At 45.1% G+C, this 72,089-nt stretch overlaps 1 protein-coding gene, 2 long non-coding RNA genes and 1 pseudogene across 3 annotated transcripts; 3 read left to right on the top strand and 1 right to left on the bottom strand.

The window, feature by feature from the left end:
* Window positions 1-13,782: 13,782 nt before the first annotated feature.
* LOC125536956 (calmodulin-binding transcription activator) lies at window positions 13,783-29,297 on the bottom strand. Its single transcript, XM_048700250.2, has 13 exons — window positions 29,081-29,297; window positions 28,317-28,442; window positions 26,643-26,758; window positions 26,449-26,537; window positions 20,398-20,443; window positions 19,028-19,205; window positions 18,754-18,828; window positions 18,600-18,676; window positions 17,458-17,745; window positions 16,281-16,972; window positions 15,320-15,875; window positions 14,554-14,865; window positions 13,783-14,113 (listed from the first exon to the last, which is right to left on the bottom strand). The coding sequence occupies exons 1-13, from the start codon at window positions 29,151-29,153 to the stop codon at window positions 14,066-14,068; spliced, it is 2,676 nt and encodes an 891-aa protein (XP_048556207.2). The 5' UTR covers window positions 29,154-29,297; the 3' UTR covers window positions 13,783-14,065.
* Window positions 20,450-22,863, top strand: LOC147984858 (uncharacterized; annotated as a pseudogene).
* A 4,442-nt stretch (window positions 29,298-33,739) lies between the features above and the next one.
* LOC147984859 (uncharacterized) lies at window positions 33,740-37,047 on the top strand. Its single transcript, XR_015615072.1, has 3 exons — window positions 33,740-34,288; window positions 35,406-35,483; window positions 36,789-37,047. It is a non-coding gene; the product is annotated as an uncharacterized LOC147984859 (long non-coding RNA).
* Window positions 37,048-54,745: 17,698 nt separating this feature from the next.
* Window positions 54,746-57,838, top strand: LOC147984860 (uncharacterized). The gene is made up of 3 exons (XR_015615073.1): window positions 54,746-55,126; window positions 56,201-56,281; window positions 57,577-57,838. It is a non-coding gene; the product is annotated as an uncharacterized LOC147984860 (long non-coding RNA).
* The last annotated feature ends 14,251 nt before the right edge of the window (window positions 57,839-72,089 follow it).

The raw sequence follows: 72,089 nt of genomic DNA on the forward strand, positions 1-72,089 counted from the left end.
GGTCTTGAGTTTTTCACGAAATGCTTCCTTGTCAAATACAGCTTCCTGAAGGTCCATCTTAAAATTCTTGATGTAATACTCCAGATCCTGGTGATACACCAGCTAAGGTTAAAACTTCATCTTTGTTGATAGGTGCTCCATTAGCCCTTTTGTCATCCAATCCTTCCGAAGAAACTTGTGCTTAACTCAGCACGGTGACAATAGCATAAGCGGGCGATAACATCATGGATAGCCGTGTTTATTCCCATATCATTGCCATGAGTTATCATTCCATAGATGATATCTCCCGCCTTAGGGTTTTCTTGACAAAAACTTTGAGTTTTAATGCTCCATGTTTCGGTATTTCTCTGACACACCTTGATCTCGGGTATTGACAGCTTCCATAGTCTAACAAGTTCCATAAGGGTAGCCTTCCTAGGTCATACCAATCTGGAAATTCTTTCGAGCCTTCAATTCTACTAGTCTTCAAAGTCTTCAACCGTTGTAGTTTCCATCATTTAGATGCACGGTAAAATCCTCTTCCTTCTGATGTGGTCTTGGTTGTCCGATATCTTGTCCTTCTTGGAGTGGTCTCATCAACCGTATCTTCATGTGGTCAAAAGGGGAAAGGGGTATAGTCTAACTAAAAGGGAAATTTGATAAAGCTCAGAAGAGAAGAGAGGTAAAAGATCCTTTTGAAAATAAAGTTTTAGAGAAAATCTTTCCTATGGGCTTGCCAGTTTCTAGGGTCACGTCCTACAGTCAACATATGCTCTGATACCATCTTGTAGCGACCCGACCTCAGGCGGTCAAGTCTCTGTGCTTAAGTGTCATCCCTGGATCGGTATGCTGACAAACACAATACTCGAGGATTTATAACAGAGGTAAATCACATGTATAAAGTAACGTAAATACTATTACCTCAATCCATATAACGGAAGTAACAAAGGTTGTGGATTCCCATCAACACCAACGACAAAGTTGAGTGTAGAAATCGTAACCCTAATGTATCACTTACTCATCGTAAGAATCCTGCAACATGAGACGTTGCAGCCACAAAGGGTCAGTACATTGAATGTACTAGCAAATTCACACTAAAGAGCAATGATGAATAATGGCTATCACTACATGCATATTTGGCTGGTGGAGGCTCTAAGTTAAATTTTGCATAAAGCTATTTTTTTCCTACAACAAAGGAATATTTTTATTTAACTACAAAGTTTGTTGAAAACTTTGAGAAGGTTCCTCCAACTCAATCCCAATTAGAATAATCATTAACCCAACCAGTTAATTAAATAAAGTGATGAGATCAACATGATAATTCAAGAACCAGATACTCAATATGTCCATAACAGGGGACACGGTTAATCATGATTAGTTTGTACACTCTGTAGTGGTTTGCGCACTTTTCCCCACAAGACTCGGTCTCCTCCATTGGATTTCTCGCACTACATGGTGTTTGAGAAATGGATGACCGAGACACAGTCTTTCAGAAGCATTAACTCTAACCCTGGGTAGACCGTAACAACCTACATCCCCTACATCTGTTAGCCTACCACTGGAAGAGGTCATGCAACTTACTCAACTATGCTAGAGCCCATAATAGCTTGTGGCTGCACATGCAAGTTTCTAGCATGAATAATCTTATGATCCCTTTGAGCCTGAGTGGCAAACCATAGGATGATCACACGGGTACCCCGGGATCTCCTAGGACAACACTGGTATATCCCCAGGTGTCTGGGCAAGTCAACTAGTATATCCCCAGGGTGCCCCAACCAATCCACCCAGATGTGTATTAAAGTAGCCACCTTAAGTTAAACCTTAGTTAACAATAATCTCTCACATCTTTCATGAATTCTCTCAAACCAATCCACGTCTACGAGCATAGCATAGCATTATGAGCATAACGTAAAAGTAACTCCCAAGGTTTGAATGCAGGACAGTAGGTTTCTACCTCATCAACTACTTTCCAATACCCACATGTTATCAAATCCTACTCACGCAATATTTGTGGGTTGAAACTAATGCATAAAAACTGGGTAATGAAAGGTATGATCAAAGTGTGAACTTGCCTTGTACAGTTGACGAAGATGATTCGCGCTCGTAACTCCTGATAGTTCTACTCGTCACACTCCGTTCAATCTATCGTGAGCAGGAAATAGTAACCACACATAAGCAATCACTCAAAAAGATCGGGAAGAACAAAGAAGATAGTTCGGAAAACATCAAAACCAAGCAAATAACTCTTGCAACATAAAACAATCTCTAACAGTGCCAAAATTGTGTGAATTTGGCCTTATCAGAAAGTTTAGGTCAAGAGCTTCAATTTGCAAAAAGAATCAATTAAATTGGAGTTATAAAACTCAAGTTATCATCAAAAGAAGTTTGAATATGAATCTGAAGAAATTTCAAAATTTGAAATTTTCAAAAAGTTGATGTGACAGGTTTACTGGATAGGTGAAAACAAGACAAAATTATAGCCGCTGGTTTCATCTAATTTAGATGAACGAGTAAAAAGTTATGCTATTTGAAAAATCAGGGTCAGGTTGTTTTACGGAAGAAAAATAGCTACGGCTAAAAAAATCTAGGTCTAATGTATAAATACATAGACTAATTGATAATCTAATTATTCTATCGTACTAGTCTAGAAATAATAAACTACGGAATTATAAAAAAATAAAAAAACAAAGAAAGATACCTTTATAAGGCAGAGAAAAGACGACTTCGGAGAGAGGAGATAATTTCCAAAAGTCCCGCCAAAAAGGAGAAAAATATTTTTCTTTAATGAATCTAGTCAAACCAAAATATTGATTTAGCCCGAATCGGATGATTTTTGGAGGCTTTATGGGTCTATATTTATAGGTGGAAAAGAGGTTTAGGGGGCAAAGTCTAGGCAATGTGGGACTAAACATATACGTACGTAGATGAAATTTGAAAAAATCATGGGCTAAATGTTAGGCCCAGCCGCGCGCTATAGTTTTTTTTAAACAAAATTCGGTCAAATAAAAAAAGGCTGGCTGGGCCTGGCCCATGTAGAAGAGAAGAGAAAAAATAAAATGATGGGGCACCCGATGCTACTATGTTGCGCATGTAGGCGACAGTTAGTTCCAGGCACATGCATAGTTTTTTTAGAAATAGAAAATGAAAAAAAGGAATAACGAAAACAAAAGTTGTAACACCCTCGATGCGACTATAGCTCCCACGTGTCGAGGCACGACTTAGAGACATAATCGCATTGAAGGCATATGTCGCAAGTTAGGCAATCTTCACAACATCCCATGTAATATGAATAATAAAGGAGAGATAACATAGTTGGCTTACACTCGCCACGTCACATCAAAGTACATAAATAACATCCATCATTCAAACACTCATGGCCCAACTATGGCGCCAAAATAGAAAAGAACCCAACATGCGACAAGGCCCCGAATCAAACCCCAACTAGGCACCACTACTGATCATCAGGAAAAGACACGTAGTAACGCTGAGAGTCTTCGTCGATCTCCCACTTGAGCTCATACTCGTCACCTGGAGCGGAATCACCTGGACCTGCATCTGGAGTTATAGTATCTGTGAGCCACAGGGACTCAGCAATCTCGCACCCTCGCGATCAAGACTATTTAAGCTTATAGGAAGGGTAAGGCAAACATATGTGGAGCTGCAGCAAGCGACTAGCATATATGGTGGCTATCTTATTCGTAAAGGAGAGCGAGAAGAGGAGGCAAAGCACGAGCGAGAAAATAGAGAGCAACCTGCGCAAACATTACCCAATACCGTGTCCACTTCCCGGACTCCTCCGAGAAGAAGCCATCACGGTAACACACTCAGTTGAATCATTTTAATTAATTAAGGTTCAAGTTATCTACAACCGGACATTAACAAATTCCCATCTGCCCATAACCGCGGGCACGGCTTTCGAAAGTTCAATCCCTGCAGGGGAGTCCCAACTTAGCCCATGACAAGCTCTCACGGTCAACGAAGGAATAGACCTCCTCCCAAGACATTCCGATCAGACTCGGTATCTCGGTAACTCAAGACACTTCGACAGGTTAAAACAAGACCAGCAACACCGCCCGAATGTGCCGACAAATCCCGATAGGAGCTGCACATATCTCTTTCTCAGGGCACACTCAGATTGTCCTAGGTACGGGTAGGCCAGCCCAGAGTTGCCCCTGTGGCCACCGGTAGCTGACAGGTGGGCCAACACTCAGAGGAGCACTGGCCCGGGGGGGTAAAATAAGATGACCCTTGAGTCTGCAGAACCCAAGGGAAAGAAAAGGGCTAGGTGGCGAATGGTAAAACCAATGTTGGGCATTGCTGGAAAAGCTTTAATCAAGGCGAAATATCAAGGGGTTCCCATTATAACCCAACCAAGTAAGAAACGCAAAATCCAGGAACATAACACCGATATGACGGAAACTAGGGCGGCAAGAGTGGAACAAAACACTAGGCGAGAGGCCGAGCCTTCCACCCTTCACCAAGTATATAGATGCATTAAGATAACATGGCAATATAATGATATCCCAACAAGTAAATAAAAGATGTTCCAACAAGGAACGGCCTCCAATCTTCGCCTGCAACTAGCAACGCTATAAGAGGGGCTGAGCGAAGCGGTAACATAGCCAATCAACGGTTTGCTAGGACAATGGTGGGTTAGAGGTTTGACATGGCAATTTGGGAGTCTGGCAAGCAAAAGGTAGGCATCGTAGCATTGGCATAGCAAAAGAGCGAGCAAACTAGCATAGCAAAGATAGTAGTGATTTCGAGGGTATGATCATCTTGCCTGCACAGTTGTCAGAGTTGACTGGATCCTCACAAGTAAACTCAACGGGCTCCTCGTTAGCGAACTCATCTCCTGGCTCTACCCAAACAAGACAAACAAGTAATAAGGATACAATCAACCACGTGCAAGAACAAGCAATATGATGAAATGATGATATGCTATGCGGGATGCGATGCGGGATGCAAAATGCAAGATATGACAGGAAATGCATGAACCTGGCCTCAACTTGGAATTCCAAGGGTGCCACTGGAAAGATGAGATGAAATCACTTGAAAACGATATAAATATTATCGGAATCGGAGTTACGGTTTGGAAATGGCAAGCGTTTCAAAAACGACACCGGTCTGTGATTTACAGCAAGTAGGCATCTAAATGCAATGAAATGAATATGCTACAGCCACCAAACATGACAACAAAATACATGGCAGGGATGAACACAAGATTCTTAACAAAAGACTAGCACTGAGCCACGGCAAATTCATCCATTAAGAGGTTCAAACAAGCATGTCAAAAACGCAAATGCAAAACAGATTTCAGACTTGGTGAAATTAACACTTGTCTGAAATTTCAGACCATGAAGCCCTCTTCGGAGCAACAAAACAACATGATACATGACCTGATTAAGACAAGTAAGAACATGGAAAGGAGCTACTCAACAAGATTAACAAAAGACCCAAAGTGACCTGGGGCCAAAAGGGTTCACAAAATATACTAACGGGCACACGAATATAGCTAAAACACAATCAGTTTTCAGACTTAGTGAAAACTGAGACATGCTGAAATATAACTCACGAAGGCATGTAAACGAGCTCGATGCACTCACAACGGTGCAAGTCATGGCAACCATTAAGAAGGCAAAAAATGCTAGCTAGACATGGCAAGAACAATGGCATAGCATGCACGGATCAACTACAATAGCATCGACAAAATCGCAAACGAGTTGACGATCTGCCCAGATTCACCATGAAGCAAAAGTAGAGCTCGATTGACTCAAGCTCGGGTGCTCCATAATTGCAAGTAAAGACATGGATGGATAGATCATAACAAGATTAACAAAACTCCTTTACTGATCATCCTCAAAAGAGGCATGGATCACTAGGAAACAAGCTGAACATATGGCATCATGAACTAAATAATCCCAAACTTAATGAAAACTACTAAGTCCCTGAAAACAGAGTTACCGGGTGCCTCACTTTGCAAGCTTGCACAAGTCACCACACACATCACAAAAATGCATGGGTTGCACCTCTGGAAAGAAGACAAAATCCTTAAAAAAACATATGAAGGACTCACAGGCATATCATGCACACAATAATCATGGCAGAAATGACAAAAGTCTAAGATGAACTAGCAGATCTGACAATTAACTCACGAAGCCTCCTTCTAACAGCATTTCGGGCATCAAGATGCACTCAAATGAAAATGATGCAATGGAATGAAATGATGTACTCGTCGAGACGAACATTTCGATATACTATATGTCCAAAACGAAGCTACGGATGCGGAGATACGGCCGGTCAAAGTATGCATAAAAATTAGGGCTCGGAGGGAAAAAGTCATCCGTCAAATTCCCAGATCTAGATCCAGATCGGGCACGGGAACCGATGATGGCCGGGTTTACTGTAGCTCGCCGGAGATTGTCGTCGGTGGCCGGATCCGGGGGAGGGGCGGCGAGGAGGAGGCCGGAGCGGCGGCGTGGAGGCGCGGGCGGCGGCGTGGAGGCGCGGGCGGTGGCGTGGAGGCGGGCAGCGGGTCGCCGCGGAGCTCGCCGGCAAGAGGCGGGCGGCGGCGCCGGCTGCCGAAGTCGGGGAAGAGGGGGCGCGAGGCGGCGCGGCTTGAGGCAGGCGGCGGCCCGGGCGAGGTGGAGGCGGGGGCCAGAGATGCGCCTGGCGGGCCGCGGTCGGTGGAGGCGGCCGGGTGCCATGTGGCGCGCCCTGGTTCGTCGCGGGCGGCGGCGGCAGTTTGTCCGGCCGGCACGGACGTGTCCGGCGCGGCGCGGAGATCTTTTTTTTTAAACTAGGGTTTCGGAGAGGGAGAGAGATCCGAAAAATGGGGGGGCTATTTATAGGCATAAGTGGAGCTAGGAGAGTCCAAATGAGGTGCGGTTTTCGGCCACGCGATCGTGATCGAATGCTCTAGTACATGGAGCAGAGTTTGGTGGGTTTTGGGCCAAATTGGAGGGGTGTTGGGCTGCAACACACACGAGGCCTTTTCGGTCCCTCGGTTAACCGTTGGAGTATCAAACGAAGTCCAAATGATATGAAACTTGACAGGCGGTCTACCGATAGTAAACCAAGGCCGCTTGGCAAGTCTCGGTCCAATCCGGAAATGTTTAATCCCCACACACGAAAGAAAGCTAGAAATGACCACCGGAGGAGAACGAAGCGCCGGAATGCAAAACGGACAACGGGGAAAATGCTCGAATGCATGAGATGAACATGTATGCAAATGCAATGCACATGATGACATGATATGAGATGCATGAAAACGAAAACAACACACGGAGACAAAGACCCGAACCCGAGAAATAAATATAACTTAACGCCGGAAACGGCAAGAGTTGGAGTACAAATAGGGAAAGTTACATCCGGGGTGTTACAAAAGTAAAATTATATATAGGCGTATTATATATCGGAATTTTCAGAAAAAGATTTTCTATAACTTGAACATTTTCCTAGTGTCAAATAAAATCCACAAAAATTCATATAATTCAAACAGTGCCACTTCTACAATAAAACTCAATAAAAATCATTTTAGAAATACCAAAATGATTTCAAAATTATTTCTCTCCAATTTTCTGATGTAGGGAATCATTTTACCCTATTTTCCATTTATTTTATTTTTGGAGAAAAATAATTTGAATAAACCCAAATAACTCCAAATTGAAAATAATTTCAAAGGGACTTTAAATTTGATTATTGTAAACATCCAACTCATATTTCATATGTTTTGAAGAAGTCATTTTATCTTCTCTCATGAAAATCATTGAGTTGCTTAAAGTTTCTAAATTTGAAATATTTCCAAATGAAATTCAAATCTTTTCAACAACCCTTTTCATTTATTTAAATGGAAGAAGTCATGTAATCTTCTCTCTAGGGTTTTGTGATGAAATAAATTTGAATTCTTGGTGATCAAAAAGCAAGGTGAAAGTTTTGGGAAAGTCATTTTATTCCCTCTCATTTAACTTTCAAAAAGTTTCGAATTTCACTCAATTTCACACAAGCAACCACACAACAATCATACAAATCTAGTTATTTAATATAACATTCCAAAATTTAGAATTTTGGGATGTTACAAGCGCTGCCATATCGAGGCGGAACTTGGGCAGGAGCACTTTTGCTCTTCGACGAAGCGATTCCGACTGGGATACTTCCCTCCGGGAGGGGGAAATCGAAGCCATCGTCATCACTAACAACCCTCTCATCGTGGGAGGACCAATCTTTCATCAACATCTTCACCAGCACCATCTCATCTCAAATCGTAGATCATCTCTTGTATTCAATCTTTGTGCCAAAACCTCAGTTGGTACCTGTGGGTTACTAGTAGTGTTAATTACATCTTGTAGTTGATGCTAGTTGGTTTATTTGGTGGAAGATTAAATGTTCAAATCCTTGATGCTATTGCATACCCCTCTCACCTTGAATATGAATATGATTTGTGAGTAGTTACGTTTGTTCTTGAGGGCATGGGAGAAGTCTTGTCATAAGTAATCATGTGAATTTGGTATCTGTTCAATATTTTTGATGATATGTATGTTGTTGCTTCCTTTAGAGGTGTCACGTGAACATCGACTACATGACACTTCACCATCTTTGGGCCTAAAGGGAGACATTTTGGAGTAGTAATTAGATGATGGGTTGCTAGAGTGACAGAAGCTTAAAACCTAGTTTATGCACTATTCCGTAAGGGGCTGATTTGGATCTACATGTTTCATGCTATGGTTAGATTTATCTTAATTCTTCTTTCGTAGTTGCGGATGCTTGCAAGAGGGGTTAATCATAAGTGGGAGGCTTGTTCAAGTAAGAACAACACCCAAGCACCGGTCCACCCACATATCAAATTACCAAAGTAGCGAACACGAATCAAACAAACATGATGAAAGTGACTAGATGAAATTCTCGTGTGTCCTCAAGAACGCTTTGCTTGTTATAAGAGACCATTCTGGCCTATCCCTTGCTACAAAAGGATTGGGATATCTTGTTGCACCTTTGTTACCGTTACTACTTATTGCCCGTTACAAGTTATCTTGCTATCAAACTACTCATTACCGATAATTTTAGTGCTTGCAGAAAATACCTTGCTGAAAACCGCTTGTCATTTCCTTCTGCTCCTCGTTGGGTTCGACACTCTTACTTGTCGAATGGACTACGATTGATCCCTTATACTTGTGGGTCATCGCTGCACCATCAGTTGCTCTGTCAGTTCCTCCAGCTGTATCTACACCCCTAGTCCAGCAAACATCATCCGATATCTTTGCATAGCACACACACTCATCTCTACTCCAACCATGTCTACGCACACCTGAGTTGCAAGTCAGAGGACTTCACCACTAGGAGATACTGGAGAGCAAGCTCCTAGCGATGTTTAGCTCTTTCCTCTTTCGAACTTTTTGGTACTTGTTACCAAAGGGGAGAACTAGTATAGATCATTAGAGCTTTGAGAGAGTGCTTTGCTTTTCACGCTTGGTTTTCTTTGAGTTTCGTGCTACTTTTGGCTGATGCTTGTATGAGACTATGTTACTTTGTGCTTGATCATACTGTAATTTGATGCTATGCATACTTAAATATCTATCCATATGATCTTTGTATGATCATTCACTTATGTGCTTGGTGATGAGTGCTTGTCACATTTCATTCATATCATTTTGAGCGCCCCATCAAGATGTATGTGACATGGAAGAGTGACCCATGATCCTAATCGATTGTGCAATTGCATTCAAATGTAAATTTTTAATAATGCACAAATTTAGGGGGAGCACTTTTATCACATACCTCTCAAAGTGATGATGTATTTCATTGATTATATCATTTGTCGAAACTTTGATCTATATGTTGTCATCAATTACCAAAAAGGGTGATTAGAAGTGCAACTAATCCCCAGGTGATTTTGGTAATTCTTAACAACATATATATCATTGAACTAATGCTTATTGAAAATAGATTTCAGAGAAGTTCAATGATTGGCATGGCAAGGACATAAGATTTTGGACCCCTCAAAATGCTAAGGACATGGATTGTCCAAGCTTCAAGACTCTACATTTTTTGTTAAGTGATCCAAGATCACATTGAGTCCATATGAAATCCAATACTATTAAAAGGGGATGAGGTTTTGGTCATGACTCAATTGCTCAAGTGCTTGAAGATGTTGCTCCAAAAACCCTCAACCACTACCAAATCATATATGTCCAAACCCTAAATATCCAACTCGGTCTCATTGAAAACATCCATTCCGGACTCACTGAGTTGATCCTATACATTGCCAGAGCCAAACCCTAGAATTTTGATCTCAACGAGATGACGATTGGTTTCACCGAGTTGAAGTGACCAAGTGTAAGCCAGTTTGTTCATTTTGGTATCATCGAGTTGAACCGATTGGAATTATCGAAACGAAGTCTTGCCTAGGTCATTGCATTTCGGTCCGTCCGAGATTTCTAGTTCAGTTTCACCGAAAAGCACAACGTTCATATCTTTTACACAGGTCGGTCTCACCGAGTTTTTGGTTCGGTGTCACCGAGTTGAGTCAAAAGACTGTAACAGTTGGATTATGCGTGAAGGCTATAAATACCCCTCCACCTCACCTTCTCTTAGAGAGAGCCATCGGAACGAAACTACACTTCCACCATTCATTTTCTGAGAGAGAACCACCTAGTCATGTGTTGAGATCAAGCCATTCCAATCCAACCATTTGAACCTTGATTTCTAGCCTCCCCGAGTTGCTTTCCACTCCAATCCTTCTCCTATCAAAGCCAAATCTATGAGAGAGTGATTGAGTGTTGAGGAGACTATCTTTTGAAGCACAAGAGCAAGGAGTTTATCATCAACAACACCAGCTATTACCTTTTGGGGACTGGTGTCTCCTAGATTGGTTAGGTGTCACTTGGGAGCATCCAAGATCTTGTGGATTTGAACCAAGGGGTTTGTAAGGGCAAGGAGATCGCCTACTTCATGAAGATCTACCTCGAGTGAGGCTAATCCTTCATGGACGTAAGCCATGGTGGAATAGACAAGGTTGCTTCTTCGTGGACCCTTCATGGGTGGAGCCCTCTATGGACTCGCGCAACCGTTACCCTTCGTGGGTTGAAGTCTCCATCAACGTGAACGTGCGATAGCACCACCTATCGGAACCATGCCAAAAATCATTGTATCTTCATTGCGTTCGATTTCTCTGATCCCTCCTTTACGTTCATATGCAAAGTCTTTACTTTCTGCTACTCAACTCTTAGACTTGAATGCGTAGGGTGTTGCTTGACTTCATAGAATTGCTAAAACTTGCCTACAACTAAAATTGGGAAAATGATAAGTTTTTATTTGGTCAAGTAGTCTAATAACCCCCCCCCCCTCTAGACATACTTTTGATCCTACACTTTCCCATGGTGATGAGGATCTCGATTCGAGGTCGGATGTTCCCAAGGGAGAGGGGATGATGCGGAGCATCCTACGGACATCACCATGTCAAGAGCTCCTTTGTCAAGAGAAAGGCTTCGTAGAAGCATCAAGCCCTCCTTGTCCTGCCACTTGGGGAAGAACTATCTTGTTACATCTCACTCTTTGGATGCTTTGTACAATGGATCTATCTATGTGTATATCCTTATTTGCTATGTGTGTTGATTTGTGTGTTTCCCCTCGTGATTTCCCTCGTGTTCTTCCTCAAATCCACTTCCAGTTTGTGAAGATTGGGCCACCCTAGAGGCTTGACCTACATCAGTGGACCTCTCGTGCGTGCTCTCAGGGAAGTGGATGGGGTCCTATGCAAGCGACGACCTTAGGGAGTCATGAGAGAAGGTTTCATGGTAGCAATGTACAGGGGTCATGATTAGAGGTCCATCGGTGAGGCGACGGCTGGGGTTGAACAGAGAAGGTTGAGGTGAAGTCGAGTTTGTTGTAAGCGGCATGAAGGTTGACGTACCACAACCAAAATATGAGAAGAGAGGATCAAAGAGGGACACAACCAGAGAAAGAGACATTTTGCGGTGAGGAAACGTGTGGTAGATTTGAGGGGGCCTACTTGTCATTGCGTGTAGGAAATATTGGGAGTTAAGATTATCCGGATGGGTTGGTTCAACCCCCCCCCCTTCTTGAATACCCGAGTTGCTCCCGTGTGGACGACTCAGAAGACAGCCCAAACCCTAGCCGCCGCCACCACAAATCTCCCCTTCCTCCTCTTTGCGGCTGTCGGAGGACGTTGTAGGCGAAGTTATGGCTGACAACAGTAGCAGGTACCTTGCTCGTAGTGCGGATGCTCTCCGACACGGCGGCGAGCTTCTCATGGATAGAGGCGACAGCTGGGACGTGTTGGGTTTGGATCCAAGATTGACGGGTCCGGTTGGCTGCTTCGTCATGTGCGTGGCATTGGCGCTTGGGCGCGGCACAACGGGCATGGGTGGCAGTGGTTCCTCACGGCGGCGCGGGTCTGTGAACCTGACACCCAAAAAAATTGGTCGGCTCCCAGATCGCTCCTCCAGGTCCACATCACTACTGCCCTCTCCTCCATGCATGCTCCCCTCGTCGTTGTCTGGGTGTCATTGTGCAAAGACCTTGTGGTGGGTGGCGGCAGGGCAACGCATTGGATTCTTCTAATCTCGAAGACGACCGCCATCGTTGCACATCATAAGGAGGCGACGGTTCTGCTAGGTTTGTGCCACACGACGCCGGCCTCGCTGTGAATTGCAATGGACACCGAAAGGTCTTCCTGAGGGTTCCTCCCTCCAGACCCGGTGGTTGGCTTTGGTTGTGAGATGCAAACTATGGACGATGGCTTGATTTAGAGGGATGGTTGTGCAGCAACGGCTGTCGCACATGACATGTAGCTGATGGGATTGCGAAAGAGTAGTGGTGACAAAACATGAGGGATGTCGATGGTGGTGCTACTCGAGCACCCGATCTCAGGTGAAAGACTAGGTCTGACCTGAGTTGATTATACCTGACAATGGCAATATGTTTACATCGTTACCTTGTTGAAGGTGTTGCTCGAATATGCTCAGACTGGTTCTTTAGGGTGCAAACCTAGATTCTGACCTTGGGTGGTTGGATCCGATGATGGCAGCGTTTGAGCGCCGCTCCCTTTCTGAAGGCGTTGTTCTTGAAGAGCCTCCTCATATGTGTGCTGACATGAGATGATTGGTGTGAATATGGTCATAATTATAGTTTGCTGGTCGTAGATCTGATCATGCCTTGTTTTTTTCCTCTTCGTCTTGTATGATTTTACTATTTGTTTTTGGACACGTGCATTAGTGTTGATTATATGCATCCTAACTATGCAGAGCCAGATTTGTGATCAGTGTGTTTATATCATCTTGATCCTCCATTTGAATTTTAAGCCAATAAGATCCACCCTTTATTAAAAAAAAAGAGAGCACTTTAGGGATTGGTTAGAACTCCCAATATTTAGTTTTTGGCGAGTTCAGGGTTTTAGCGGAAGTGCTAGAAATGTTTTTTGTGGTATCTTTTTTGTAAAACTAATATTGGATATTGAACCGTTGTTGTGAATCTAGTGTTTCAGCTTTCAGTACAATAGTACCCCCTCCGATCCATAAAAATTTGAACTATCCTCCGATCCATAAAAATTTTGAACTAAAACCACGACACTTACGATGGATAGGTCGGAGGGAGTAGCTTATAATTCTTCCTGCAAGATTTCAACTTTTTTTTTTGTTTTGAGAAAGCACGATTTCAACTTGATAATCTTGTGCTGGGCACTGAATTCATCTTACATCGAGTTTGATTCATTTCTTGTTTATCGGTAAATTAGATGGAATTTGTTCCTGTGGACCACCAAATTAACCATAAACATGAAAGAATCCATGAAACGTAAGGTAAAATTCCTATTTGGTCTTTGGCCCAGGTAGCACTTATTGTTAGCCTTTACAACATGATCCGTACCAGCATCTACATGCACCTACAAGCACAATGCCATATAGCTAAAACCAGGCAAATTGCAAACCACAGTAACATGCTAGCAGCAAATACATACACCAGATTCGGCCAAAAGGATCAATAAGATGGTCCTAAAATGTAGGGCAGCATTAGCAAGTTATGATTTTTCTTAATGTATAATACAAGAATTACATGGCCCCTAGAAGCCACTTCACCTCCTGCATGCCGGCGCCTGCTGCTGCCCTTTACTGAACTCCAGCTGCGCCAACATACAGTATACAGATCAGAAAAATCTCATGGCGTTCATAACCAAGCATCAGGGGTAACAGAGGCTATATGTTTCTGATAAACATGTGATGTAACTTACAAGTTTGCTAATATATTTGAAAAAAAATGCTAATCTAATTATATTCTGCAAACAGGCGACTGGTGACTCCACTCAGAAACATTCTAAAATAAGCATGATGCCATGTAAAAGCAGCAATCACGGCAACAATCTGAGACACAACTTCCTACTCCTTCCGATCCGAATTAATTGACGCAGCCTCTATACAATGTCTGCGTCAATTAATTCGGATCGGAGGGAGTTTAAACTTGCTTCATTTACGATTTAGATATCACACCAACCATCTCACAAGCTCTGTCATGTCATCTACCCAATGATACACGTAGACCAGTATTGGAGAGTAAAATACATACCTTGGCCTCCTCATGAGCAATCCTCATCCTCCGGTACTCATGCTGTGCCCGATGACAACGAAACAGAGCCTGAACACGTACCACTGATCTATTAAACCTGTCCTCCGCTTGTTGCCGGCTGGCCTGGAAGAAACCTTCTTCTGCAGTGCTTGCAGCTTCTACATCCACTGTCATTTCTACTGGCATTCCATTTGCAATGCCGCGCAAGCCTTTTCTCTTCTTTCTCCATCGCAAAATAGCTTTCTCCACGACTCCAACAGACCATATTACCTTGCGGTACTGACGTCTCACTTGATGGCCTCGGTATGCAGCCTGAGGGATATGTTATAATCATTAAAATATCTACTACCTCCGTCTAGGTGAATAAGTCATTCGCGTAGTTCTAGGTCATCGATTTGAGGAATTAAATATGTGTTATATGTCATGAAAAGTATATCACTGGATTTCTACACGGATGTAGTTTCTAAATATATATTTTTTGTCACATATAATACATATTTAGATAGTTAAATCGTCGACCTAGAACTACGCGAATGACTTATTCACCGAGACGGAGGTAGTACTTTGCACATAACAACATAGAAAAAAACTTCCAATTTGCTTTCTAATAATGACTGTCAAGTGCCACCAGCCCATCACCCTGTTCTTCCAGCACAATAAATATATATAAGAAAAAGGTGCTTTCATCGTTATGGCCTATATTTATGCAATAAATCCCCCAGAGAAGGCAACAAATGGAAACAAGCAACAGAAACCTGCAACTTACTTGTATTCTGATAGCTTGTCTTCGCATGTTCTTAAAGTTCCTTCTGACCTTCCACGTGCGGAAATGATTTTGTATTCGTGCAGCAGCTCTCATCTCTTTTTTTCTGTTGTAGTTCCGGAATGCATGCTGAATCCTCAAAGCAGCAACTATCGCAGTTGCTTGCATCTCAGGATTGGCCAAAAGAATTGCTTTTGTTTGGAGTTTAAGAGTTCTATCGCGAAGTGCAGCTTGGATATTACTGGCAGCGTCAGCAGCATTTCGATAGGCCGCTAAAGATTCTTTTAAGCAAAGTTCTTGTTCAGTAAGGTTCTCAAACTTCTCGCTGTGTACTTTTGTTAGTTTCGTCCTTGATGGTGATTGCTTAGTACCCTTGGACAGTGACATTGATTCAAAATGTGCAGTCAATCCTTTCTCAGCAAGATATGCAGCTAAGCCCACATAACCTTGTCTTGCTGCCAGATCAGCAGGAGTGCATCCACCAGGGGACACTGCAGTAGGATCCGTAACCAAGCTTGGATTTGCTCCAGCAGATAACAGAGCAGCAACCATTTTTTCCCTGGCAAAAGTTTAGCAAAAAAATGAGTAACAAGATCGTCATAATTCATGAACATATATGAAGCAATATATTCCAACAGATAATGTTTTCCGAGATCAGAAATTACTAGTCACCTAAAGTAAAACAAATCTGGAGTGTTGTCTAAGATCACCATCTAAGACTGTTGATGAGATTATTTTCAGAGTTTTCCAAATCTAGAAGGTTGTTGAAAACAATATACGGCTCATTTCTGACAGTCAATATTAGTTTTTTGTCAGTTAGGTCCAATGAAGTTTGACTTGCAAATTACACAAACACGTCACAGTTGCCAGGCCCACTACTCACATTGAAAATGACTTGCTCTCATTTTTCCAAATTCCGTGATCAGCGAAAGGAAGGATATATATAACAGAAAATGGAAGATACCTTCCGTGGTATGCAGCCCAGTGTAAAGCAGTCCAACCAGAAGAATCACGGAAATCCAAGGAGAATCCGGACACAGAAAACAAGCGGATAGCCCAAGTATAGCCTAGGAAAGAACACAGATGGATAGGTCCTTGTCCTAGATCATCACGGCCGGTTGATTTATGGCCTCCAATTACTCTTTCGAGAAGCCATTCTTGCAATCTATTCCGTAAAACTAATTCAAGCAAGTCTTCAGTAGCATGAACAGATGTGCCTTCAGAATCGCCAGCAATTTTCCATAGATCCATCCATTCCTTCTCTGGTGATGCCAATATGAGATTAGAAACTTTGCTGCCTTCCACAAGAAGCTTTGGTGCTATCTTTTTCTTGTTTGTCACAAACAGCAAACGAGCTAGTCTCATCTGCATTTGAAGCTTTGACTTTGTGTACTCATCTTCCAGCGGCTTTAACTCACTATGCAATGAACTTCCAGGCACACTACGATACTCAAAATTCAAAACCTCAGAGATTGGTGTTTTCCCATCCAAAGTCAAATAAAAATCCACTCGTCCAGCTGTATGTGGTCCAACCATGAAACGGTAAACACCAGTTTGGACCATGTTTGCGGCAACACAGTTATCACCAAAGATACCGTAAATATTGGAACCAGCCAGATGCTTGTATTGCTCATAGTAATCCCCGATCACCAAGATCTACAATTCAGCAGCTGTCAATAATTTTGCAATTTGATAGAATATTACAATTTACAAACATGTATATTACAATTCAGCAGCTGCCAATAATTTTGCAATTTGATAGAATATTACAATTTACAAACATGTATATTACAATTCAGCAAGCAAACTGTTCTATACAGTACATTACATATGTGCCAATGTGCGTCCATTCACTACATTGCATTTTACGGAATTGACTGTCCTACCAGAAGTACCTGATAGATTTATTTATTTTTGGAGAAACACAGTACAAATCCAGATGCTCACATACACGCACCCATATGAACGCACTCACACCTTACCCCTATACCTCCCGAGAGAAATTATTTTTCGTAACTGGTATCAGTGAAGATATGGTGGAACATTTCCATCAAACTGAACAGTTGGAAATGGAATGAGCATGCACAAATACAGTAAAACAAGAAAGAATAATAGTTCAGTAGAACATGAAAGGGATAAACCTTGGTATGCTCTGTGGAACAAGCCCATTCTGGGGAGAAATCAGTGATGTTGAAGATTTTTCCATTGCTCACTATATTATCCCCTAGACAAGGACTGTCATCATCCAAGTACTTCCACAGTCCAAGACTGTTCTCTCTAGCAGGCACATCATTAGGAATGTCACCATCCACTGGAGTTTTCCGCAAAGAAGTTGCAAGTTGATGTGACTGAGAATCGAGATCTGATGTTAAAGGGTATTGAGATTGGTCTACTTGATGTTCCAGAGCTCCAGCGTGGTTCGCATGTACCTGATTGAGGGCATAATTAGTAGGATAATTAGATAAGCTTCGGGTATCAAATTAAGTGGTGAAACTAACAGACTGCCTTATTATGATGAAGTAGCTGACTTTCCATGCCGTGAATGGGTATGGAATTAATGAATAATATTCACTCACATAGCACGATCTCCATAGAAGCCAAAGGTTACAAAAATAACAAAAAATATCTTACTTCAGAAAATACCAGGGATCCTGCAATGACAAAATCCTAAATTGTAACAGGGCAGACGGCACGACCAGATCCGCACCGCATGATCGCCATGCAGCCACCCGGTGATGGTGTGCAGAGTGATATCACTCAGAATTGGAAGCCACTACGCGGGCTCCAGCCTAGCACAGTTGCAATGTTGTCGTTCCCCAAAAATTATCTTACAAAAAATTTCTGAAGCCCCAAATAAGATAGTGGACAATTTAGAGGTAAATACAAACAAAAAAATATACTGTGGCGGGACAGAAGACCTATTGGTCCACAGGAGTTAAACCTTACAGATTCACAAAAAATTAACATATATATAGAATACCATCAGTATTACAAAGGAGGTTGAGAGAAATTAGTGCACTTTTTAACTTCCAGACTAAGCATTACCAGGTATGGTATTCTAAATTTTACATGGAAAGAAGGGCAGACCGGTGCACGTAGCTCCCGCTTGCGCGGGGTCCGACTACTTTGGGTCTTTGACATGGAAGATGAAACTAAATACCAATCAACTAAGGACCAAAACGACATTTCATTTAGCAATGTAGTATTACCGCACCAATTTTCGTCATGCTGTATACTAGTATTGCAATTTAATAACTTATATAGGTCATAGCAACTCGCTTACATTATTTGTAGAGTCCGTGTCATTTCCAGAATCCTTTGTTCCGCATTTAATCTGCTGACTAAATGCCACGGATGCGCCTGTAATATATAATGAGAAAATTTACACTTTCAGTAGAAGTACAATGAAATATTGTAGCTCTGTCCAGAAGTCCCACCACAAGCAGTATCCTTTGTCATAGATGACTCCAATAGATGAACCCAGAACTCTTCCAGACTAGAGCCACCAGTATCTGCACAATGACCGATCCAATATACAGTAGTAAAAGAAGTACATCAGTAAAGTCTGCAAAGATTATGATATCATGCTGTCGGAGAGTCCAATCGACAGGGCATAAACCTACATATTTAGCTCGTATAGCATATTCTAAGAGAAGCTCACAGTTTGTGCATATGCATTCAACAAATCATTACGACTGAAGTATGGCTCACCACTAGAAATTGCACTGCCACCATGTGAGTTAATTTCCTCTGGTGCCGGAGGGGAGAACGATATCTCGGTATGAACTGAGGCTGAATTTGCTGAAATCGGAGAAGTATAATATTGAATCACATTCATTGTAGGCGCTTCGGCTTCGGCTTCTGTGCTCGGATGTGCTATGGCATTTTCCTGATCAAGACGAAGCAAATTAGGAGATTAAGTGGAACCGACCACATAGTAACTTTGTCTACTCTGCTTGCTCTACGGACATGTTAATACTTTGTGAAAGGAAGATGCTTTTGATTTAGGAAGATGTTTTTAATTTTACAAGATCCCTGGTATGCATTTTCAGCTATGCTCTGGGTTCCTGTATGGCACTTGGAGTCATTTTCTCATAATTCTGAACAGACGTCAGAACTAAATAGTTAGAATCCTATATACCTAAGTAGTTGATCCCCACTACCTCTATTATCTAACATGCACACATGCCATCTCATCATAGGCCCACCACAATATGCATGAGAAAAGGTTTTCCATTATTAATTGATCTCATGCACACATTCATCTCACCACACATGCCACCTAATCAAAGGTCCACTCAACATGCATGGGAAAAGTTTTCCATTATATTATGTCACTTATATTCAATAAATATTTTCAAATACACAATAATCAAATACAATATATAATAACTATTTTTAGTTTTAGTTCATATATTATTAATTCAACTATTCATGTTCCATACAATCAAATCACTCGAAATACATTAAAATCGATTCCCGCAGCAACACACGGGGTATCCTCTAGTTTTTATATACATTTGACTCCCATGACAACTTAAAAAAACATATAAGTTTAGGCAAGCTGCGTTTACAGCTTACACTTCGTTCGGCAATAGAGCTATCAGCTCTATACATTAAAGCAACAGAGAATCAAGAAATCCACTGGGCCACGTCAAGTTTGTATTAGAGTTGTTCGGTATTTCTGTATTGTATTAGGAATACGACAGCTGTTACGTACATATATTGGCCTACAAGTTGCTCCCTCCTAACAAGGTATCAAGCCTGGTTCAGTTTTAGATCGATTTTTCTCCTTGCACATAAAAATTAACTCTAGCATTGTGAATATAAAATGTGGCCCTGGTCAATGATCAACAAATTTGAGGGGGTATTTAAAATTTGCTAGATATATCATGACCTCTTGGCAAGATAAGGTGTGCCGATCTCAGAATTAATTGGACAGAATGTCCAACAAAGAGGCAGACTGGCAAAAGGCCACTCTACAATAGTATGAACAGAAGAACAAACATGATGAACCGCATGCACGCCTTCAAATTATACTTAAGATTTAAGAACAGAAAACAGGTGTGGGGGGGAATAACCTCAGATGTTTGACGATAATGCACAAGAACAATCCGTTCAGCCTCTCTGAATAAGAAATAACCAAAAACTATGTCAACAAAGAAAAGTAATTATATCCGAGTTTGCATCTGATACATGTAGTAGAAATTGTAAATTGTATGCGACAATTCATGCAGTAGGCAATAACAGAACTTTCATTGTTAGAGAGCACGCCCTAGTTAATGTGGTAATGACAAAGCTGTTTCTCAGATTAGAGGATATTAACATTGAACAGAATTCCAGACAGATCATAGACAGCAAATAACATAATAGGTTTAGCGTGCAACATGATCTGAGTACGTTATTTTTTAACCTAAAAAGTAATTACTTTCTTAATTTTAGCTGCAGGAAATTGACAACATTGATGGCAAATGTCTTAGAGCTTCTATTTGATGGATAAGTCTGTGTACTAGGGTCGTTGTGGGGCTGCAGCACATGGTCCTTGTGGCAGTTAGGATAGAGTTCCTGACCATCAAGGACTGGCATCTTAGACTAGCATCTTAGACTGGCATCTTAGCAGCATCTCAGCATATGCTTGGCTGGCTAGCGGCCTATATGTATGTATCCCCAACCCCTCAGGTTGGTATGGCATTGTGTGAGAAATAAACCAACGAAAATTGTCCCAACTCTCCTAGTGTCATCCACAACTATCAATGCTCAGGTTCAAAGGTCTAACAAGTGGTATCAGAGCCTCGTTATCCTGTACCCTGAGCATTTCCTGTGAGCAGCCTAAGTCGGTAGCAGCAGCTGCTCCGTCTGCCTCTGGTTACCTTCCTCCCTCCAGACTGTCGAGCAGCAGTTCGTCTTCAACAGCCTCCTCCTCACGCAACAGCCCCCCTGCAGCGAGCCATGTCTGCAGGTCGCTCTCAGCACACAGCTACCTCGAGCATACGGCGCCGGCAGGAGGCCGAGCGCGCCGTGGCAGAGGAGTGTGAGCGAGCAGCTGTAGCAACAGCTGCTGCGGCAGCAAGGGTGTCGAGGCTGGCTGCAGCGGAGCTGGCAGCAGCCAGGGCGGAGGTAGAAGCAGCCAGGGCAGAGGTAGAAGCAGCAGCAGCAGACGCAGCACGTGAGGCTACGACGGATGCCAAGGTACTCCGCGGCGGCTCCGGCAGCTCCAACAGCTCCGCACCTGCGGACGACGGCGCTGACGCAGACCGCGCCAAAGTGGCGCAAGAGCGGACGGCGCAGTGGGCAGCCAAGCACGCCCGCGCTCCAGGTGGAGGTGCGCACCGCGACGGCGGCTGCAACGACCAGGACCGCGGCCTCTACAAGGTCCGGACTGTGGTCAGGGATGTTGGTCCCAGTGCTGGGTGGCCTACCCTCACGAAAACCAACTACGTCGAGTGGGCCGGGATCATGAAGATCAGGCTCCAGGTGCGGCGCATGTGGGAGGCAGTCCCGGACAGCAACGTCGACCACCAAGAGGACCGACGGGCGCTGGACGCCCTCATCGCCGCAGTCCCGCCCGAGATGCAGTTCTCGCTTTCCAGCAAGCGGACTGCCAAGGAAGCTTGGGACGCCATCGCCGCGGCACGCATCGGTAGCGACCAAGCTCGCAAGTCCACTCTGCAGGCACTTCGTAAGGGGTGGGAGAGCCTGGGTTTCAAGCCAGGTGAGGACGTTGATGACTTCGCTCTCCGTCTCAACACTCTGCTGCAGAAGTTGGTGAAGTTTGGTGATGCCACCTACACCGAGGAGAGAGCTGTCGAGAAGCTTTTCCGGTGCATCCCCGAGAAGTACAAGCAGATGGCTCGGCCAATCGAGTCTTTGCTGGACCTCTCCACGATGACAATCGAGGAGGCGATAGGTCGCCTCAAGGTCGTCGACACCGACGAGCCACAGCCTTCCTCGAGGCCCATCACCACCGGCGGGAAGCTGCTCCTAACTCGGGAGCCGTGGGAAGCCAGCCTTGGTGACAGGAAGAAGGGGGAGCCTTCTTCCACGACGGGCGGCCGCAAGCGTGGCAAGCAGCGTAAGACGCGAAGAGGCCCCCCGGGCAGGGCACAAGGACGTGCCGAAGGTGACGCCCGCGGAGGCGCCAACGACGGCGCCGCTGGCAAGCCCAAGCCGGCACAAGACAACAGTTCTCACAACTGTGGCCGGTTTGACCATTGGGTCAATGAGTGTCGGCAACCACGACAAGGCCAGGCTCACGTCGCACAGGCAAAGGAGGAGGAGACGGCTCTGTTCATGGCGCATGCAAGCATTGAGCTATCTTCAGCGACACCAGTCGCAAAAGCTCTCATCCACCTCGACGAGCCAAAAGCACACGCTCTTCTCGGCGATGGCTCCGAGAAGGACAAGACTACGGGGTGGTGCCTCGACACCGGCGCCACCCACCACATGACCGGTCGAGGGGAATTCTTCGCCGAGCTCGACTCCGATGCGCGAGGCTCCGTCAAGTTTGGGGATGCCTCCGCTGTGGAAATTAAGGGCGTCGGCTCCGTCATCTTCACCACCAAGACGGGAGAGCACCGGCTGCTCACCGGTGTCTACTACATCCCCGCGCTAAGGAACTCCATCATCAGCTTGGGACAGCTGGATGAGAACGGCTCACGCGTGCTGATTGAGCATGGGGTCCTACGCATCTGGGATCGCCAGGGTCGCCTTCTCGCCAAGGTGGGGTGAAAATCGACTTTACGTCCTTGATGTGCAGGTGGCACAACCGGTCTGTCTCGCTGTCCGTCGGGACGATGAGGCGTGGCAATGGCATGAGCGCTTTGGGCACCTTCATTTTGAGGCCCTGAAGCGTATAAGTGCCAAGGAGATGGTACGAGGCCTGCCATGCCTCGACCATGTGGAGCAGTTCTGCGACATCTGCGTACTGACGAAGCAGAGACGACTCCCCTTTCCCAAACAGGCGAGTTTTTGGGCCAAGGAGAAGCTGGAGCTCGTGCACGGAGACTTGTGCGGCCCGGTGACGCCAGCCACACCAGGAGGTCGACGCTACTTCCTGCTGCTCATCGACGATCTCTCTCGCTACATGTGGGCGTTGATTCTCGGCAGCAAGGGAGAAGCGGCGGACGCCATCAGGCGTGCGCAGGTTGGTGTGGAGGCGGAGAGCGGCCGCAAATTGCGCGTGTTGCGCACTGACAACAGCAGCGAATTCACGGCGGCTGAATTCGCGTCGTACTGCACCGATGAGGGCATCCAGCGCCACTACTCCACGTCGTACAGCCCGCAGCAAAACGGAGTCGTCGAGCGGCGCAACCAGACGGTTGTGGGGATGGCTCGGGCTCTCCTCAAGCAGAGAGGGATGCCGGCTGTTTTCTGGGGAGAGGCGGTGCTGACGGCCGTCTACATCCTCAACCGCTCGCCTACTAAGGCACTCGATGGCACGACACCATACGAGGCCTGGCATGGGCGGAAGCCGGCGGTCTCCCATTTGCGGGTCTTTGGTTGTCTTACGTTCGCTAAGGAGCTCGGCCACATCGGCAAGCTCGACGACAGGAGCACTCCGGGAGTCTTCATCGGCTACGCGGAGGGCTCAAAGGCCTACCGCATCCTCGACCCAAAGACACAGCGTGTGCGCACGGCACGAGACGTCGTGTTCAACGAAGGGCAAGGGTGGCAATGGGACAAGGCGGTGGACGACGGCTCGACGCTGACGTATAACGACTTCATTGTCGAGTACGCCCACTTCAAGGAAGCCGGGGGAGCAAGCAGCTCCTCTTCGCCGGGCACGTCTACCCCGACCCCCAAAACTGCATCGACTCCGGTGCCTGCTACGCCGACGGCACCACAACTGGCGACGCCGCATAATCCAGCCCCGGCAGTCACCACTCCGGGTTCGTCTTCATCAGCACAAGCTCACGCGGAGCACAACCCGATGAAGTTCGCTTCCCCGCTCACTCACGACGAGGAGCGTGTCGACGTGTGGTATGGAGGCGAACAGCTGCGGTATCGCACGATGGATGATCTACTCGGCGACCAGCCGGTGCCGGGACTGATGCCACGTGACCTGGAGGCGCAGCTACAACTCGCGTGTGAGGACGGCGAACCACGGTCCTTTGCAGAGGCCGAGAGAGATGCGGCATGGCGCGCCGCGATGCAGTTGGAGATGGATGCGGTCGAGCAAAACCGCACCTAGGAGCTCGCTGACCTCCCTCGTGGTCACCACGCAATCACCCTTAAGTGGGTGTTCAAGCTGAAGAGGATGGAGCTGGCGCCATCATCAAGCACAAGGCTCGCCTGGTGGCCCGAGGCTTCTTGCAGCAGGAAGGAGTCGACTTCGACGACGCCTTCGCTCCCGTGGCACGGATGGAGTCCGTGCGACTTCTCCTTGCGCTGGCTGCCCAGGAGGGCTGGCGTGTCCATCACATGGATGTCAAGTCGGCGTTCCTCAACGGCGACTTGAAGGAGGAAGTCTACGTGCATCAGCCACCGGGATTTGCGATTCCCGGCCAGGAGGGCAAGGTACTCCGCCTGCGCAAGGCTCTCTATGGCCTATGGCCTACGGCAAGCACCTAGGGCGTGGAACGCCAAGCTGGACTCCACGCTAAAGAAGATGGGCTTCGAGCAAAGCCCGCATGAGGCTCCCGTCGACCGACGGGGCAGTGGAGGAAATGCCCTGCTGGTGGGCGTCTACGTTGACGACTTGGTGATCACCGGCACCAAATATGCAGAGGTGGCGGCATTCAAGGAAGACATGAAGGCCACCTTCCAGATGAGTGATCTGGGGCTCCTCTCCTTCTATCTAGGGATTGAGGTGCACCAGGACCACTCCGGGATCGCGCTTCGACAGTCCACCTACGCCAAGCGCATCGTTGAGCTAGCTGGGCTAACCGACTGCCACCTAGCTCTCACTCCGATGGAGGAGAGGCTGAAACTGAGCCGCGACAGCACGACGGAGGAAGTGGATGCTACGCAGTACCGACGTCTTGTGGGGAGCTTTCGCTACCTCACCCACACACGACCGGACTTGGCATTCTCCGTCGGCTATGTCAGTCGGTTCATGGAGCGACCGACGTCGGAACACCAGCAGGCAGTGAAGAGGATCATCCGCTACGTAGCAGGGACCCTCGACCACGGCCTCCACTACCCTAGGTGTCCGGGGGCGGCACACTTCGTCGGGTACAGCGACAGCGACCACGCCGGCGACATCGACACCAGCAAGAGCACGAGCGGGATCCTCTTCTTCCTCGGCAAGTGTCTCGTGAGCTAGCAATCAGTCAAGCAGCGGATGGTGGCCCTGTCCAGCTGTGAGGCTGAGTACATAGCAGCCTCCACCGCCTGCACTCAGGCGCTCTGGCTCGCTCGACTGCTTGGTGATCTTCTCGTTCAAGACACCAGAATGGTGCAGCTCCTGGTGGACAGCAAGTCTGCCCTGGCCCTGGCAAAGAACCCCGTGTTCCACGAACGGAGCAAGCACATTCGACTGAGGTATCACTTCATCCGCAGCTGTGTGGAAGAAGGGAGCATCGAGGCGAGCTACGTCAACACCACGGACCAGCTCGCAGACCTGCTCACCAAGCCTCTTGGGAGGGTCAAGTTCCTCGAACTTTGCTCCGGGATTGGGATGATTCAACTTTCCCACAAGACGACGTACAAGACTTAGGGGGAGAATGATGGATAAGTCTATGTACTAGGGTCGTTGTGGGGCTGCAGCACATGGTCCTTGTGGCAGTTAGGATAGAGTTCCTGACCATCAAGGACTGGCATCTTAGACTAGCATCTTAGACTGGCATCTTAGCAGCATCTCAGCATATGCTTGGCTGGCTAGCAGCCTATAAGTATGTATCCCCAACCCCTCAGGTTGGTATGGCATTGTGTGAAAAATAAACCAACGAAAATTGTCGCAACTCTCCTAGTGTCATCCACAACTATCAATGCTCAGGTTCAAAGGTCTAACACTATTAGCCTTAGAAAAGCAAACGGTTCGATAGTCCGGTAAAAGTGCATTGTCTATGTGCACACAGCATCACACGATAGAAAAAATGAATCGTGCGAGAAAACAATGTAAATAAATATTGCATAGAGAAAAAAATGGTGTAGTGAAGCTTCCATTTTTCTAAAAGAAAAGGAATTCTTACTTGTCAAGCAGCCAGTAGCACCTTCTAAAGAAATTTGGATTATCCTCACCTCGAGCATAATAGACATGAACCCTCTCTTCATTACCAATCTATGAAAATGACAGAAATCAACAATAAAGGTGGGGATGCTTGAATGTAACAACAGCAATAAAATTTGAGTTTTTTGTCATTGTGCTGGTGGTGGATAGTCTCACCTTTAATTTTTCATGGGCTTCTTGGACAGTTTTGCCATCCTTCTTTTTCTTCCAATTATGGCCATCCTTCCGGAAGTTCCGGACAACTTTGCGATCATATAGAACAATAGTACCACCTGGTTTAAAAGAAAGTTAAACTGATGGTTGAAATCCAGAAGCCATTTTCTAGTGCCAACATGATGGTGATTATAATAAAGCTATGAAACGAATCAACATTTTCAATAGAATCTCAAGATGTAGGCATCCTTGCAATGTGCGCATCAGAACAATAGTAGATAAATGCAAGAAGTTAACAACCAAAAAGTTAAATGTGGTAAAACGTAAATATACCCCTTGTATAACTAATACTCTTATAAAGTACTCCCTCCGTCTAGATACATCCATTTCTCTGACAAGTATTTCCGGGCGGAGGGAGTATCATGTAATAGTAATATCTTAGTGGACAAAATGTACATAGTGACATGTAGGCACTTAATACCTTCGTCCTGGTTTATTGGTCCCCTTTGTAATTTGTATCAAATTTTGACCAAAGATTTAACTAACAAAATGTCAACGCATGTCAACAAAAATTATATCATTGGATCTGTATTTGAACATAGTTCTCAATGATATAATTTTTGATGACATGCATGAATTTTGTTACTTAAATCTATGGTCAAAATTTGGCACAAAATATAATGGGGACCAATAAACCAGGATGAAGACAGGTGAGCAAATTCAATTCCCAAGAGGTGCATCTGCTAGAAATGGGAAAAGCACACACAAAAACTGCAATCACAACAAGCAAAAGTTAAGTGCAAATTTGCAATGAGAACATGAAAACATATTGGTTTTACTTATGGTAGCATAGTCGCCCAAGATGTTATATTACTTTATAATCTGACTCTTGTGTACATGGGAGATTTGGGTGGTAGATCATGTTTATTTCGTTCACAATTGAATATTCTCTTATGACCTAGAGAAAGTATCCTAATGAGAAGTTGAGAACAATAACAAGGCTCCTGTGCACAAACATTTCAGAAAAAACACTGAGAAGAGTGCTTTATAGCAATCATGCTAAGTATACTTATACTCCAGTTCACAAAAGCATTCTGTTAAGACGTGGAGCGTATGCAGCACCTCCTCATGGACTGCGGATTTTGCTATCAAACCTGGCACACAGTCCTGTCTTGGATTCGATCTACAGCACCTCCTCCCAACCCCGGCAACAACTTTATGGACTGGTGGGCTACTTCTGTACTTCGACTTCCTCGGCCATGGAGGGCGCTTCCAGGCTTTGAATGTTGTTATATTGATGTAGTAGTGTCTGTTTACTCTTCATTGGGCATGTACAAAGCCAAATCTTATGGTAACTTTCATTTTCAATCAATGCATCAAGACGTAAACTTTTTGTGTTCCCTAGAGAGAGAAGAATAGAAGACCAAGGATGGGAGATTCAACACCCCCAACGTTCCAGCCGACACATTATGTCCCCAAACAATGAACCAACAGGGCTTGAACTATTGTTATTTTTCACGCATAACCCAGTCGTCATACGTCAACACGCATATCTGTTAATGTTCCCTTTTGTTCACACCAAGTTGTGCAGTCAATCACGGAAGCTAAGCAAGCACAGTGGTATGGAATGGAAATGGATGCCAAGATGAGGGTTTAGGGTTGATGCGAAACACATACTCACGGGCTTGTCGATGGGCTGTGCATGGACCTTGAACCTCTCGTGGTTGGCCAGGACCGCGTAGATCTCATTCGGCCGGAACCAGCGCGACGCGGCCTCTGCTTTCAGCTTCTCGAAATTCAAGTCTATCCACCAACCATCAGAAGAAGAAACACGGTCGAGAAATCAGCCCAAGATACAACAACATGCTTTTTTCCTTTCAACAACAAAAGATAGAAATGAACTAAACGTAAATTCCACAATTCTAGAGCATCGGAACAACATGAGACACCAAAATCTAAGCTAACCTCAAAGCCCCAAAACTTAAACGATGCAAAATTAAGTTTAAAAAAGAGAGAGAGAAAGAATCAAATGAGACCTCACTCACAAGTCACCACACAAACAGAGCATTCGACCAAATCCCAAGAACAAAAACACCAGTAGTTTTTTTTCTTTTGCGAATAAAAAAAACATCAGTAGTTGGGGGAAAAACATTCCAATCGAACAGTCAGACCACCAACAGGCGAATTGGTTCCGGAAAAGAACAAGTGTGTTGCAACCCGAGACTGGCAAAATGCATGAGCAGTGAGAATCAAAGCCCGAGAGCGAGGCATCAGGTGACAGCAACTCCAAAACCCAAACGAATCACGGCTCGAACAAGCGAACACGAACCACGCGAGCCCACGGAAGCTACAGAATCTGCCGCACCAAACAAAAGCAAAAAGAGAGGTAGGGGAATAAAAAAGGAGGAGGAGCGGCGGCGGTCGGACTGGAGAGGTCGGACCTGCGTAGGTGATGAAGCCGTGGATCTCGGAGCGGAGGAGCGGGTCCCTCTCCCTCCCGGCCGCTCCCGCCATAGCCCGTTAGCCGCGCCGGCTGCTGCTTCCACTCTCCCGGTCGGTCTATTGGTCGGGCCGCGCAGGCAGGCGAGAGGAGAAGACGACGACGACGACGAGCAGGAGAAGACCTTAGAAAAAGGAAAATGGTGAGAATATATATCAATTAAGTGCAGGTAAATACATAAATCGCTCATTTCTCGGAGAAAAATCAGATGATGAGGACCCGCATCTAAAGCATCCGGGCCCACCTGTCGGGAAAGGAATAGTGGGTTGGTGGGCGGTTGGAAAGATGGATCCTGAATTTCCCGTGCACACAACTTGATCCACTTGTGAGCCTCTCACACCGGACAGCAAAGGTGAGACTCGGGTTCAGTGATATGAATGCTAAATAAGGGCATCTCCTCCAGCTTCTAACTTCATCAACTCCATAAGTGAAATTGTCACGAATGCTTGGGCTCTGAGAAGCTAAAATCTAGAAGCTAAGCATGTGCGTAGTGCGAAAATGAGAAGCGAGCTCGGTCCAGCTCCACGAAAACGAAAATCTGAAGTTCGCCCGATTTACGGTCGACTGGAACCAGTTCACTTGACTTACGGCCGGCTACCATCGCCAAATGTACCGGTTCAACGCGCCCCCTTCCTTTCCCTTAGGAAAAAAGAAAGAAAACTGCCTCGAACCCCTCCTCTTCTCTCGAACAGGTACAAGCTCTCTCTCTCTCTGTTCTTTCCTTGCGCTAACCCTAGCCGCCATAGCCGCGTACCACCACTACCACACACGCCGCCAGTCCCTCGCCATGGCAGATCGAACCTCTTCAAGCCCATCCCCGGCGAATCCCGGCGTCGCAGTCTGAACTCCTGAAGGACGCCGCCCTCAATACAAGGATGGACGCACCTTCTGCACCCGCAGAACAAGCTCCAGCCCCGACGCCAGTGACGTCGATGCTCACCTCACTACTGCTCGTGGTGGTCTTTGCTAATGCTGGCCCGATTTGGGCTGCCTCCAGCCAGCCCAACCACCCCGATCAGGCCATAGCCCTCCCAGCTGGGCTGCAGCGCTGGGAGATGCAAACGGAGCCGAACAAAATTTCAATCGCTGCCTGGAGTTAGAAACTACGATGAGAAGCTGAAGTTGTGGAGTTCTGAGAAGCGGGAGGAGATCCGAACACGACCTAAATTGTCTTATTTTTTTTATCAATGTATACTACAATATTGTGCAATTATCTGTGCGCATAAGTATCGTGTACACAATCACCATCATTTACTGGCCATTTTATTTGTTAATCCGATCATGTAGCAAAATGGACTTCGGTTGCTAATTAAATTAGTGTTTATTGGTTAACAAAGAAAACATGATTTTATACGGTAAGACAATAATGCATGGGGCAATTGACTCGGATTGTAAGGAAAATCAGTCGGAAAATTTGGCAAAATTGAAAAACGTAAGAGGCCCTGTGGGGAAGGAGATGACAGACGAAAGAACAAACGTAATGCAAAAAGGAAGAGGTGCTACTGCCTTGAATGTTGATGGACAATGAGCGAAAATTTTGATATTCCATCAATTTGCCTCGAGGCCTATAAACAACTAGCAGATCACCTTTTCGCCTAGGCAAGATGATATGTTGGAATTATAAGAACTTGACCCATCAAACTTATATTGTAATTATAGGCACATGCATCTCGAAGCCATTGATGTCGACATCTGGTATGTCGTCAAGAATGGCGTTCCCAAGGGCGGTGAAGGTGTTACCGTTGTTGATGTTAAGAGGTTTATTCAACTAGATTCGACTGCCAAGAACATCATCTGTGGTCATCTGACTAAAGGATAGTACGGCTGTGTGAGTACACTGGAGACTGCGAAGCTGGTCTGGGACTGGCTCTTCAAGGTCAACGAAGGCGTCTCAACTCAGAGAGATTCAAGGATTGATGTTCTTCGCAACCTCTTCAACCGCTTCAAGAGAAACAACAATGAGAATGTCTAGCTCATATTTGATCGCCTCACTAATATCATAAATGAGCTTCGCGCACTTGGCGCCACTGAGATCACCAAGCACGAAATTTTCAAGAAGCTCCTAAGATCACTTGACATCTCATTCGACACCCTGGCCCTGATGATACAAGAACGTCCTGACTTCAAAGATCTCAATCCGTCTGACATACTTGAGAGGCTCAACACACATGAGTTCCAGTTATCTAAGAAGAGAGACATCTATGGCCCCAACTATGGCCAAACCCGTGCTTTGAAGGCAAAGGTTGTTTCCTCGTCTGAAAAAGAATCTGACTGCAGTTCTAGGGATCCTGAAGACATTAGAAAGGATCTAGCTATCCTCGTGAAGAAGTTCCAAAAGTTCTACAAGAAGAATCGCATCAGAAAGTCTTCAAGATCCAGCTCAAGAAATGATGAAGCTTCCACTCGTGACTACAAGAAGAGAACATGCCACAAATGCAAGAAGCCTGGTCACTACATCTCTGATTGTCCGCAATGGGACAAGGAATCTAAGAAGAAGAAGAAGAAGAAGAAGAAGAAGGAATATGATTCTGACAACAACAACAAGAAGAAATCCTCAAAGTCTTCTTCAAAGTCTTCATCTCATAAGAAGAGCTCGTCCAGCAAGGCCCGTGCGTTTGTTGGCAAGGAGATGGATTCAGAGGAGGAGTCTGCTTCCGAGGAGGCGGAGGTAGAGTTTGAGGAGGAGTCCGATTCTGGCGTGGCAAGCCTAGCTGTAGCTTCGGCTTACGTCGCCAAGTCCATCTTCAACACCGAAGACAATGGCCACGTCGCTGATGATGAAGCCGATGATGAGGATGACTCTGCTCCAACCTACTGCTTCATGGCACGTGGTGCCAAGGTAAACTCACGCGATGCTTACTTCCAAATATCCAGTGAAGATGACTCTGAATGTGAATCCAAACCTAGCTACAAAACACTTGCTAAAATTGCAACTGAACAACAAACTGTTATGGAACATATTCAAAAATTGCTACACAAAAGCGATGACCTGTTGGACGCGGAAATGAATCGAACTCAATCCTTAATTGAAGACATTAAAAATCTTCATGTTAAGTATGAGGAACTTGAAAGTCGTCATGAAACTCTCTCAGCTACTCATGAGAAGCTTTTCTATGATTGTCTTTAAAAGAAGCAAGAACCTGAGAATCTGAGCGCGTCTCATGAAGATCTTTAAAGGAGAACAATTCACTTCGCGCTCAATAGATCAGTTCCGCTCAGGAAGATTTTGAGCCACCATGTCTAAAATGTCTTGAGCGTGATAATGTTGTCTCTGTTGCTAAATGTTCTATCGTTGCTACTGTTGCAATATCTTCAACTGCTGATGTGGTAACTAACACATTTTCTGAGGATACCACTACTATTGCTGATGAGAATGCCAGGTTGAAGACATTGCTTGAAATAGGGATGTACAAAAGCCTCAAAGGGCATCAGACACTATGTGATGTCCTCAAGAAACAGATCTCGAACCGAAATCCTAGGAAAGAGGGTGTTGGGTTCGAGAGGAAAATGAATGTTGATGGTTCATACTAGAAGCCTGAGCAGTACCCCAAAACCACATGGGTTGCTGCAAAGGGACCTTCAATGGATCCATCTACCTTATCTGGCTTCACTTGTGCTAACCCTATCATCATTGATGAATTCTTTGATGCAAACTACAAACTGTTTAAGAATCAGAATGATGAAGTGTTTGCCAGGTATATTGGTACTAACTGTAGGAATGGACCATCTTTGAAGAGATCTGGGTGCCTAAAAGTTGTCTTGAGAAGCTTCCTGTAAATGTCATCATGACACCACCTGGGAAGAAGATAAACCCCAGACCAAAGGCTTCATATGGTCCAAAGGCTTCATACAGATAGAGGACCCACCAAGCCCACCATAACGCCAATGTTTCGCAGGGAAACCATACTTAGACTTATGAATATGAGCGTGTTTCATCAAACCACTATGTTCATAAGACCAAGAACTTTTCTGCTTACTTATGAGTATTATTCACCTCCTGCAGGCTATTTGCTATGGCTCCAAAGCCAAAGTTCTCATATGCTGCACTTAGACTCATTGCTTCTAAGCCACTCTCTGAAGATGTGGGTGGTTAAGAAGAATTAACTCTCTTTTGCAGGAAATGGTCTTCAGCCGGAAATCAAAAGCTTCTAACGCTTATGCTGGAGACCTAAAACATCTTGTGGGACGCTGTAACATCCCCGTTGTAGTGCTACAGTGACCTCACACTAATGCTGCCATGTCGTCAGGTTTAACTAAGCCAAATTGCCACCTGATAAAAATCAAAGCCATTTTTCAAATTTTAAAATAAATTTGAAATAACCACTTCTTCAATTAATTGAACAAAATAGTTCATGTTATCGCAAATAATTTGAAAGCAATTATAAAAACAAAACCAACATTTTATAAAACATTTAAGTGCACTAAAACAATCAGAACAGTGCTGAAACAACAATTAAAATACTTTTATAATTTGTGAAAAAACCAAACTAATTTATTTAACTCTCAAACTTTTCGAGGCAGTGCCTAGAATTGCTTTATGAATTATGGGCTAAGTCCTTTATTTAATAAAGCACAATTGCTACTAAGAATTAAGTAAAACAGAAACAAATAAAAAGAAAATGGAAATCAGTAACTAAAACAATATAAAGAAAAGAGAGAAAGAAAGAGTCAGGAAGAAGAGGGGAGGCCCACGTGGGGCTGGGAGGCCCAGCCCACCTCCTCTCATCTCCCACCTCACGCTACAGGAGACGGGGGGAGGGCGTGGCGGCCATTCCACGGCCATGGTCGCCCCCAGCCACGTGCGGCCATCCCCCCGGCCCCCTCGTGGATAAGGGCGCATCCCGGCCCCCTACTAACCCTAGCGCCCCTTCCCCCTCGCTCGCCCCTCTCCCTCCCTGTTTTGCCCGTCGTCCGTAGCTCCATCGCTGCCGCCTTGTAGCGGTGCTCCGGGACCTCCTCGAGCCACGTGAAGACGACCAGGAGCTCCGCCCGCCTCATCTTCGTCGATCCCAAGAAGAAACTCAAGCGGGGGAGCGCTGCATCGCCGCCATCGAGTCATCTTCTCCGTGCACGGCCGCGGCCCCTCGCTGCCGATTGTGTCGCCGTCGAGCCGTCCCCGGCCTCCCCGAGCGCGTCACCGAGCCCCGTGGTGAGCCTCGCTTCCTCCTGCCTAGTTACCCTTTGTTTCGGTCGCTGTTTCCCGACTCCCGTAGCTCGTCGTGGTCGCCATGGCCGGACGTCGCCCTGCACGCGCTCGCATGCGCCCTCTGGATGCGCCCTTCTACACGTAGCCCCGCCGCCGACGTGCCTCGCTTGCCTCCCGCCGCTGCTGCCCCATCGCGCCAGCGAACCCCTGCCTAGCGCCCGTGCTGCCGGCTGCCGCAGTTGCCGTTGCCTACTGCTGCTGCTCTTGCCTTGCTGCTGCCGCTAGCCGCTGCTCGGCGTGCCTGCTATTGCACTGTTGTACTAGCTGCTCTACTGCACACTACTACTGCTGCCGTTGCACTACCGTTGCTGCTCAAATGCTACCGCTAGTTGTTGTAGTTGCTGCTTGGCCATGGCCACGAGCGTCGGATGTGCGTGCTTGTGCATGAGCTCAACGTACAGCCACACAATGGCTGGCTAGTGCCATTTCCATATGGGGCTGGGCCTAATTAGATTAAATGTTAATTACTATTAGTGTTATCTTACTAATAATAGTCACTGACGCTGGGCCCCGCTACCTAAATAAAACAAGTAAAAACCATCTAATTGAAGTAAAGACAATGACGCATGGGACCCACTTACACTATTCATTTGTTGACCAGTCAAACTTTGAATGGGTCAACCTAACCCTACTGGCCCCACTGTCATACGCACGGGCTAGAGTGGCATTAGGTGACAAAAGTATATACTGCTTTTATTTTGAATTAATATAATTTTAGAAAACATTAAAACTTTGGAAATTCATATAAAATAATCCGTAATTCGGATGAAGATAATTTGTACATGAAAGTTGCTCAGAACGACGAGACGAATCCGAATACGTAGTCCGTTCGTCTGCCACACGTCCCTAGCATAGCGAGCATGCAACAATCCACCTCCGTTTCATCTGTCCGAAAACGTCAAACACCGAGAATACTTTTCCGGATGTCCCCTCTTCACCGGTATCGCCTACTACTACGTTAGGTCACCCCTAGCACCGCGTATTGCCATGTTATGCTTTGTGTTGCTTTGATTGCTCTATTATTTATTTGTGTCCCCCTTCTGTTACTTCTTTTCGGTAGACCTCGAGACCGCCGCTGATACCCCCATGATCGACTACATCACCAACGACCCTTCTTCCTGTGCAACATAGCTTCCAGGCAAGCCCCCCCCCCTTGATCACCAGATATCGCCTATTCTTCTCTCTACTGCTTGCATTAGAGTAGTGTAGCATGTTACTGCTTTCCGTTAATCCTATTCTGATGCATAGCCTGTCTCTGCTACTACTATTGTTACCTTTACCTGCAATCCTAAATGCTTAGTATAGGATGCTAGTATTCCATCAGTGGCCCTACATTCTTGTCCGTCGACCATGCTATACTATCGGGTCGTGATCACTCAGGAGGTGATCACGGGTATATACTTATATACATAATACATGATATATGTGGTGACTAAAGTCGGGTCGGCTCGTAGAGTATCCGCGAGTGATTCACGGATTGGGACCAAAAGGGCGTTTGTCCTGACGGCCCTCTGAGTGGACCTTTGTGGCGGAGCGACATGGCAGGTTGAGACCACCTAAGAGAGAGGTGGGCCTGGCCCTGGTCGGCGTCCGTGGTTAATTCAATTAACATGCTAAACGAGATCTTGGTATTTGATATGAGTCTTGCCACTGGCCTATACACACTAACCAACTACGCGGGAACAGTTATGGGCACTTGATGTCGTGGTATCAGCCGAAGCCTTCGTGACGTCAGTGACTGAGCGGCGCGTGCCGGATTGGACTGGAACGCCTGCTCTTGTATTAGGGAGGCTAGGTCTGCTTCCGGCCGCCCACGCAACGTGCAGGTGTGCAATGGGCGATGGGCCCAGACCCCTGCGCCATAGGATTTAGACCGGCGTGCTGATCTCTTTGTTGAGCCTAGGTGGGGCTGTGACGTGTTGATCTTCCGAGGCCGGGCATGACCTAGGAAAGTGTGTCCGGCCAAAGGGGATCGAGCGTGCTGGGAAATGTGGTGCACCCCTGCAGGGAAGTTTATCTATTCGAATAGCCGTGTCTCTCGGTAAAAGGACGACCTGGAGTTGTACCTTGACCTTATGACAACTAGAACCGGATACTTAATAAAACACACCCTTCCAAGTGCCAGATACAATTCGGTGATCGCTCTCTCACAGGGCGACGAGGAGAGGATAGCCGAGTAGGATTATGCTACGCGATGATACTTGGTTAACTGACCATCTACTCTCTTCTACTGCTTCAAGATGGAGGATGCCAGAAGCATAGTCTTCGATAGGACTAGCTATCCCCCTCTTATTCTGGCATTCTGCAGTTCAGTCCACAAATACTACCCATTTCATTGATACCAATGCATATGTAGTGTAGATCCTCGCTTGCGAGTACTTTGGATAAGTACTCACGGTTGCTTTGCTCCCTCTTTTCCTTTTTTCTTGGATGTCGCAACCAGATGATGGAGTCCAGGAGCTAGAGGACCCCGAGGATGTTTCTACGTGGAGTTCGGCTTCGAGGAGTAGTTAGGAGGTCCCAGGCAGGAGGCCTTGCCTTTTCGATCATTGCTACTTTTGTGCTAGTCTTCTTAAGGAAAACTTGTTTAACTTATGTCTGTACTCAGATATTATTGCTTCCGCTAACTCTTGTGTATTTGAGCTTATGTATTCGAGCCCTCGAGGCCCCTGTCTTGTAATATAAAGCTTGTATTATTTTAATTTGTGTCTAAGAGTTGTGTTGTGATATCTTCCCGTGAGTCCTTGATCTTGATCGTACACATTTGCGTGCATGATTAGTGTACGGTCAAATCGGGGGAGTCACAAGTTGGTATCAGAGCCGACTGCCTGTAGGAATCCCCCTTCCACACTCCTTGCCAACAGTTGAGTCTAGTCGATGAAAATTGTTTTACTAACTTGGTTGTGCGGCCCATGGGCCCACGTCGCCATTGGGTGGTATTAGGATCTTTTATTCCTCGTCTATACTCTGGGACTGTGATCTCTCTTCTATCCGGGTGTTGGAAATATGCCCTAGAGGCAATAATAAATTAGTTATTATTATATATTTCATTGTTCATGATAATAGTTTATTATCCATGCTAGAATTGTATTGATAGGAAACTCAGACACATGTGTGGATACATAGACAACACCATGTCCCTAGTAAGCCTCTAGTTGACTAGCTCGTTGATCAATAGATGGTTACGGTTTCCTGACCATGGACATTGCATGTCGTTGATAACGGGATCACGTCATTAGGAGAATGATGTGATGGACAAGACCCAATCCTAAGCCTAGCACAAGATCGTGTAGTTCGTATGCTAAAGCTTTTCTAAATGTCAAGTGTCATTTCCTTAGACCATGAGATTGTGCAACTCCCGGATACCGTAGGAGTGCTTTGGGTGTGCCAAACGTCACAACGTAACTGGGTGGCTATAAAGGTACACTACAGGTATCTCCGGAAGTGTCTGTTGGGTTGGCACGAATCGATACTGGGATTTGTCACTCCGTGTAAATTGAGAGGTATCTCTGGGCCCACTCGGTAGGACATCATCATAATGTGCACAATGTGATCAAGGAGTTGATCACGGGATGATGTGTTACGGAACGAGTAAAGAGACTTGCCGGTAACGAGATTGAACAAGGTATCGGGATACCGACGATCGAATCTCGGGCAAGTATCGTACCGATGGACAAAGGGAATTGTATACGGGATTGATTGAATCCTTGACATCGTGGTTCATCCGATGAGATCATCGTGGAGCATGTGGGAGCCAACATGGGTATCCAGATCCCGCTATTGGTTATTGACCGAAGAGTTGTCTCGGCCATGTCTGCATGACTCCCGAACCCGTAGGGTCTACACACTTAAGGTTCAATGACGCTAGGGTTATAGGGAAAGTATGTACGCGGTTACCGAATGTTGTTCGGAGTCCCGGATGAGATCCCGAACATCACGAGGAGTTCCGGAATGGTCCGGAGGTAAAGATTTATATATGGGAAGTCCTGTTTTGGTCACCGGAAAAGTTTCGGGTGCTATCGGTAACGTATCGGGACCACCGGGAGGGTCCCGGGGGTCCACCAGGTGGGGCTACTTGCCCCAGAGGGCTGCGTGGGCCAAGTGTGAGAGGGGACCAGCCCCAGGTGGGCTGGTGCGCCCCCCACCAGGGCCCAAGGCAAAGAGAGAAGGAAAAAAGGGGAAACCCTAGGCTCACATGGGCCTAAGGCCCACCTAGTGGTGCGCCCCCCTCTCTCCCCCCTTGGCCGCCCCCTAGATGGGATCTAGGGCTGGCCGCCACCCCTAGGAAGGGAACCCTAGGTGGGGGCGCAGCCCCTCCCCTTCCCCTATATATACTTGAGCAAAGGGGCAGCCCAAGACACGATTCAATCTCCCTGTTGGCGCAGCCCTACCCCTCTCCCTCCTCGTCTCTCGTAGTGCTTGGCGAAGCCCTGCTGGAGTCCCGCGCTCTTCCACCACCACCACGCCGCCGTGCTGCTGCTGGATGGAGTCTTCCCCAACGTCTCCTTCTCCCCTTGATGGATCAAGGCGTAGGAGACGTCACCGGGCTGTACGTGTGTTGAACACGGAGGTGCCGTCCGTTCGGCACTAGGATCATCGGTGATTTGAATCACGACGAGTACGACTCCATCAACTCCGTTCACTTGAACGCTTCCGCTTAGCGATCTACAAGGGTATGTAGATGCACTCTCCTTCCCTCGTTGCTAGACTTCTCCATAGATTGATCTTGGTGATGCGTAGAAAATTTTGAATTTCTGCTACGTTCCCCAACAATGGCATCATGAGCTAGGTCTATGCATAGTTTCTATGCACGAGTAGAACACAAAGCAGTTGTGGACGTCGATATTGTCAATTTACTTGCCGTTACTAGTCCTATCTTGATTCGGCGGCATCGTGGGATGAAGCGGCCCGGACCGACCTTACACGTACTCTTACGTGAGACTGGTTCCACTGACTGACATGCACTAGTTGCATAAGGTGGCTAGCGGGTGTCTGTCTCTCCCACTTTAGTCGGATCGGATTTGATGAAACTGGTCCTTATGAAGGGTAAATAGAAATTGGCATATCACGTTGTGGTTTTGGCGTAGGTAAGAAACGTTCTTGCTAGAAACCTATAGCAGCCACGTAAAAACTTGCAACAACAATTAGAGGACGTCTAACTTGTTTTTGCAGCATGTGCCTTGTGATGTGATATGGCCAAAAGGATGTGATGAATGATATATGTGATGTATGAGATTGATCATGTTCTTGTAATAGGAATCACGACTTGCATGTCGATGAGTATGACAACCGGCAGGAGCCATAGGAGTTGTCTTAATTTATTTATGACCTGCGTGTCAACATAAACGTCATGTAATTACTTTACTTTATTGCTAACCGTTAGCTGTAGTAGTAGAAGTAATAGATGACGAGACAACTTCAAGAAGACACGATGATGGAGATCATGATGATGGAGATCATGGTGTCATGCCGGTGACAACAATGATCATGGAGCCCCGAAGATGGAGATCAAAAGGAGCAAAATGATATTGGCCATATCATGTCACTATTTGATTGCATGTGATGTTTATCATGTTTTACATCTTATTTGCTTAGAACGACGGTAGCTTAAATAAGATGATCCCTCGCAATAATTTCAAGAAAGTGTTCCCCCTAACTGTGCACCGTTGTGAAGGTTCGTTGTTTCGAAGCACCACGTGATGATCGGGTGTGATAGATTCTAACGTTCGAATACAACGGGTGTAAGCCAGATTTACACAGCAAAAACACTTAGGTTGACTTGACGAGCCTAGCATGTACAGACATGGCCTCGGAACATGGAAGATCGAAAGGTCGAGCATGAGTCGTCTAGAAGATACGATCAACATGAAGATGTTCACCGATGTTGACTAGTCCGTCTCATGTGATGATCGGACATGGCCTAGTTAACTCGGATCATGTTTCACTTAGATGACTAGAGGGATGTCTATCTGAGTGGGAATTCATTAGATGAACTCAATTATCATGAACATAGTCTGAATTGTCTTCGCAAATATGTTGTAGATAAATAGCTCACGTTGTAGCTCCCTGTTTCAATACGTTCCTAGAGAAAGATTAAGTTGAAAGATATTGTAAGCAATGATGCGGACTAGGTCCGTAGTCTGAGGAGTGTCCTCACTGCTACACAGAAGGCTTACGTCTTTGATGCACCGCTCGATGTGCAAACCCCTACAACGTCGTCTGTGGATGTTGTGAACACCTGACAGACACATCCTGATGACTACTTGATAGTTTAGTGCACCATACTTTACGGCTTAAAATCGGGATTCCAATGACGTTTTGAATGCCATAGAACATATGAGATGTTCCAAGAGCTGAAATTGGGATTTCAGGCTCATGCCCGTGTTGAGAGGTATGAGACCTCTGACAAGTTCTTTTGCCAACAAGATGGAGGAGAATAGCTCAGCTAGTGAGCATGTGCTCAGAATTTCTGGGTGCTACAATCACTTAAATCAAGTGGGAGTTAAACTTCCAGATAAGATAGTGATTGATAGAGTTCTCTAGCCACTATCACTAAGCTACTAGATCTTCATGATGAACTATGACATGCAAGGGATGGAGTTGATCCCGGAGCTGTTCGCGGTGCTTAAGACCGCAAAAGGTAGAAATCAAGAAGGAGCATCAAGTGTTGATGGTTTAACAAGACCACTGGTTTCAAGAAGGGCAAGGGCTAGAAGGGAAACTTCATGGATGGCAAACCAGTTGCCGCTCCGGTAAAGGAACCCAAGGATGAACCCAAACCTGAGACTAAATGCTTCTATTGTAAGGGGAACGGTCACTGGTAGCGGAATTACCCCAAATGCATGGTAGATAAGAAGGCTGGAAACTTCAACAAAGTATATATGTGTTATTAATGTGTACCTCACTAGTACTCCTGGTAGCATCGGGTTATTGGATACCGGTTCAGTTGCTATTATTGGTGACCTAAAGCAAAAGCTACGGACTAAATGGAGACTGGCTGAGGGCGAGGTGACGATGTGTGTTGGAAGTGTTTCCAAAGTTGATGAGATCACCATCGCACGCTCCATCTGCCTTTGGGATTAGTATTGAACCTAGATAAATGTTATCAGGTGTCTACGTTGAGCATGAATATGATTAGATCATGTTCATTGCAATACGGTTATTCATTTAAATTAGAGAATAAGGGTTATTCTGTTTACATGAATAATACCTTTCATGGTCATGCACCCTATGTGATTGGTTCATTAAATCTCGGTCGTGGTAATACACATGTTCACGCCAAAGGATGTAGAGTTAATAATGATAGTACCACTTTCTTGTGGCACTGCCGCTTAGGTCATATTGGCGTAAGATGCATGAAGAAACTCCATATCGATGGATGTTTGGAGTCACTTGATTTTGAATCGCTTGACACATGCGAGCCATGCCTCATGGGCAGGATGACTAAGACCCCGTTTTCAGGTACAATGAAACGGGCAAGTGACTTGTTGGAAATCATACATGCTGATACATGTGATCCGATGAGAATTGAAGCGTGCGGTGGATATCGCTGTTTTCTCATCTTCACTGATGATTTGGGTAGATATAGGTATATCTACTTAATGAAGCACAAGTCTGAAACGTTTGAAAAGTTCAAGCGATTTCAGAGTGAAGTTAAGAATCATCATAACAAGAAGATCAAATTCCTACGATCTGATCAATGAGAATATCTGAGTTATGAGTTTGGCAAACACTTAAGACATTGTGGAATTGTTTCACAGTTGAAGCCACCTGGAACACCACAAGGTAATGGTGTGTCCGGACGTCGTAATCGAACCCTATGAGATATGGTGCGATCTATGATGTCTCTTACCAATCTACCGTTTTCATTTTGAGGTTATGCGTTAGAGACAACTGCATTCACTTTAGATAGGACACCATCTAAGTCCTTTGAGACGATGTCGTATGAACATTGGTTTGGCAAGAAACCAAAGTTGTCGTTTCTTAATGTTTGGGGCTGCGATGCTTAAGGCTTCAGCCGGAGAAGTTCGAACCCAAAGCAGAAAAAAAAACATCTTCATAGGATACCCAAGGGTGAGAGTTGGGTATACCTTCTATCTCAGATCCGAGGGCAAATTGTTTGTCGCTAAGAACGGGTCCTTTCTCGAGAAGGAGTTTCTCTCGAAAGAATTGAGTGGGAGGAAGATAGAACTTGATGAGGTTGTCGAACCTTTACTTCAACCAGAGAGTGATGCAACACAGAAAGATGTTTTCTGTGGCGCCTACGTCTGTTGAATAGGAAGTTAATGATAGTGATCATAAAGCTTTGGATCAAGTTGCTATCGAACCTCGTAGGTCGACAAGGATATGTACTACTCCTAAGTGGTACGGTAATCCTGTCTTAGATATCATGTTGTTAGACAACAATGAACCTACGAGCTATGGAGAAGCGATGGTGGGCCCGTATTCCGACAAATGGTTAGAAGCCATGAAATCCGAGATAGGATCCATATATCAGAACAAAGTATGGACTTTGGTGGACTTGCCCGATGATCGGCAAGCCATTGAGATAAATGGGTCTTTAAGAAGAAGACGGACGTGGGCGGTAATGTTACCGTCTATGAAGCTCGACTTGTGGGAAAGAGTCTTTTCACAAGTTCAAGGAGTTGACTACGATGAGAATTTCTCACCCGTAGCGATGCTTAAGTCCGTCGGAATCATGTTAGCATTAGCTGTATTTTTCGATTATGAAATCTTACAAATGAATGTCAAAACAAGTTTTCTTACCAGTTTTCGTAAGAAAAGTTGTATGTGATACAATAAAAGGTTTTGACGATCCTAAGGATGCTAAAAGGTATGCTGGCTCCAGCGATCCTTCTATGGACTAGAGCAAGCATCTCGGAATCGGAATATATGTTTTGATGGAGTGATCAAAGCTTTTAGGTTTATACAATGTTTGTTAGAAATTTGTATTTACAAGAAAGTGAGTGGGAGCACTACAACATTTCTGATAAGTATATGTGGATGACATATTGTTGATTCAAAATAATGTAGAATTTCTAGAAAGCATAAACGGTTGTTTGAAGAATGTTTTTCAAAGGAAGACCTGGATAAAGCTGCTTACATATTGGGCATCAAGATCTATAGAGATAGATCAAAACGCCTGGTGATACTTTCAAAGAACGCACACCTTGACATGTTTTTGAAGGAGTTCAAAATAGATCAGTCAAAGAAGGGGTTCTTACCTGAGTTGTAAGGTGTGAAGTTGAGTAAGACTCAAAGCTTGACCACGGCAGAAGAAAGAGAAAGGACGAAGGTCGTCCCCTATGCTTTTGTCATAGGCTCTATACGGTATGCCATGCTGAAGTACCACACCTGATGTGTGCCTTGCCACATGTCTGGCAAGAGGGTACAAAGGTGATCTAGGAGTAGATCACCAGATAGCGGTCAAAATTATCCTTAGAGGAATAAGGAAATGTTTCTCGGTTATGGAGGTGATAAAGAGTTCGACGTAAAAGAGTTACGTCGATGCAAGCTTAACACCTATCCGGATAGCTCTGAGAAGAGATACCGGATACGTATAATGGAGCAACAATTTGGAATAGCTCCAAGTGGAACGTGGTAGCAGCATCTATGATATAAAGTTTTGCGAAATACATAGGGATCTGAATATGGCAAGACCCGTTGACTACAACCTCTCTCACAAGCATAACATGATCAAACCCAAAACTCTTTGAGTGTTTATCACATAGTGATGTGAACTAGATCATTGAGTCTAGTAGACTCTTGGATGTTGGTCACATGGCGATGTGACCTGTGAGTGTTAATCACATGGCGATGTGAACTAGATTATTGACTCTAGTGCAAGTGGGAGACTGTTGGAAATATGCCCTAGAGGCAATAATAAATTAGTTATTATTATATATTTCATTGTTCATGATAATAGTTTATTATCCATGCTAGAATTGTATTGATAGGAAACTCAGATACATGTGTGGATACATAGACAACACCATGTCCCTAGTAAGCCTCTAGTTGACTAGCTCGTTGATCAATAGATGGTTACGGTTTCCTGACCATGGACATTGCATGTCATTGATAATGGGATCACGTCATTAGGAGAATGATGTGATGGACAAGACCCAATCCTAAGCCTAGCACAAGATCGTGTAGTTCGTATGCTAAAGCTTTTCTAAATGTCAAGTGCCATTTCCTTAGACCATGAGATTGTGCAACTCCCGGATACCGTAGGAGTGCTTTGGGTGTGCCAAACGTCACAACATAACTGGGTGGCTATAAAGGTACACTACAGGTATCTCCGAAAGTGTCTGTTGGGTTGGCACGAATCAATACTGGGATTTGTCACTCCGTGTAAATGGAGAGGTATCTCTGGGCCCACTCGGTAGGACATCATCATAATGTGCACAATGTGATCAAGGAGTTGATCACGGGATGATGTGTTACGGAACGAGTAAATAGACTTGCCGGTAACGAGATTGAACAAGGTATCGGGATACCGACGATCGAATCTCGGGCAAGTATCGTACCGATGGACAAAGGGAATTGTATACGGGATTGATTGAATCCTTGACATCGTGGTTCATCCGATGAGATCATCGTGGAGCATGTGGGAGCCAACATGGGTATCTAGATCCCGCTATTGGTTATTGACCGGAGAGTTGTCTCGGCCATGTCTGCATGACTCCCGAACTCGTAGGGTCTACACACTTAAGGTTCAATGACGCTAGGGTTATAGGGAAAGTATGTACGCGGTTACCGAATGTTGTTCGGAGTCCCGGATGAGATCCCGGACATCACGAGGAGTTCCGGAATGGTCCGAAGGTAAAGATTTATATATGGGAAGTCCTGTTTTGGTCACCGGAAAAGTTTCGGGTGCTATCGGTAACGTATCGGGACCACCGGGAGGGTCCCGGGGGTCCACCAGGTGGGGCTACCTGCCCCAGAGGGCTGCGTGGGCCAAGTGTGAGAGGGGACCAGCCCCAGGTGGGCTGGTGCGCCCCCCACCAGGGCCCAAGGCAAAGAGAGAAGGAAAAAAGGGGAAACCCTAGGCTCAGATGGGCCTAAGGCCCACCTAGTGGTGCGCCCCCCTCTCTTCCCCCTTGGCCGCCCCCTAGATGGGATCTAGGGCTGGCCGCCACCCCTAGGGAGGGAACCCTAGGTGGGGGCGCAGCCCCTCCCCTTCCCCTATATATACTTGAGCAAAGGGGCAGCCCAAGACACGATTCAATCTCCCTGTTGGCGCAGCCCTACCCCTCTCCCTCCTCGTCTCTCGTAGTGCTTGGCGAAGCCTTGCTAGAGTCCCGCGCTCTTCCACCACCACCACGCCGTCGTGCTGCTGCTGGATGGAGTCTTCCCCAACCTCTCCTTCTCCCCTTGCTGGATCAAGGCGTAGGAGACGTCACCGGGCTGTACGTGTGTTGAACACGGAGGTGCCGTCCGTTCGGCACTAGGATCATCAGTGATTTGAATCACGACGAGTACGACTCCATCAACCCCGTTCACTTGAACGCTTCCGCTTAGCGATCTACAAGGGTATGTAGATGCACTCTCCTTCCCTCGTTGCTAGACTTCTCCATAGATTGATCTTGGTGATGCGTAGAAAATTTTGAATTTCTGCTACGTTCCCCAACACCGGGTTAAATGAATTTTGCTAAATCTAACATTAGGATCTCGTGATCACTTTCACCCGGAGATCACCTTATTACCGATGATCGTCTGTTGCACTAGAAGATTCCGAGGTTACTCTATGATCTCCTGAGACACTTGTGCCCACTGCCTTTCCAATTTCCCTACCACTATTATATCCTTATTGATAACTGCATACACCTGTCATTCTTACATTCAATCCCATTGATCTTGTTATTACAAGATGCCCCGAACTGCTTTGCGTTGTTCTGAGATTCCTTTGAGCTTACTGCCTTGCAGTTCCTTGTCACTTGAATACCCCTACGGATAATTTTGTGCACCTATCGAGTATCCTCTCATCCTAACTTGATTCATGTACTTCACTAAAGTCTTCATAATACCATTCATTCTTCTGAAAATCCTGAACAACCTATTGTTCTTGAATTTCTTGCTTGCTTGCATTATGGTTAATACCATAAGTATAGTAATCTTATTGTCATCCTTTGTCATTATCATTTTGAGTCTGTTGATACAATATGTTGTGAATGCTCGCAATCCTCATTCAGATCCTAGAATTCATCCTTCCGGCTCAGACGTCATTTTAACATGTGATGGATCTCGACCAATCAAATCGCCATCGATTGTACCCCTAAGGCTATTCTACCTATCCATCCCTAATCAGAGCATTGCTTGTGATCCCTTGTCTTGGAATTCATATTCCTTTGCAATTGAGCTTTGAGTTAGTCAGTTGTTTCTATAATCTGATCTCCTTGCATTCTTTCTTTGTCTGGTTGAGTACTGATGCTCACATCAGATCCCTTGTGGACCACCAGATCCTTGGTTGGATTATTATCCGACAGTGCCCTCATATTCAACCACCTTGTGAGTCCTTCCCTGATACATAATTCCATCGGTAAATTCTATTCTCTGATTTGGCCATCCATGCTCTGCTTTCGAGCTGGCGATATTTACTCTTGAAGCTTGTGGTATATGTTTCTAAGATACCCCGATGGGTTGAACCAACGCCTTCCCTAATCTGTGTGAACCCGAAAGATTTCATGGATCATACTTATCTGGTATTGCACTAGTTAAAACTTTCAACAACTAATGTCATTTTTGAAACACGAGAAGTGAATGGAAGGTTATGCATTGAAGAAGTGGGAGTTGACCTTGAACTTAGTGTTCATGCCCATGGACCCGATGTGGAACTTATCATGGAAGCTTCTTGCAAAATATTTAATCATTTGGGTAATTCTTTCGGTGTCATTAAATTGGATCCCTTGCAGGTATGGTTCCGACCATATTGTTCTCCTTTGATCCCATTTCTCGGGAAAGTTTAAGCATTTGTCTTCCGCGGATCAATACCCCAGTCCAACCTTGACTTTAATCTACCATCAAGTATTACACTCTGGTATCTTGAGAATATCATGGAACTGCATAACTTCTTATGGGTTCGTCATCAAGTGTTATTTCTCACCGCTTCCAATTTTCCTGGGTTTTGGGTTGTCGTCAACCGGGGACACCAAATAGTGAATCGAGTCCGCACTCTGATTCAATAACTCTTAAGTAATTTTTGTTGCTTACGAGTTTAATAATCCTTCAAGTCATCCCAAGCCTGATCGGTTATATCATTATCGTGCTAAATTTTAACTATGCTACCTAGTCCTTCTTCCCAGAGCACAATTTTTGACGATGAGCTAAGCTTACGTCGATCTTTCCTCATCATATCATTTAGCTTTGGACAGCAAGCTTACTTTGGAGTTTGTGTCGTACCCTTGGTTCCATTAACCTTTCGCTTCATCATTCCTTTGACTTGATGTCATCGCCGATCTATTACATCACCGTGGAGCCTCTCAACAAAATTTGTCGTGATCATCAACATCTTGACTCCTTTCTATATATCAATCAAGTTCCCGGTGAGAAATACCATCCTTGTCCCCTCGATGATTTGTGTTACCATCAACAACACCCTTACCTTTCTTTCATTAAATGTAACACCCTCGATGCGACTATAGCTCCCACGTGTCGAGGCACGACTTAGAGGCATAATCGCATTGAAGGCATATGTCGCAAGTTAGGCAATCTTCACAACATCCCATGTAATATAAATAATAATAAAGGGGAGATAACATAGTTGGCTTACACTCGCCACGTCAATCAAGCACATAAATAACATTACATCATCCAAACACTCATGGCCCGACTACGGCGCCAAAATAAAAGAGAACCCAACATGCGACACGGTCCCAATCACCCCCAACTGGGCACCACTACTGATCATCGGGAAAGGAAACATAGTAACGTTGAGAGTCTTCGTCGAACTCCCACTTGAGCTCAAGTGCGTCTCCTGGAGCGGAATCATCAGGCCCTGCATCTGGTGTAATAGTAATCTGTGGGCCACAGGGACTCAGCAATCTCGCACCCTCGCGATCAAGACTATTTAAGCTTATAGGTAAGGCAAGGTAAATATAAGGTGGAGCTGCAGGAAGCGACTAGCAAGTATGGTGGCTAACTTATTCGCAAAAGAGAGCGAGAAGAGGAGGCAAAGCGCGAGCGAGAAACTAGAGAGCAACCTGCGCAAACATTACTCCAACACCGTGTCCACTTCCCGGAGTCCGCCGAGAAGAGGCCATCACGGTAACACACTCAGTTGATTCATTTTAATTAAGTTAAGGTTCAAGTTATCTACAACCGGACATTAACAAATTCCCATCTGCCCATAACCGCGGGCACGGCTTTCGAAAGTTCAATCCCTCCAGGGGAGTCCCAACTTAGCTCATGACAAGCTCTCATGGTCAACGAAGGAATAGACCTCCTCCCAAGACGTTCCGATCAGACTCGGTATCTCGGTTACTCAAGACACTTCGACAGGTTAAAACAAGACCAGCAACACCGCCCGAATGTGCCGACAAATCCCGATAGGAGCTGCACATATCTCGTTCTCAGGGCACACTCAGATAGGTCAAGCTACGAAAAAAACCAACCCTCGAGTTTCCCCGAGGTGGCCCCGTAGGCTGCCCGGTTCGGACCAACACTCAGAGGGAGCACTGGCCCGGGGGGGGGGGGGTAAAATAAGATGACCCTTGGGCTCCGGTAACCCAAGGGAAAAAGAGGCTAGGTGGCGAATGGTAAAACCAAGGTTGGGCATTGCTGGAAAAGCTTTAATCAAGGCGAACTATCAAGGGGTTCCCATTATAACCCAATCGCGTAAGGAACGCAAAATCCGGGAACATAACACCAATATGACGGAAACTAGGACGGCAAGAGTGGAACAAAACACTAGGCGAGAGGCCGAGCCTTCCATCCTTTACCAAGTATATAGATGCATTAAGATAACAAGATAATATAATGATATCCCAACAAGTAAATAAAAGAATGTTCCAACAAGGAACGGCCTTCAATCTTCACCTGCAACTAACAACGCTATAAGAGGGGCTGAGCAAAGCGGTAACATAGCCAATCAACGGTTTGCTAGGACAAGGTGGGTTAGAGGTTTGACATGGCAATTTGGGAGACTTGCAAGCAAGTGGTAGGCATCGTAGCATTGGCATAGCAAAAGAGCGAGCAAACTAGCATAGCAAAGATAGTAGTGATTTCGAGGGTATGATCATCTTGCCTGCACAGTTGTCAGAGTTGACTGGATCCTCGAAAGCAAACTCAACGGGCTCCTCGTTAGCGAAATCGTCCCCCGGCTCTACCCAAACAAGACAAACAAGCAAACAAGGATACAATCAACCACGTGCAAGGATCAAACAATAAGATGCAATGATGATATGCTATGCGGGATGCGATGCGGGTTGCAAAATGCAAGATATGACCGGAAATGCATGAACCTGGCCTCAACTTGGAAATACAAGTGTGCCACTGGAAAGATGAGATGAAATCGCTTGAAAACAATATAAAGAACGCCGGAATCGGAGTTACGGTTTGGAAATGGCAAGCGATCCAAAAATGACACCGGTCCGCGATTTACAGCAAGTAGGCATCTAAATGCAATGAGATGAGCATGCTACAACAACCAAACATGACAACAAAATACATGGCAGGGATGCACACAAGATTCTTAACAAAAGTCTAGCACTGAGCTACGGCCAATTCATCCATTAACAGGTTCAAACAAGCATGGCAAAAATGCATATGGCAAACAGATCTCAGACTTAGTGAAATCAACACTTGTCTGGAATTTCAGATCGGGTAGCCCTCTTCGGAGCAACAAAACTACATGCTACAGGATCTGAACATGGCAAAGTAAAGCATGGCATGGAGCTACTCACGGAGCTTAACAAAAGTCCCTTAGTGACCTTGAGCCACAAGGGATCAGAAAATACAATTGCAAGCATGTGAACATAGCAAAAACATAATCAGTTTTCAGACTTAGTGAAAACTGGCACATGCTGAAATATAACTCAAGTAGGCATGTTTACGAGCTCGATGCACTCACTACGGTGCAAGTCATGGCAAGACAATCATGCACCCATTAAGAAGGCACAACAAGCAATCTAGACATGGCAAGAACAATAGCATAGCATGCACGGATCAACTACAACATCACCGGCAAAATTGCAAACAAGTTGACAATCTGCCCAGATTCACAAAGTAGCAAAAGTAGAGCTCGATTGACTCAAGCTAGGGTGATCCATAATTTCAAACAAAGACATGGATGGATAGAGCACTATAATAGTAACAAAACTCCCTTACTGATCATCCTCAAAAGAGGCACGGATCACTAGGAAACAACATAAACATATGGCATCATGAGATAAACAGATCAAGGACTTAGTGGAATTACTAAGTCTCTGAAAACAAAATTTACAAGTGCACCACTTTGCAAGCTTGCACTAGTCGCCACACTCATCACAAAAATACATGGGTTGCACCTCTGGAAAGATGACAAAACCCTTAACAAAACATATGTAGAGCATCAGGGCATATCATGCACACATTAATCATGGCAAAAATGACAAAAGTGCTAAACGGAGTAGCAGATCTGACAATTAACTCAAGTAGCCCTCTTCTAACAGCATTTCGGGCATCAAGATGAGCTCAAATGAAAATGATGCAATGGAATAAATGATGTACTCTCTGAGACGAACATTTTGATATGCTATATGCATGAATCGGAGCTACGGATGCAAAGTTACGGAGCCGCGAACATGTGCACATGGACTGAAATTTCTGGGACTTAGTGGAAAAAAATCAACCTCTCTGGGACAGATCTAGGGTTTGCACGGAAACTGAGGCGCGGCCGGATCTCGCCGGAACAGTGCTCGCCGGCTCGGAGCTCGCCGGAGTTCGTCGCGGACGTCGCCGGAGTGGAGAGGAGAGGCCGGGCCGGGGCCGGATCCGGCGGAGGAGGGAGGAGGCGGCGCCGGGCACGGGCAGCGGCCGGTGAGGCGGCGCGGCGAGCAAGGCCGGCCAGGCGGCGAGGCGTCGGCGCGGCGGCGGCAGCGCGGCACGGGCCCGAGTGGCGGCGGGGAGGGCCCACGATGGGCCGCGGGAGGCTGGCGGAGGAGGCGGCACGGGGAGGCCACGTGGCAGCGCGGGAGAGGGCAGCGGTGGTGTCCGGCGCGCGGAGATGATTTTTAGGGTTTTGGAGGTAGGAGGAGATCCGAAAATCGGGGGGTGTTTAAATAGGCATAGAGGGAGCTAGGAGAGTCCAAATGAGGTGCGGTTTTCAGCCACGCGATCGTGATCGAACGCTCTAGATGATGGAGCAGAGTTTGGTGGGTTTTGGGCCAAATTGGGGGGGTGTTGGGCTGCAACACACACGAGGCCTTTTCGGTCCCTCGGTTAACCGTTGGAGTATCAAACGAAGTCCAAATGATACGAAACTTGACAGGCGGTCTACCGGTAGCAAACCAAGGCCGCTTAGCAAGTCTCAGTCCAATCCAGAAATGTTTAATCCCCACACACGAAAGAAAGCTAGAAATGACCACCGGAGGAGAACGAAGCGCCGGAATGCAAAACGGACAACGGGGAAAATGCTCGAATGCATGAGATGAACACGTATGCAAATGCAATGCACATGATGACATGATATGAGATGCATGACAACGACAACAACACACGGAGACAAAACCCGAACCCGAGGAACTAAATATAACTTAACGCCGGAAACGACAAGAGTTGGAGTACAAATAGGGAAAGTTACATCCGGGGTGTTACATTAAACTTGCTCTGTTATGGATGCAACCTGCTATCCAGCTTGCATTATGATCTACCTTGAAGTATTACTGTCTTTTATTTCAAGGATGTTGTGAGACTTGCTCCACCTCATAAGAATTCTTGATACGGTGATACTTATCGCCATATCCCTTTTTTCTTGGTCCCCGTGTTGATTCTAACTGGGATACAGTGAACGGTACTGCTTGGATTCTGCACTTCTAGCAACCCTAATGCTTTGAAGTTAATGGTAGGTATTTCATTCTTAGACCATTGGTTATCAAATCACCATTCTAACATTGATCATGCTACCTAAGCCCATAATTCGGGTGCACCTTTCAACCAATGTTTAGTTGTGTATGTTTTCCTCGAGCATACCTCATTATATCATTTGATCTAACAAATATTATCTCTTTGTTCACATAAGTGTGGAAATCCATCTTTTGAAAATCTCAATGAATTACCGCTGAGTTCATCAGCCACCTCCTTGTCCTCTCCTTGCTTAAATGATGAACTCTTGTTTTGGAACTCGCTTCCATAGTTCATTTCCCAAGAATATTACAATGAAATCTCATCCATTTGTGTTGCACCTTTCTTCTCAGGCATCCTGAGTATGAGGTATCCTGACACCAATCGGATCTGAACCTCGATCAGATATGATGGTTGTAACATATTTCCAAGAGTTATAACATTGGTCTTTATATGACCCAATAAGGTGGTGTCATGCCTAGCACACCTGGCCGGAGGACCTATTGCAATAGTTTTCTTTGTAGCAAGGTTAACCATTCTTCCATGAGCAAATTGTAAGATTTATTCTATAAGTTGTTCCTGATAGATCCTTTGTGTATCCAAAGGCTGACCTTTGTTTGAAGACCATGTCAATGCTATCTCGAAGCATGTATGTGGTACTATGATCTTCAATAAGAACATTTGAAGCACAATGCTAAATTTTCTTTATCAATTATCCAAACACCGTTGTATGGGTAATGGCATGAAATTTCTCCCCCCTTTCCAAAAGGGTTTTCTATGTTATATCCCGTCATGGATATCATGCTCTGCTTGCCCTTGGGGAGGATATACCCCTGAAATATGTGTTTTAACACATTTTCCTTTCCATTATTCTGTTTAATCAGATAATCATATTTTCCTTTCCATTGCTTGGTTTAACCTTTTCTTGTGATCTATATGATCTAAGCAGTAATATTCTCCTGCTTATGTAAACACCTCGTTGTACAATTCTGTCAGCAAGACCCTGTTACTATTGTTGATGACATTCCAGTAGCCACCGATGGACGAGAACTTTGCCTATTGGTCCGCCTCGTTCAACGAGCAGGAAAATGGTTCTCTTCGCCCCTCGCCCTTGGTACTCATGTTGTTGCCGACATAACTGATAGGCTATCCTCTGACATACCTTGCTTACATGATCGTGCAAGACGTCATCGCTCTTCCTACTTTTAACCCACATGGTGGGCCCATAACCCACAGGTCCCAGGATCGAAACCGGACCCTCCTGTACACCCCCTTGTAACCAAAGTTATTCCTCCCGCATGACCTCATATGTAATTCACGAGCCACCTTCCAAGAGGTCATCAAATATAGTATCAGACACAATACTTATTCTCGTTGCTCTGGACCCCTTTCACACTTTGTTTCAGGCATCGAACGATTGCCTATCCGTTTGAAACTTCTCATGGTACCTACTTACTTTGCTCTTAGTATTTTCTTAAGTTTCAGTTCAAGAGTTATTCCGCCACCTTCCCCGATGTTAGCTACCAGTTAGTCAACATTGCAGAGATCCGTTCTCCCGGAATACCCCCTTATTCCGTCGTAAGTACGATGGAGATCCTGCAGAAAGGATGTTGGCTTCATCATGATGACTTGAAGCATAGAAATGAAGGCATCAATGAAAAGGATCGACTACTTCAGGAAAAGCAACCAAGACCGAGAAGACCCGTTAGAATTTCGTAACCAAAACTTTTCCCCTTAGTCCACCTCTTAAATCTCGGGACGAGATTTCTTGCAGTAGAGGAGATTTCTAACATCCCCGCTGTCGTGCTACAGTGACCTCACACTAATGATGCCATGTCATCAGGTTTAACTAAGCCAAATTGCCACTTGATAAAAATCAAAGCCATTTTTCAAATTTTAAAATAAATTTGAAATAGCCACTTCTTTAATTAATTGAACAAAATAGTTCATGTTATCGCAAATAATTCCAAAGGAATTATAAAAACAAAACCAACATTTTATAAAACATTTAAATGCCCTAAAAACAATCAGAACAATGCTGAAACAACAATTAAATTACTTTTCTAATTTGTGAAAAATCCAAACTAATTTATTTAAGTCTCAAAATTTTCGAGGCAGTGCCTAGAATTGCTTTATGAATTATGGGCCAAGTCCTTTATTTAATAAAGCACAATTGCAACTAAGAATTAAGTAAAACAGAAACAAATAAAAAGAAAATGGAAATCAGTAACTAAAACAATATAAAGAAAAGAGAGAAAGAAAGAGTCAGGAAGAAGAGGGGAGGCCCACGTGGGGCTGGGAGGCCCAGTCCACCTCCCCTCATCTCCCACCTCACGCTACAGGAGACGAGGGAGGGCGTGGCGGCCATCCCACGGCCATGGTTGCCTTCCAGCCACGTGCGGCCATCCCCCCGGCCCCCTCGTGGATAAGGGCGCATCCCCTCCCCCTACTAACCCTAGCGCCCCTTCCCCCTCGCTCGCCCCTCTCCCTCCCTGTTTCGCTCGTCGTCCGTAGCTCCACCGCCGTCGCCTCGTAGCCGTGCTCCGGGACCTCCTCGAGCCACGTGAAGACGATCAGGAGCTCCGCCTGCCTCATCTTCGTTGATCCCAAGCAGAAACTCAAGCGGGGAGCGCTGCATCGCCGCCATCGAGTCATCTTCTCCGCGCACGGCCGCGGCCCCTCGCCGCCGATTGCGTCACCATCCAGCCATCCTCGGCCTCCCCGAGCGCGTCACCAAGCTCTGTTGTGAGCCTCGCTTCCTCCTGCCTAGTTACCCTTTGTTTCGGTCATTGTTTGCCGACTCCCTAGCTCGTCGTGGTCGCCATGACCGGACGTCGCCCTGCACGCGCTCGCCCGCACCCTCTGGACGCGCCCTTCTACACGTAGCCCCGCCGCTGATGTGCCTCGCTTGCCTCCCGCCGCTGCTGCCCCATCGCGCCAGCGACCCCCTGCCTAGCGCCCGCGCCGCCGGCTGCTGCAGTTGCCGTTGCCTACTGCTGCTGCTCTTGCCTTGCTGCTGCCGCTAGCCGCTGCTCGGCGTGCCTGCTATTGCACTGCTGTACTAGCTGCTCTACTCCACACTACTACTGCTGCCCTTGCACTGCCGCTGCTGCTCAAATGCTACCACTAGTTGTTGTTGTTGCTGCTTGGCCATGGCCACGAGCGCCAGATGTGTGTGCTTGTGCGTGAGCTCCACGTACAGCCACATAATGGCGGGCTAGTGCCATTGCCATATGGGGCTGGGCCTAATTTGATTAAATGTTAATTACTATTAGTGTTATCTTACTAATAGTAGTCACTACTATTAGTGCCATTGCCATATGACGCATGGGACCCACTTACACTATTCATTTGTTGACCAGACAAAGTTTGAATGGGTCAACCTTACCCTACTGGCCCCACTGTCATACGCACGGGCTAGAGTGGCATTAGGTGACAAAAGTATATACTGCTTTTATTTCGAATAAATATAATTTTAGAAAAACATTAAAACTATGGAAATTCATATAAAATAATCCGTAACTCGGATGAAGATACTTTGTACATGAAAGTTGCTTAGAACGACAAGACAAATCCGAATACGTAGTTCGTTCGTCCGCCACACGTCCCTAGCATAGCGAGCATGCAACAATCCACCTCCGTTTCATCTGTCCGAAAACGTCAAACACCGGGAATACTTTCCCGGATGTCCCCCCTTCGCCGATATCGCCTACTACTACGTTAGGTCACCCCTAGCACCGCGTATTGTCATGTTATGCTTTGTGTTGCTTTGATTGCTCTATTATTTATTTGTGTCCCCCCTCTGTTACTTCTTTCCAGTAGACCTCGAGACCGCCGCTGATACCCCCGTGATCTACTACATCACCGACGACCCTTCTTCTTGTGCAACATAGCTTCCAGGCAAGCCCCCCTTGATCACCAGATATCGCCTATTCTTCTCTCTACTGCTTGCATTAGAGTAGTGTAGCATGTTACTGCTTTTCGTTAATCCTATCCTGATAAATAGCCTGTCTTTGCTACTACTATTGTTACCTTTACCTGCAATCCTAAATGCTTAGTATAGGATGCTAGTATTCCATTAGTGGCCCTACATTCTTGTCCGTCGGCCATGCTATACTATCGGGCCGTGATCACTCAGGAGGTGATCACGGGTATATACCTATATACATAATACATGATATATGTGGTGACTAAAGTCGGGTCGGCTCGTAGAGTATCCGCGAGTGATTCACGGATTGGGATCGAAAGGACGTTTGTCCCGACGGCCCTCTGAGTGGACCTTTGTGGCAGAGCGATAGGGCAGGTTGAGACCACCTGGAAGAGAGGTGGGCCTAGCCCTAGTCAGCGTCCGAGGTTAATTCAATTAACACGTAAACGAGATCTTGGTATTTGATCTGAGTCTCGCCACTAGCTTATACGCACTAACCAACTACACGGGAACAATTATGGGCACTCGATGTTGTGGTATCAGCTGAAGCCTTCGTGACGTCAGCGACTGAGAGGCGCGCGCCGGATTGGACTGGAACGCCTGCTCTTGTATTAAGGAGGCTAGCTCTGCTTCTGACCGCCCACGCAACGTGCAGGTGTGCAATGGGCGATGGGCCCTGACCCCTGCACCATAGGATTTAGACCGACGTGCTGACCTCTCTGTTGAGCCTAGGTGGGGCTACGACGTGTTGATCTTCCGAGGCCGGGCATGACCCAGGAAAGTGTGTCCGGCCAAAGGGGATCGAGCATGTTGGGAAATGTGGTGCACCCCTGCAGGGAAGTTTATCTATTCGAATAGCCGTGTCCCTTGGTAAAAGGACGACCCGGAGTTGTACCTTAACCTTATGACAACTAGAACCGAATACTTAATAAAACATACCCTTCCAAGTGCCAGATACAACCCGGTGATCGCTCTCTCACAGGGCGACGAGGAGAGGATCGCCGGGTAGGATTATGCTATGCGATGATACTTGGTTAACTGACCATCTACTCTCCTCTACTGCTTCAAGATGGAGGATGCCAGAAGCGTAGTCTTCAATAGGACTAGCTATCCCCCTCTTATTCTGGCATTCTGCAGTTCAGTCCACAAATACTACCCATTTCATTGATACCAATGCATATGTAGTGTAGATCCTCGCTTGCGAGTACTTTGGATGAGTACTCACAGTTGCTTTGCTCCCTCTTTTCCCCCTTTTCCTTTTTCTCAGATGTCGCAACCAGATGATGGAGTCCAGGAGCTAGAGGACCCCGAGGATGTTTCTACGTGGATTTCGGCTTCGAGGAGTAGTTAGGAGGTCCCAGGCAGGAGGACTTGCCTTTTCGATCGTTGCTACTTTTGTGCTAGCCTTCTTAAGGCAAACTTGTTTAACTTATGTCTGTACTCAGATATTATTGCTTCCGCTAACTCTTGTTTATTTAAGCTTATGTATTCGAGCCCTCGAGGCCCCTGGCTTGTAATATAAAGCTTGTATTATTTTAATTTGTGTCTAAGAGTTGTGTTGTGATATCTTCCCGTGAGTCCTTGATCTTGATCGTACACATTTGCGTGCATGGTTAGTGTACGGTCAAATCGGGGGCGTCACAGACGCAAGATAAAATGCCAAAATGGTCTTATTATGTATTTCTTCCCAGGATTTCTTAACAATCGTCCTATCTACCCGAACAAGGATCTGAACTTTGATAGTATGCTTGTTCGTCAAATGTTTATGCTTCACACTTCTCTCTGTGAAGCCTATCCCCCAAACTGCACTGTAGGGTACAACTCCGAAGGCTACCGAGTGGATTATGGACAGTGGATGCACTAACCACATGACTGGTGATCGAAGTCTTCTTATGGATTCAACCCTACAGCCGTCTGACAAAAGTCACATCACATTTGCTGATACTGGTAAAAGCAAGGTATTGGGCCTAGGTAGAGTTGCAATCTCTAAGGATCAGCATATGGATAAAGTGATGCTTCTTGAATCCCTTGGTTTCAACTTAATGTCCGTCTCAATGCTTTGTGATCTGAACATGATTGTGATATTTGGAAAATATCGTTGCCTTGTGCTTATGGAAACTGACAAATCTCTAGTCTTCGAAGGGTATCGAAAAGACGATTTGTATATGGTGGATTTCTCCGCAGGACCAAAGCTAGCCGTATGTCTTCTAGCAAAAGCTTCAGAGTGCTAGCTCTAGCATCGAAGGCTAGGGCATGCGGTCATGAGGAACTTGCACACTCTCGCAAAGAAGAAGCATGTCATTGGCATCGAGGGCGTGAAGTTCAAGAAGGATCATCTGTGTGGTGCCTGCGAAGCCGGAAAGATGAGTAGGGCCAAGCATCCCTCGAAGACAATCATGACAACAACACGTCCCTTCGAGCTGCTTCACATGGACTTATTTGGACCTACTCACTACTCTACCCTTACTACCACTGCATGCCTCTATGGTTTCGTCATTGTTGATGATTACTCAAGATATACATGGGTGCACATAATTCTCTACAAGACTGAAATGCAGGATGTCTTCAGACCATTCACCAATCGTGCCATGACCAACTATGGTATCAAGATCAAGCACATCAAAAGTGATAATGGCATAGAATTCAAGAACATCGGCCTCGACACTTATCTTGATACATTGGACATCACACGTGAGTTCTTTGCTCCATACACACCTCAGCAAAATGGCATCTTGGAGCGCAAGAACAGAACCCTCATTGAAATGGCACGAACAATGCTTGATGAGTACAAGACTCCAAGGAAATTTTGGCCTGAAGCCATTGATACTGCATGCCATGTCATCAACAGTGTTTATCTTCACAAGTTCCTAAAGAAGACATCATATGAGCTCCTGACTGGTAAGAAGCCAAATGTCAGCTATTTCAGAGTATTTGGTGCTAGGTGCTGGATCAAGGATCCGCATCACACTTCAAAATTCGCACCTAAAGCACATGAAGGATTTATGCTTGGCTACGGAAAGGATTTACACTCCTACAAAGTCTTCAACCTCTTTCACTACAAAGTGGTTGAAACTGTGGATGTGCGGTTCGATGAGACTAACGACCCGCAAAGAGAGCACCTGCCGAATGTGCTAGATGAAGCCACACCAAGTGAATCTATCAAGCTTATGGGTACTAGAGAAATCATACCTTCAGAGGAACAGGCTGCAGAGGAAATCATCATTTCTACACCTAATTAGCATGAAGACACTGATCAACCTGAAGCCAATGCTGAGATGAAGACAATAATCAGCAAGGGCAAAATCTTCGTCCAGTTCATTGATAACCCACAAGTATAGGGGATCAATTGTAGCCTCTTTCGATAAGTAAGAGTGTCGAACCCAACGAGGAACTAAAGGCAGAACAAATATTCCCTCAAGTTCTATCGACCACCGATACAACTCTACGCACGCTTAACGTTCACTTTACCTAGAACAAGTATGAAACTAGAAGTACTTTGTAGGTGTAACGGGATAGGTTTGCAAGAATATAAAGTGCACGTAAATAAAAAACTAGGGACTGTTTTAGGTAAAGAAGCAATAAAGTTAGTATAGCGAGTGTGTAAAAGTGGTGGTAGGAGTTGCGAAATTGTCCCTAAGCAATTGACTACTTTACTAGACCGATAGCAAGTTTTATGTGGGAGAGGCCACTGCTAGCATGTCATCCCTGACTTGGAATTCTATGCACTTATGATTGGAACTATTAGCAAGCATCCCCAACTACTAACGTTCATTAAGGTAAAACCCAGCCATAGCATTAAGATATATTGGTCCCCCTTCAATCCCGTATGCATCAATTTCTATGCTAGGTTGAAGCTTCTGTGACTCTTGCCCTCCAAGTCCTATCAACATATAACTAACCCTATGTTGTGATCCACGCGCGCGCTCATATGATGGGCACCAAAGGACAACAACATAACCACAAGCAAATTAAATCAATCATATCAATTCATCAACCACCGATAGGACAACGAAAATCTACTCAAACATCATAGGATGGCAACACATCATTGGATAATAATATGAAGCATAAAGCACCATGTTCAAGTAGAGGGTACAACGGGTTGCGGGAGAGTGGACCGCTGTAGATAGAGGGGGGAAGGTGATGGAGATGTTGGTGAAGATGGCGGAGGTGTTGGTGTAGATTGCAGCGATGATGATGGCCCCTGGCGGCGTTCCGGCGCCACCGGGAGAGAGGGGGAGAGAGCCCCTTCTTCTTCTTCTTCCATGACCTTCTCCCTAGATGGGAGAAGGCTTTCCCCTTTGGTCCATGGCCTCCAGGGCACGGGAGGGGCGAGAGCCCCTTCGAGATTGGATCTGTCTCTCTGTCTCTCTCTGTTTCTACGTTCTGGGATTCTGCCCTTTCACCGTTTCTTATATTCCCGGAGATCCGTAACTCTGATTGGGCTGAAATTTTAACATGATCTTTATCCGGATATTAGCTTTCTTGCGGTGAAAGGAGGGCATCAACCTCCTTATGGGGTGGCCACGAGGGCCCAGGGCGCGCCCCCTGCCTCGTGGCCCCCTCGAGCATTGTCTCGCATTGATTCTTCTTCCAAAAAATCACATATATTCCGAAAAAAATCTCCGTCAGTTTTTATCCCGTTTGGACTCCGTTTGATATGGATTTACTGCGAAACAAAAAACATGCAACAAACAGGAACTGGCACTGGGCACTGGATCAATATGTTAGTCCCAAAAAATAGTATAAAAAGTTGCCAAAAGTATATGAAAGTTGTATAATATTGGCATGGAACAATCAAAAATTATAGATACGACGGAGACGTATCAGCATCCCCAAGCTTAATTCCTACTCGTCCTCGAGTAGGTAAATGATAAAAAAGATAATTTTTGGTGTGGAATGCTACCTAGCATAATCTTGATCATGTAATCTAATCATGACATGAATATTAAGACACGAGTGATTCAAAGCAATAGTCTATCATTTGACATTAAGACAATAATACTTCAAGCATACTAACCAAGCAATTATGTCTTATCAAAATAACATAGCCAAAGAAAGCTCATCCCTACAAAATCATATAGTCTGGCTATGCTCCATCTTCACCACACAAAGCATTCAAATCATGCACAACCCTGATGACCAGCAGAGCAATTGGTTCATACTTTTTAATGCGCTTCAGCCTTTTCAACCCTCACGCAATACATGAGCGTAAGCCATGGACATAGCACTATGGGTGGAATAGAATATGATGATGGAGGTTGTGTTGAGAACACAAAAGGAAGAAAGTCTCACATCGATGCGGCTAATCAACGGGCTATGGAGATGCCCATCAATTGATGTCAATGCGAGGAGTAGGGATTGCCATGCAACGGATGCACTAGAGCTATAAGTGTATGAAAGCTCAAACTGGAAACTAAGTGGGTGTGCATCCAACTTGCTTGCTCATGAAGACCTCGGGCATTTGAGGAAGCCCATCATCGGAATATACAAGCCAAGTTCTATAATGAAAATTCCCACTAGTATATGAAAGTGTTAACTCAAGAGACTCTCTATATGAGGAACATGGTGCTACTCTGAAGCACAAGTGTGGTAAAAGGATAGTCACATTGTCCCTTCTCTCTTTTTCTCTCTTTTTTTGTTTTTTGGCCTTCCTTTTTTTGGGCCTTTCTCTTTTTTATTTTTTTCTTCCGGAGTCTCATCCCGACTTGTGGGGGAATCATAGTCTCCATCATCCTTTCCTCACTGGGACAATGCTCTAATAATGATGATCATCACACTTTTATTTACTTACAACTCAATATTACAACTCGATGCTAGAACAAAGGTATGACTCTATATGAATGCCTCCGGCGGTGTACCGGGATGTGCAATGATCTAGCGTAACAATGACATTAAAAAACGGACAAGCCATGAAAACATCATGCTAGCTATCTTACGATCATGCAAAGCAATATGACAATAAATCCTCAAGTCATGTATATGATAATGATGGAAGTTGCATGGCAATATATCTCGAAATGGCTATGGAAATGCCATGATAGGTAGGTATGGTGGCTGTTTTGAGGAAGATATAAGGAGGTTTATGTGTGATAGAGCATATCGTATCACGGGGTTTGGATGCACCGACGAAGTTTGCACCAACTCTCGAGGTGAGAAAGGGCAATGCACGATACCGAAGAGGCTAGCAATGATGGAAGGGTGAGAGTGCGTATAATCCATGACCTCACATTAGTCATAAAGAACCCATATACTTATTGCAAAAGTTTATTAGCCCTCGAAGCAAAGTACTACTACGCATGCCCCTAGGGGGATAGATTGGTAGGAAAATGTTGTGGAACGTAGTAATTTCAAAAAAATTCCTACGCACACACATGATCATGGTGATGCATAGCAACAAGAGGGGAGAGTGTGTCCACATACCCTCGTAGACCGAAAGCGGAAGCATTAGCACAATGCGGTTGATGTAGTCGTACATCTTCATGATCTGACCGATCCAAGTACCGAACGCACGACACCTCCGAGTTCTGCACACGTTCAACTCGATGACGTCCCACGAGCTCTGATCCAGCAAAGCTTCACAGGAGAGTTTCGTCAGCACGGCGGCGTGGTGACGGTGATGATGATGCTACCGACGCAGGGCTTCGCCTAAGCACTTGTACGATATGATCAAGGTGGATTATGGTGGAGGGGGGCACTGCACACAGCTAAGAGATCAATTATCAATTGTTGTGTCTATGGGGTGCCCCTGCCCCCGTATATAGAGGAGGAGGCGGCCGGCCAGGGAGAGGCGCGCCAAGAGGGGGAGTCATACTCCTACTAGGAGTAGGACTCCTCCTTTTCCTAGTAGGAGTAGGAGAGGGGCAGGAAAGGGAGAGGAGGAGAAGGAAAGAGGGGCCCGGCCCCCTTTACCCTAAACCAATTCGGGTTGGGCCTTGGGGGGTTCCCCACACTTCGGTTGCTGCCCTCTATTTCCACTAAGGCCCATGTAGGCCCATTAAGCCCCCCGGGGGTTCCGGTAACCCCCTGGTACTCCGGTATATGTCCGAAACGTTCCGGAACCTTTCCGGCGTCCGAACATACTCGTCCAATATATCGATCTTTACGCCTCGACCATTTCGAGACTCCTCGTCATGTCCGTGATCATATTCGGGACTCTGAACTACCTTTGGTACATCAAAACACAAAAACTCATAATACCGATCGTCACTGAACTTTAAGCGTGCGGACCCTATGGGTTCAAGAACTATGTAGACATGACCGAGATACGTCTCTGGTCAATAACTAATATAGGAACCTGGATGCTCATTTTGGCTCCCACATATTCTACGAAGATCTTTATCGGTCAAACCGCATAACAACATACGTTGTTCCCTTTGTCATCGGTATGTTACTTGCCCGAGATTCGATCGTCGGTATCTCAATACCTAGTTCAATCTCGTTACCGACAATTCTCTTTACTCGTTCCGTAATACATCATCCCACAACTAAATCATTAGTTACAATGCTTGCAAGGCTTATAGTGATGTGCATTACCGAGTGGGCCTAGAGATACCTCTCCGACAATCGGAGTGAAAAATCCTAATCTCGAAATACGCCAACTCAACAAGTACCTTCAGAGACACCTGTAGAGCACCTTTATAATCACCTAGTTACATTGTAACATTTGGTAGCACACAAAGTGTTCCTCCAGTAAATGGGAGTTGCATAATCTCATAGTCATAGGAACATGTATAAGTCATGAAGAAAGCAATAGCAACATACTAAACGATCAAGTGCTAAGCTAACAGAATGGGTCAAGTCAATCACATCATTCTCCTAATGATGTGATCCCGTTAATCAAATGACAACTCATGTCTATGGCTAGGAAACATAACCATCTTTGATCAACGAGCTAGTCAAGTAGAGGCATACTAGTGACACTCTGTTTGTCTATGTATTCACACATGTATCATGTTCCTGTTAATACAATTCTAGCATGAATAATAAACATTTATCATGATATATAGGGAAATAAATAATAACTTTATTATTGCCTCTAGGGCATATTTCCTTTAGAAAAGACCATCGCTCATCCCCGACCGCCACTCATAAGGAAGACAATCAATAAATACCTCATGCTCCAACTTCGTTACATAACGGTTCACCATACGTGCATACTACGTGGCTTGCAAACCTCAACACAAGTATTTCTCAATTTCACAATTACTCAACTAGCACGACTCTAATATCACCACCTTTATATTGCAAAACTATTGCAAGGAATCAAACATATCATATTCAGTGATCTACAAGTTTTACGTAGGATTTTATGACTAACCATGTGAATGACCAATTCCTGTCAACTCTCTAAATAGATATAAGTGAAGTAAGAGAGTTTGATTCTTTCTACAAAAGATATGCCCATGCTCTAACAAATATAAGTGAAGCAGAAGAGCATTCTACAAATGGCGGTTTTCTATGTGAAGAGACATAGGCAATTCAAACTTCAAATGATATAAGCGAAGCACATGAAGCATTCTATAAAGCCATACTCAAAAGATATAAGTGAAGTGAAATGAGCATTCTATAAATCAACCAAGGACTATCTCATACAAGCATGGTGCATAAAAGAAAAGTGAAAACTAAATGCAAAAGACGCTCCAAGTTTGCACATATCGCATGAACGAAACGAATCCGAAAACATACTGATACTTGTTGAAGAAAGATGGGATGCCTTCTGGGGCATCCCCAAGCTTAGACGCTTGAGTATTCTTGAATATTTACTTGGGGTGACTTGGGCATCCCCAAGCTTGAGCTCTTGTCTCTCCTCCTTATCTTCATATCGAGACCTCCTCGATCTTGGAACACTTCACCCACACAAAACTTCAACAGAAAACTCGGTAAGATCCGTTAGTATAATAAAGCAAATCACTACTCTAAGTACTATTGAAAACCAATTCATATTTTGTTTTTGAATTAGCTACTGTAATATAACTTTTCCATGGCTTAATCCACTGATATAAATTGATAGTTTCATCAAAACAAGCAAACTATGCATCGAAAACAGAATCTGTCTAAAACAGAACAGTTTGTAATAATATGAACATTCACCATACCTCTGGTACTCCAAAAATTCTACCCAAGTTAGGAAAAATAAAAAATTTGTATAGAAAGACAGTGCAAAAAGTTTCAGAACCGTTTGACATTCTAGTTAAAAAATGTAAAATCGCGCACTACAGCCAAAGTTTCTGTCCTGCACTGCACAAACCAACAAGTAATCTAAAACATCCTAAAGGCAAACCTTGGCACATTATTTTTATTATAAACTTTATAAAAGCACACAAAAGAAATAAATGACTCTCTAAAACTTCCGGGTTGTCTCCCTGGCAGCGCTTTCTTTAAAGCCATTAAGCTAGGCATATAGTGCTCAAGTAATGGATCCACCTGGATCCCAATGTATATCAAAGCCAATTTTAATTAAAAATAATTTGGCATTTAGTAGTGAGAACAAAGCAACATATATCAAGCAATGACGAAGTCTAACTCTCTTCCTATGCATCGACATGTCATAAAAGAACAATTCATGCACACAAAGTAAAGGCCAATGCATAGTATAAACAATTTCTTGCAATTTTTTCGTGTGGGAAACATAGAGAGGTGGAGATATAGTTCCTCTATCATAATAATTGCAAGTAGGAGCAGCAAGCACATGCATATTATATCTATCAAAATCATCATGTGTAATAGTAAAACACAACCCATCAATATAATCCTTAATAAGGGTAAACTTCTCCGATATAGTGTAGTTGGGAGAATTCAAAAAGCTAATAGGACTATCATGCGTGGGTGCAATAGAAACAATTTCATGTTTAACATAAGGAACTATAGCAAGTTCATATCCATAAGCATAATTCATATTGGCATCTTGTCCACAAGCATAGCAAGCATCATCAAAAAGGGATATTTCAAGAGAATCAACGGGATCATAACAGTCATCATAGCAATCATCCTTTGGTAAGCACGAAGGGAAATTAAACAATGTATGAGTTGAAGAGTTACTCTCATTAGAAGGTGGGCACGTGTGATCAATCCGCTCTTCCTCCTTTTGTTCTTCGCTCTCCTCCTCATCTTTTTCATCCAATGAGCTCACAATGTCATTAATTTCTTCTTCCATAGACTCCTGCAAAATATTAGTCTCTTCTTGGACAGTGGAGGAGCCCTCAATATATGGTTTAACATAGGCATTAGAAGCATAATTATCATAACAATATTTAAGTATGGAATTTTTTTCAAATTTGTAAAGAGTAGCATCATGCTTTTCAATCAAAGAAGTAATTTCATAAGCACCCTTAAAAGCAACAAATTCTTCAATTTTTTGAACATCATAGTAATTGTAAACACCCTTAGCATACGAAGATACGATTCCATTATCGCTAAACTCACATTGGTAGGGAAGGTGTTTCTTAGGGTTTTCAGAACAACAAGTAACATCATATATTTCACATAAATTCCAAGCATAGCACTACAAACGATGAATTTGATCCAGTAAAAGTTCCCCTTTTTGAGATAAGCGGTGTCGCACATAACAAGCATGCTCATCTAAAGATTTGCCCTCAACTAAGCTAGTTGGGGTTTCAGCATGAGCACAAAGGGATCGAAGATGATCCAAGTAAAAAGCTGTAGGAGTGTGATAGATTTTGAATGGTTCTTCAACCATTGGTGTAGTAGGTACAACTAATTTTTTTTGTATTTTGTGTTTCCTACCCATAACTAAATATAGAAAACAACTTAGAACAACAAAGAAAAATAACTTAGTGATAAAGCAAACAAGAACACACGAGAATATTCACCCCACGCTATTGCTCCCCGGCAACGGCGCCAGAAAAAGGTCTTGATAACCCACAAGTATAGGGGATCAATTGTAGCCTCTTTCGATAAGTAAGAGTATCGAACCCAACAAGGAGCTAAAGGCAGAACAAATATTCCCTCAAGTTCTATCGACCACCGATACAACTCTACGCATGCTTAATGTTCGCTTACCTAGAACAAGTATGAAACTAGAAGTACTTTGTAGGTGTAACTGGATAGGTTTGCAAGAATATAAAGTGTATGTAAATAAAAACTAGGGGCTGTTTTAGGTAAAGAAGCAATAAAGTTAGTATATCGAGTGTGGAAAAGTGGTGGTAGGAGTTGTGAAATTGTCCCTAAGCAATTGACTACTTTACTAGACCGATAGCAAGTTTTATGTGGGAGAGGCCACTGCTAGCATGTCATCCCTGACTTGGAATTCTATGCACTTATGATTGGAAATATTAGCAAGCATCCCCAACTACTAACGTTCATTAAGGTAAAACCCAACCATAGCATTAAGATATATTGGCCCCCCTTCAATCCCGTATGCATCAATTTCTATGCTAGGTTGAAGCTTCTGTGACTCTTGCCCTCCAAGTCCTATCAACATATAACTAACCCTATGTTGTGATCCACGCGCGCGCTCATATGATGGGCACCAAAGGACAACAACATAACCACAAGCAAGTTAAATCAATCATATCAATTCATCAACCACCGATAGGACAACGAAAATCTACTCAGACATCATACGATGGCAACACATCATTGGATAATAATATGAAGCATAAAGCACCATGTTCAAGTAGAGGGTACAACGGGTTGCGGGAGAGTGGACCGCTGTAGATAGAGGGGGGAAGGTGATGGATATGTTGGTGAAGATGGCGGAGGTGTTGGTGTAGATTGCGACGATGATGATGGCCCCCGGCGGCGTTCCGGCGCCACCGGGAGAGAGGGGGAGAGAGCCCCCCTTCTTCTTCTTCTTCCTTGACCTTCTCCCTAGATGGGAGAAGGGTTTCCCCTCTGGTCCATGGCCTCCATGGCATGGGAGGGGCGAGAGCCCCTCCGAGATTGGATCTGTCTCTTTGTCTCTCTCTGTTTCTGCGTTCTGGGATTCTGCCCTTTCACCGTTTCTTATATTCCCGGAGATCCGCAACTCCGATTGGGCTGAAATTTTAACACGATCTCTATCTGGATATTAGCTTTCTCGCGGCAAAAGAAGGGCATCAACCGCCTTACGGGGTGGCCACGAGGGCCCAGGGCGCGCCTGACCCCCTAGGGCGCGCCCCGTGCCTCGTGGTCCCCTCAGGCATCATCTCGCGTTGATTCTTCTTCCAAAAAATCACATATATTCCAAAAAAAATCTCCGTCGGTTTTTATCCCGTTTGGACTCCGTTTGATATGGATTTACTGCGAAACAAAAAACATGCATCAAACAGGAACTGGCACTGGGCACTGGATCAATATGTTAGTCCCAAAAAATAGTATAAAAAGTTGCCAAAATTATATGAAAGTTGTATAATATTGGCATGGAACAATCAAAAATTATAGATACGATGGAGACGTATCAGCATCTCCAAGCTTAATTCCTGCTCGTCCTCGAGTAGGTAAATGATAAAAAGATTATTTTTGATGTGGAATGCTACCTAGCATAATCTTGATCATGTAATCTAATCATGGCATGAATATTAAGATACGAGTGATTCAAAGCAATAGTCTATCATTTGACAATAAGACAATAATACTTCAAGCATACTAACCAAGCAATTATGTCTTATTAAAATAACATAGCCAAAGAAAGCTCATCCCTACAAAATCATATAGTCTGGCTATGCTCCATCTTCACCACACAAAGCATTCAAATCATGCACAACCCCGATGACAAGACAAGCAATTGGTTCATACTTTTTAACGTGCTTCAGCCTTTTCAACCCTCACGCAATACATGAGCGCAAGCCATGGACATAGCACTATGGGTGGAATAGAATATGATGATGGAGGTTGTGTGGAGAAGACAAAAAGGAAGAAAGTCTCACATCGACGCGGCTAATCAACGGGCTATGGAGATGCCCATCAATTGATGTCAATGCGAGGAGTAGGGATTGCCATGCAACGGATGCACTAGAGCTATAAGTGTATGAAAGCTCAAACTGGAAACTAAGTGGGTGTGCATCCAACTTGCTTGCTCATGAAGACCTCGGGCATTCAAGGAAGCCCATCATCGGAATATACAAGCCAAGTTCTATAATGAAAACTCCCACTAGTATATGAAAGTGATAACTCAAGAGACTCTCTATATGAGGAACATGGTGCTACTCTGAAGCACAAGTGTGGTAAAAGGATAGTAACATTGTCCCTTCTCTCTTGTTCTCTCATTTTTTGTTTTTTGGGCCTTCCTTTTTTGGGCCTTTCTCTCTTTTTTTTTATTTTTTTACTTTTTTCGTCCGGAGTCTCATACTGACTTGTGGGGGAATCATAGTCTCCATCATCCTTTCCTCGCTGGGACAATGCTCTAATAATGATGATCATCACACTTTTATTTACTTACAACTCAATATTACAACTCGATGCTAGAACAAAGGTATGACTCTATATGAATGCCTCCGACGGTGTACCGGGATGTGCAATGATCTAGCGTAGCAATGACATAAAAAACGGACAGGCCATGAAAACATCGTGCTAGCTATCTTACGATCATGCAAAGCAATATGACAATAAATGCTCAAGTCATGTATATGATGATGATGGAAGTTGCATGGCAATATATCTTGGAATGGCTATGGAAATGCCATGATGGGTAGGTATGGTGGCTGTTTTTAGGAAGATATAAGGAGGTTTATGTGTGATAGATCGTATCGTATCACGGGGTTTGGATGCACCGGCAAAGTTTGCACCAACTCTCGAGGTGAGAAAGGGCAATGCACGGTACCGAAGAGGCTAGCAATGATGGAAGGGCGAGAGTGCGTATAATCCATGGACTCACATTAGTCATAAAGAACTCCTATACTTATTGCAAAATTTTATTAGCCCTCGAAGCAAAGTACTACTATGCATGCCCCTAGGGGGATAGATTGGTAGGAAAATGTTGGGGAACGTAGTAATTTCAAAAAAATTCCTACGCACACACATGATCATGGTGATGCATAGCAACGAGAGGGGAGGGTGTGTCCACGTACCCTCGTAGACCGAAAGCGGAAGCGTTAGCACAACACGGTTGATGTAGTCGTACGTCTTCACGATCCGACCGATCCAAGTACGAACACACGACACCTCCAAGTTCTGCATACGTTCAACTCGATGACGTCCTGCGAGCTCTGATCTAGCAAAGCTTCACAGGAGAGTTTCGTCAGCATGACGGCATGGTGACGGTGATGATGATGCTACCGACGCAGGGTTTCGCCTAAGCACTGCTACGATATAATCGAGGTGGATTATGGTGGAGGGGGCACTGCACACGGCTAAGAGATCAATGATCAATTGTTGTGTCTATGGGGTGCCCCTCTGCCCCCGTATATAAAGGATCAAGGGGAGGAGGCGGCCGGCCAGGGAGAGGCGCGCCAAGAGGGGAAGTCCTACTCCCACTAGGAGTAGGACTCCTCCTTTTCCTAGTAGGAGTGGGAGAGGGGGGAGGAAAGGGAGAGGAGGAGAAGGAAAGAGGGGGCCGGCCCCCTTTACCCTAAACCAATTCGGTTTGGGCCTTGGGGGGCGCGCCCCACACTTCGATTGCTGCCCTCTATTTCCACTAAGGCCCATGTAGGCCCATTAAGCCCCCCGGGGGTTCCGGTAACCCCCCGGTACTCCGATATATGTCCGAAACCTTCCGGAACCTTTCCAGTGTCCGAACATAGTCGTCCAATATATCGATCTTTACGTCTCGACCATTTCGAGACTCCTCTTCATGTCCGTGATCATATCCGGCACTCCGAACTACCTTCGGTACATCAAAACACAAAAACTCTGAATACATCGCCACCGAACTTTAAGCGTGCAGACGCTATGGGTTCGAGAACTATGTAGACATGATCGAGACACGTCTCCGGTTAATAACCAATAGCGGAACCTGGATGCTCATATTGGCTCCCACATATTCTACGAAGATCTTTATCGGTCAAACCGCATAACAACATACATTGTTCCCTTTGTCATCATTATGTTACTTGCCCGAGATTCGATCGTCGGTATCTCAATACCTAGTTCAATCTCGTTACCGGCAAGTCTCTTTACTCGTTCCGTAATACACCATCCTGCAACTAACTCATTAGTTAGAATGCTTGCAAGGCTTATAGTGATGTGCATTACCGAGTGGGCCCAGAGATACCTCTCCGATAATCGGAGTGACATATCCTAATCTCGAAATACGCCAACTCAACAAGTACCTTCGGAGACACCTATAGAGCACCTTTATAATCACCTAGTTACATTGTAACATTTGGTAGCACACAAAGTGTTCCTCCAGTAAACGGGAGTTGCATAATCTCATAGTCATAGGAACATGTATAAGTCATGAAGAAAGCAATAGCAACATACTAAACGATCAAGTGCTAAGCTAACGGAATGGGTCAAGTCAATCACATCATTCTCCTAATGATGTGATCCCGTTAATCAAATGACAACTCATGTCTATGGCTAGGAAACATAACCATCTTTGATCAACGAGCTAGTCAAGTAGAGGCATACTAGTGACACTCTGTTTGTCTATGTATTCACACATGTATCATGTTCCTGTTAATACAATTCTAGCATGAATAATAAACATTTATCATGATATATAGGGAAATAAATAATAACTTTATTATTGCCTCTAGGGCATATTTCCTTCAGTCTCCCACTTGTACTAGAGTCAATAATCTAGTTCACATCTTTATGTGATTAGTTCACATCTCCATGTGACTCATACCCAAATGGTTTACTAGAGTCAATAATCTAGTTCACATCGCTATGTGATTA

Source organism: Triticum urartu, chromosome 2A (assembly GCF_056163025.1).
Source record: "Triticum urartu cultivar PI428250 chromosome 2A, HENAU_Tu73, whole genome shotgun sequence".
NCBI classification, from domain to species: Eukaryota; Viridiplantae; Streptophyta; class Magnoliopsida; order Poales; family Poaceae; genus Triticum; species Triticum urartu.

Coding starts and splice junctions, on each gene's coding strand:
- LOC125536956 (XM_048700250.2), bottom strand. CDS start 29,153: ATGGCGGGAGCGGCCGGGAGGGAGAGGGACCCGCTCCTCCGCTCCGAG. Junction 20,444..26,448: donor TGCTACTGGCTGCTTGACAA/GTAAGAATTCCT, acceptor TTTCTTATTCAG/AGAGGCTGAACGGATTGTTC. Junction 17,746..18,599: donor ACACGGACTCTACAAATAAT/GTAAGCGAGTTG, acceptor GCCCTCAATCAG/GTACATGCGAACCACGCTGG.